Source organism: Triticum aestivum, chromosome 3B (assembly GCF_018294505.1).
Source record: "Triticum aestivum cultivar Chinese Spring chromosome 3B, IWGSC CS RefSeq v2.1, whole genome shotgun sequence".
Taxonomy (NCBI): Eukaryota; Viridiplantae; Streptophyta; class Magnoliopsida; order Poales; family Poaceae; genus Triticum; species Triticum aestivum.
Genome location: NC_057801.1, coordinates 462,217,249 through 462,289,337, shown reverse-complemented (window position 1 = coordinate 462,289,337; position 72,089 = coordinate 462,217,249). Strand labels below are relative to the sequence as shown.

Genomic DNA, 72,089 nt, shown 5'->3' with positions numbered 1-72,089 from the left:
GTAGGATATGAACACTACAGAAATGGGAAAGCTGTAGAAAGTGAGATGGCATGTATCTCAAATTCTATGAATGGAAATATGAAATGAGATGTCATTTGGTTCAGGCGATATGATTTTTTCCATCGAGGCTGAGCAATGTTTCTTTTCCATGAAATACAGAGGATATGAAGTCATTCCTATACGAGTCTGAGCAATGTTTCTTTTCCTTGAAATACAGAGGACATGAATCAATCATGTCCTACAGAAATCAAAGGGTTCCGAAGAAATGTTTTCCTACAGAAATCAAATCTCTATAAGAGAATTCATACAAAATTCATGTAAACCAAACGAGACCTAAACATGGAACATAGGGAAGATGAAGCCACACCATCCTTTTCTATTCTTGCCTGCCCAATCTATTCAGAATGATTTTCATGTTTTTCTCTGTTGCCCGATCTTGTCCCTATGCAAGCGTCTGGCCATGTGAGTGTGCGTCGTCCTGTTGGGCGCCTCCTAATTTGGGGCCAGAAGAGTCATGGGGGAAAATGGGAAAAATTCTAAAATAAACCTTGAACTTATAGGCGAAAGCTAAATTAGACCCTGAACTCTCAATCCTTGAAATTGGCACACCAAACTTTTTGATCCCGGTCTATTTTGAACCTTAGAGGATTTAGCTGGTATTCGCTCAATTGGGCTGGCCCATTTATGTAGTCGCTCGCGCTGCTCTGGTTTTCCTTTGTTTTTTGTTTTTCTTTTCGTTTTTTCTTTGGGTTTTCATCGGTTTTCTTTTGTTTTTTATTCATTATACTATGTTTTTTCTCTGGTTTCTCTTTCTTCGTTATACTTTTTTTCTTTTTTGTTTTTCTTCATATTGTTTGTTTTTCGCTTTTATTTTGCTTCTTTACTGGTAACTGGTTTTTTTTACACAAGTCTAATTATTTTCAGTAACCAATGTACATTTTTAGCGCAGATATGAAATATTTTTTGATACACTTTCAACATTTTTCAATACATTACATACATTTTTTAAAATACACGTTTTCAATACCTTTTGAATACACAGCAATATTTTTCCAAAGACACATTTTAAATTTTATTAACGATAATAAATATTTTATAAACTAAATATTTTTTACATTGTTATACGTTATTTAAATTGTATACAACTTTTTCAAATACATGTCACGTATAGTCTTTTAGTGGTACGGCACATTTTATTACATCGCGCAAACATTTTTGTTACACGTTTTTAAAACTGTATACACTTTTTACAAACACATGTCACATATAGTCTTTTAAGGGTATGACACATTTTTTCCATCACAAGCACATTTTCTGAAAAAAAAAATTGAATCACACGAATACTAATTTACATTGTACAACATTTTTTTTTTGAAATGCCACATACATTTATCTAAACTCGTGATATTTTTAAGATGTCACAAACTTTTTTTTTTTGAAATGCCACATGCATTTATCTAAAATTGCACTTTCAAATTTTCTTCAGGTTTCAAAAATGTTTATGTTTCAAAAAGTGTTTGCTTTTACATAATTGGTTGCTTTTTCAAAAAATAGTTGTTTTCTTAAAGTATTCAGAATTTTCAAAAAGTTCTCACACTTTATGGAAGGTTCGGACATTTCCAAAATTGTTTATGTTTTGAATATTTGTTTGCCCCTAAAAAATGTTTTCAAAGTTCAATGCTTTGTTTTGTACTTAAACATTTCCGGTCTGTTTTTATATTACCAATAGTTGGTTGTTCTTTTTTTTGAGGGAAGAGATCAAGTCTACCGAGTTCGACTCTGCTCGAGTCGTTTTTTGTTACGTCGCGCTTTAGTTTACTCTTTTCCGAGAATCCGTCACGCTTTATTAATTGAGAAAGACGTTTTACGCCGCTCGTTAAGTAAAAAATAACTCGCTTAGTGCCTGTTGGGCCGGCCCAGTCGAGTCCACAGCCAATAATCCTGTGATTTAGCAATGCCACGTCGACAATCCCTGTTTGGGAACTCACTCACTCAAGGTTGAAAATAAACCGGGATCAAAGAGTTTGGTGTGCCGATCTCCAGGATTAGAAGTTTAGGGTTTGATTTAGCTTTCGTCCATAAGTTTAATGTTTATTTTAGACTTTTTTCGGGAAAATGCCGTATGTCGACGATCAGGTTGTCTGACAGAATAATAGCGTCGGCAGCACACACAAATCTTTTAAAATCTGTCCGACCGTCGCGTATCTGTTAGACTCGAGCAGACGAGCACGTAACGGAATAGCGGCCCACCTGAATCCTCCTCGCACAAAAGACAAACCCAAAGGCAAAACGTATACGTGACAAATTTCCTATTTTTTCTCTCTAAAAAAACAGATTTCCTTTTGAGCGAAAAAACCGAAGAGATACATAGAACGTGACGGCAGTACGCCGACGTGCTTCCGATGGCATCCAAGGACCATGGAGGCGGCGCTCCTCGGGAAGACGGATCTGACGACTGCGGCTGCGGGTCCTGGACGATAGCTATGCTCCTGTACACGTCCTTCTGGCTGGTCATGATGTACCTGCCGCCCATGGATTCCTTGCCCGGGATTCGAGAGCTCGACGGCTCGCCGCCATGCAACGACGACAAGCCGACCACGTGCTCCGTGGAGCTAGCCGGCGCCAGGGGGCTCGATCCGGCGCTGGCTCCGGGCGCGACCTCGCCGGCCTTCGACCTCGTTCTGCACGTCGACAATGGGCACGTCTACGAGCTGTGCCATGGCGGCGGCGACGTCGTCATCTCCTACGCGGGCGTACCCCTCGCGCGCGGGCGCACGCCGAGCTTCCGGCTGGCGGCCAAGGACACGGGGCGGTGGCCGGTGAACGTGACGGGCGCGGGGCTGGGGATCCCGGCGGATTTGTCTCGCCTCATGACGGCGGAGCGGCGATGGGGGGTGGCGCAGCTGGAGATCGACATGGGCCTAGCCTGGCAGTCCTTCACGTGCGACGTTTTGGTTGACGGGCAACCCGGCGCATCAGCGTGCAGGCTAGCATAACACGTTTTGTTTTGCCTCAGTAGATTCATTTTTTTTTGGGAGTGTCTCGGTAGATTCATATGGAGCTACGGAAGAACACACAAGAATTACACAATAGATTCACGTTTGAGTGTTTCAAATCGAGCACTTCATGTCCTTCTTTTTTTGACATTGTTTGTTTTGAGTTTTTTTTTTGCGGAAAACACCCCAGCTCAATAAATAAGGATAACCGGAGGTACACAACACACACCACAGGTTGAAAATTACTCCCAGATCCCTGAGGAGCCAACCCAACACACCCACCGGCGCGAGCTGCAAGCGCGTCGCCGCCGCCACTCCTACGCGGAGCCGGCGTGACCTTGTTATCTCCGGGCAGGATCTTTGCGAACAGGAAGTCGACAACTTTGGACCATACGTATCAACGCGGCGGAGAAGCATTGGATTGGAGAACCACCGGTTTGAAAGCATCACCTCTCTCGCCGGTGACGGGAGAGAGGAAAATTTGGCGTGAAAATAACCACGCACGAGTATCTGCAGATGCAGCACCGCTGGCGCAATGCTCCTCTAAAAGCTCCAAGGCTCCGCAACGACGCAGGAGCGCGCATCGCCGGCTACTAGAGCACAAAACCAACCACAAGGCCGCTGCCGCCACGCCCGCCTCGATTGGGAAACCGTAGATCCACAAACAACCGTTGCACACCATATTTCACATCTTAATCACGAGGTTATAGGGTGTGGGCTGGCGTTGAACCTAGCACTATATTTTTTCGCACAAAAAAACAAGAATCTAGCCCTATATGTACCAATACTAATACTGTCAGCGTCGCTGACTCTGCAGACCTACCTGCAAGGGCCTACACGGCCAACAGTGCATGGCCCAAGCGTGCATGCATTCCCAACCTGCACGTTGAAAGAACATGTGGTGCCCCCATGTTTGGTTTTGGTAATTGATGACAATCTCTATGGACTAAAGGTTGCCTTGAGTTATATTTGAAGGGTTTGTCCATAGGTATTGCTTGAAGACCATTTGTTGGTTTCAAGGTTATTCGAAGAAGAATATGTGTTGACCAAGGTGCTATTCAAGGATTTATCCAAAGATTTGTCACTTGAGAGTTGAGCCTATTGCAAGCATGTCTTGAAGAACAAGATTGTGTGAATATTCATGTTTACCTTGAAGACATCATGTTAATGAAGAGAGTTGGAAAAATTCAAGGTTGATCAAGACTAAGTACAAAGAGTGATTCAAATTGATCAACACACAAAGCGTAGAAGATGTATCAAGCGGGATCAAGTGATCTCATGCTATGGTAAGCATTGTCCATCACGCTTTGTGTACTAACCCGTGGTCTATGTGAGAGTTGTTTGTGGGGCTAGGTATGTTTCCATGGTCGTGCATCAAAAAGAAGATATCATATATCCCATGGAGGATGACATCAAGTGGTGATCGTCATCAAGATTGCAGTGTGCAAGTTCAAGTGGAGCATCACAAAGAGAGCATGCTTAAAGCTTGCCGTCGATTGTGGTGACAATGGACTTGTGAAGATGTGTTGAAGAGTGGCTCACCCGTAGTGGAGCATGGTAGAGCAATCTACTAGTCTTCACCGAGCCACCACAATCAAGAAAGATGGTCCATCTTGAGGAGGACAAGATCGTCATCATCTAGCTCAAGTGGATTATGCGCAAGGCAAAGATTTTCCCTTGATAGGTTTTCTATTTTATCAGTCCCATGGTGTTAGTTGGGAGACCAGGTCATAGGATCGATTGTCGTACTATCAAGGGGGGCTCTCAAGTGAGTAGATTGATCCTATCGTTCATAGAGAGCTCAAACCATTGCATCCTTGGCATCATCTTTCTTGGTTCTTGTTTGGTTTCTCTCCTTGTGAGATTTGGAGCTTACGGTCATCTTCATGACAAGTTCGAGTTCATCAAAAGCGGAGTTCATATATGCATCTTCTATGATGTTTTCGATGTTAGAGTTCTTGCCGGTTCTTCATTCGTATAGGTTTCACATCTTTATATCATTGGCATTGTTCTACTACATCTTCTCACTATAATTAATAAGCTTGAGTTTGCTCAATTCAGAGCCCACATGCAAAAGTTAAGGCAGTTCTGATTCTCCTGCTTCCATCTGTTTGCTTGGGCTATTCTGAAGCTCACTAGCGGTAGTACCGTCCTGGCCAGTGGTAGTACCGCTTGCGCGGTACTTCCGCGGTTCCAGTGTCGCGAGCACTACTTATTTTTGGGCTTCTGGACTCGTTTTCGCTTCGGCGGTAGTAGGGCGGAAGTTGGGCACGGTAGTATTGTTCTGGACGGTAGTACCGCACCTGCCCAGCGGTAGTACTTCTTTGCGGTAATTCCGCTGTTGACTGCCATCACACTACTGCTTATCTTCTTGCTTCTGTAGTCCACCACAACCTCCATGGCAGTAGAATGGTAGTAGGGCACTGCAGTACCACTTTGTGTGGTACTGCCGTCCTACCCTCCCTCTACTATCGCTGGTTCTCTATGTCCTGAGACACTAAGTGGTAGTACTGCTTGTGAGGACGGTAGTACCGCTCCGGCGGCACTACCGCACCCGGACTTTCGTTCTCACGGTGCTACACTTTTGTTCTCCGGCGGCACTATCACTTAGTTGTTTATCTTGTTTAATATAAGTTGTTGGTGCACATAGGTGAGCCTAGTCATTTTAGATTTTGTGCTTGACAAATTAAATGCTAGTTTTATTCTGCATTTGTTCAAGCCTAAACCGTAATTATTTTAAAGCGCCTATTCACCCCCCTCTAGGTGACATCCATGATCTTTCACACGTCACTGGGCCGTACTGGGTAGTGGTGGCCTAGGAACTCCCACTCGCTATTTAGCTGATCCCCACCAGTGAGAAGGGCATCCAATGGATCAAGGCACGACATCGGCATGGACCACCTCTTACATTTCCCTTACGCAAGAACCCTAGATCGGTTTGTGTAATCTCGTTTGTAATCCCCACCTAAATCAGATCCTATGAGAAATTGCCATTGTTAATAGGAATTCCTAGCTCTCCCCTATCATATGGTATCAAAGACCACCCACCTCCCTCTCCATTCGTGCTGGCGAAACTCATCGAGACCAGAAGTTTGCGCCAGCCAGAGCACAATTGGAAGCCATGGATCCCGGTGTTTCTACCTTCCTCACCAAGCTTGAGGCCATGATGGACACGCAGACCAAGTCCTAGCAAATCACAGCCACTAAGATCGACGAGTTGCTCGCTTGGCATCCTGATGTGGAGTGCCGAGTGGCGGATCTCGGCGACACAATGGTTGTTGGGAATGTAGCATGCATTTTCAAAATTTCCCTACGATCACGCAAGATCTATCTAGGAGATGCATAGCAATGAGAGGAGGAGTGTATCTTCATACCCTTGAAGATCGCAAAGCAGAAGCATTTATCAACGTGGTTCATGTAGTCATACACCTTCACGATCCGTCTCGCTCAAGTACCAAACGTACGACACCTCCGTGTTCAGCACATGTTCAGCTCGATGACGTCCTAACCTTCTTGATCTAGCAAGATGGGCAAAGTAGTAGATGAGTTCCGGCAGCACGATGATGTGGTGACGGTGTTGGTGAAGAACAATCTCCGCAGGGCTTTGCCTAAGCACTATGAAAACTATGACGGAGGATAAACTAGAGGGGACGGGGTTGCCGGCACACAGCTTGGTGTTTCTTGATGTGTCTTGGGTGCTAGCCCTGTCCCTCTATTTATATGTTGAGCCTTGGGGTCGAAACTTGGAGTAAAAGCCTCCACAAAGTCAGTTTCACCCGAAAGGCAAGAGTCCTTCTCGGACTCTAGAGCCAGACTCCAGGGTTCCCCGCGTCTGGACCCAAACGCCATGGACCCTGGAGTCTGGCCCCTGGACTCCGCAAAACTTCCTTTTGCACTTTCCAAAAACCTTGTGGGCTTTCCCTTTTGGCCCAAATAAAGTGTTCTCATACCCAAACATTTCGGGAAACATCCGGAACCCCTTCCGGTGAATTCCGAAACCCTTTTGGAGACTAAAAACTATTATCCCATATATCAATCTTTATCTTCGGACCATTCTGGAGTTCCTCATCATGTCCGTGATCATATCCGGGACTTCGAACAACATTCGGTCACCAACATACATAACTCATATAATACTATATCGTCAATGAACGTTAAACGTGAGGACCCTGCGGGTTTGAGAACTATGTAGACATGACCGAGACACCTATCTGGTCAATAACCAATAGCGGAACATGGATGCCCATATTGGCTCCTACATATTCTATGAAGATCTTTATCGGTCGAACCGTTATGACAACATACATTATTCCCTTTGTCATCGGTATGTTACTTGACCGAGATTCGATCGTCGGTATCTTCATACCTAGTTCAATCTTGTTACCGGCAAGTCTCTTTACTTGTTCCATAATACATCATCAAGTAACTAACTCATTAGTCACATTGCTTGCGAGGCTTATAGTGATGAGCATTACCGAGAGGGCCCAGAGATACCTCTGAACCTCTCCGAAACACGGAGTGACAAATCCTAATCTCGATCTATGCCAACCCAACAAACACCTTCAGATACACCTGTAGAGCATCTTTATAATCACCCATTTACGTTGTGACGTTTGATAGCACACAAGGTGTTACTCCGGTATTCGGGAGTTGCATAATCTCATAGTCTGAGGAACATGTATAAGTCATGAAGAAAGCAGTAGCAATGAAACTATAACGATCATAATGCTAAGATAAGGGATGGGTCATGTCCATCACATCATTCTCCTAATGATGTGATACCGTTCATCAAATGACAACACATGTCTATGGTTAGGAAACTTAACCATCTTTGATGAATGAGCTAGTCAAGTAGAGGCATACTAGGGACACTATGTGTTGTCTATGTACTCACACCTGTATTCCGGTTAATACAATTCTAGCATGAATAATAAACATTTATCATGAAATAAGGAAATAAATAATAACTTTATTATTGCCTCTAGGGCATATTTCCTTCAGTCTCCCACTTGCACTAGAGTCAATAATCTAGATTATAAAGTAATGATTCTAATACCCATGGAGTTTTGGTGTTGATCATGTTTTGCTCGTGGAAGAGGCTTAGTCAACGGGTCTGCATTGTTCAGATTTGTATGTACCTTGCAAATCTCTATGTCCCCTTTCGACACTTGACAACGGATGGAATTTAAGCGTCTCTTGATGTGCTTGGTTCTCTTGTGAAATCTGGATTCCTTTGCCAAGGCAATTGCACCAGTATTGTCACAAAAGATTTTCATTGGACCCGATGCACTAGGTATGACACCTAGATCAGATATGAACTCCTTCATCTAGACTCCTTCATTTGCTGCTTCCGAAGCAGCAATGTACTCCGCTTCACACGTAGATCCCGCCACGACGCTCTGCTTGGAACTACACCAACTGACAGCTCCTCCATTCAATAAATACGTATCCGGATTGTGACTTAAAGTCATCTGGATCAGTGTAGCGCTGCAACTGGAGCACCCTCCGCTGTCCAAGGAAGGAGACGCGGCTCCGGCGGCTCATATCAGCCACAACCACCACCTGCGACGCATGACATCCACATCGGACCCCGTGCAGGGTGCGATGATCCATGGCCATGACAACTTCAATTACCATGGGGGTCGTCGGCAACTTCATTCCAGATGCCACCGCTGCTCCCGACAAGCGGCCAGTCCGACTCTCTTCTTTCCCCTGCATCTTGATCCTCGTTTGCTCACGCGGGCCAGATGCTTGCCGGTTTGGGTCAAGAGCATCCATTTATCTGTTTTCCTCAGTTTACGGGAGAGAATCCATTTATTTGTGTGAGAAATTTTTCTCTATGTTTGGGATTCACTCCACCTTTTGGAATCCGATGGCAGCGCTCAATTTTTTGGTACTGCTTCTGTTTGGTTGCAAATGGTCAGATGTCAGTATTTGATTGGGATTCATCCACTTCTACGTTATGCACATGTTTTGGCCGTGATCGACATCAAATGTTGATCAGACAGTTCTATACTATTCGACAAACGACATCATTAGCAGATTATATTGATAAATTCGAGTTAATCATTAATCATTTGAGCTCATACTCTGATTCCATTCATCCTTACTATTTTCTTACCCGATTTGTGGAGGGACTAAGGACGGATATCCAAGCGGCGGTGCTTGTTCAATGACCACCCAACTTGGATACAGTGTGCACGCTCGTTCTGCTCCAAGAGGAGGTGGTAGATGGCATGTTTGGGGCTCTTCCACGGTCGCCCAAGCTAACACAACATATGGATGCACTGCTCTCACTACCACCGCCTCCACCTAGTCCTATTGCTACTACTGACGCCACCAACCGTCGTGGTGCGGACGCATGCACGCGAACTCAGTGAAGTTGAAGACGTTGCGGGACTATCGTCGTGGCCGAGGCGTGTGCTTCAAGTGCGGCGAGTGGTGGGGGCACAATCATGTGTGTCCCACCTATGTCCAGCCGCATGTTGTCGAGGAGCTCCTCGCCCTCTTTGGCATCGACGACGTCATCGATGTACAGTTGCCACCGCTCGACGATGCAGTTATGGCCATCTCTAGGTCGGCTGTCTCCAGGGGGGTCACCTTTAAGGCATTTCAACTCCGGGCCTAGATTCAAGGCCGGGAAGTGCTCATGTTTGTCGCCTCCTGCAGCACGAACTCCTTCATCGACTCGTTCCTGGCAACCCAAATTGTTGGCGCCCAGCGGCTCCCTCTAGCTTATCGCCTACGAGTGGCGGACGGCAGGGAGATGCTCTGTTCTGTGGTTGTTCCAATGTGCTTGGTGCTCTCAAGGACATGAATTCAACACAGATTTGAAGGTGCTCAACTTGGGCGTGTATGAAGCTATTTTAGGCATGGATTGGCTCAAAGCCAATAGTCCGATGACAGTGGATTGGCACGCCAAGCACCTATAATTCTAGTCAGAAACCGGACAAGTCAGTTTACAAGGGCACGAGGCTACATCCACGACTTGTTTTCTCATCAATAGTGTCCAACTTAAAGGACTGTGCAAAAACAACTCGTTTTGCCTAGCTGTTGCACCAGACACCTTTAATGGAGCAATTCACACTACTCTGAAACCACTCAACAAGAAATGTTTACAAGGGCACGAGGCTACATCCACGACTTGTTTTCTCATCAACAGTGTCCAACTTAAAGGACTGTGCAAAAACAACTCATTTGGCCTAGCTGCTGCACCAGACACCTTTAATGGAGCAATGCACACTACTCTGAAACCACTCAACAAGAAATGTGTGATCCTCTTCTTTGACGACATCCTCGTTTTTAGAAAAACACTAGCACAAAACTAGGAGGGCCTCCGGCAGGTATTGGCGCTCCTGTGCAAGGATCAGTTGAAGGTCAAGTGTCTAAATGTGTTTTTGGCCAGCAATAGTTGTCCAATCTGGGTCACATCATTCCACAAGGGGTGGCTATTGAACCAAGCAAGATCAAGGCCGTGGCCGACTGGCAGACGCCAACGGATGTCAAGGGGGTTAGAAGCTTCCTTGGACGCACAGGTTACTACTGTCGCTTTCTATGCCACTTCGGTTTACTAGCGCGACCTCAGTTCAATCTTCTCAAGAAGGGGACCCCATTTTTCTAGACTTCTGTCACCGAAACGAACTTCCAAACTCCGAAGCATTAGCTAATTTCTGCACCTGTCCTTGCACTTCCCAACTTCTCTCATAGTTTGTGATCGAAACTGATGTCAGTGACAAGGGAGCCGGAGCGGTACTGCAACAGGGTGGGCATCCCATTGCCTTCATGAGCAAGGCTTTGTGCCCATGTTATCAAGGACTGTCGACATATGAAAAGAACATCGGGCGATAATCATGGTTGTGGATCCATGGAGACCGTACCTGCAACACGTTGGAGTTCATCATCTACACAGACCAACAAAGGTTGGTACACCTTGAAGAACAAAAACTGACGATGCCCTGGCAATAGAAGGCTTTCATGAAGCTTTTGGGTTTGCGATACTGCATCAAGTACAAGAAAGGATCTGATAACTCTACAGCATATGCCATCTCGCACGCGGAAGCCAACAAAAATGCTCACAACCATCACATGTTGCCAACCAACGTGACTCGAGGACATCATCGCCAGTTACAACTCCAATCCCAAGGCTCAGCGATTGTGGGAGCAATTTGCAGTCCGGGAGGATCCCAAGAAAAGGCTATCTCTTCAATAAGGAATTACGTCCTTTCGAGATCGAATCTGGCTAGGAGAATCAACTGCTTTACAACAACAGATCATGTCAGCCTTCCATGACAGCGCCTTGGGGGGGGCACTTAGGATTTCTGGTGACGTACAAATGCATATGTCGTCTATTTGCTTGGCAAAAGATGAAAATTCAAATCAAGCACTATGTCGCCTACTATAGAATGTGTCAACAAGCTAATCTAGACCGCGCCGCATCCCCGAGCCTGCTGGTTCCTCTGCCAATTTGCATCCAGCCGTGGGATCTCATCACTATGGACTTTGTTGACGGCCTCCCACAATCTAGAAAGTTTAACTGCATGCTGGTTTTGATTGACAAGAGGACACAATTTGCTCACTTCCTTCCCTTGACTAACCCATACACGACAACTAAGGTGACCCAGCTCTACATGTCATAGATTTACAAACTACATAGGTTTCCTGGGGCCATCGTCTCTGATCGCGATCCGGTGTTCACCAGCCACTTTTGGTGCGAGTTGTTCGAGTACGCAGGCATGGAGCTAAGGTTGAGCACCGCCAACCATTCTCAAAGTGACAGACAGACGGAACGGGTAAATCAATGCTTGTAAACATTCCTCCATTGCTTTACACATGCTTGACCTCGTCGTTGGAGTTTATGGATCCCTTTAGCTTAATTCTGGTACAACTCATCCTCTCATTCGTCTATTGGGATGTCACCATTCAAGGCGTTGTACGGGCACGAGCCTCGTCATTGGGGAATTACTATTGTCATGAGCATCTCGGTGCCATCCTTACAAGCTTGGTTGGAAGAACGCCGTGTGGTACAAGACCTGGTGTAGCAACATCTCAATAGAGCTCGACATTGTATGAAAACCCGAGTAGACAAGAAAAGATTTTACCGGGAATTCCAAGTGGGTGATCAAGTATTCCTAAAGCTGCAACCGTACATCCAAACATCAGTTGCCCCTCGCACCAATCACAAGCTCCCGTTCAAGTTTTTCGGGCCATTTCTTATCATTTGGAAGATCAATGAGGTGGCGTATGAACTCTAGTTGCCAGCCTCCGCCATAGTGCGTCCGATTTTTCACGTTGAAAATGCAACTAATCTCGGGGTTTTGGTAATTAATAACAACATATATGTCATTGAACTTACGCCTATTCAAAGATAAATTTCAGGAAAGTTCCATGTTGGCATGGTAAGGACATGTGGATGTGAACCCCTCAAAGTGCTAAGGAAACACATTGGCAAAAGCTTCAAGAATCTTCATTTGTGGTTAAGTGATCCAAATATCACATTGAGTCCATAGGAAAGCCAATACTATTAAAAGGGGGTGGCATTTTGATCGTGAGTCCATTGCTCAAAGTGCTTGAATATATTGCTCCAAAAACCCTCAACCACATTCTCATTCTCCATCTGTTAAAATCCTAAAGTCAAACTCGGTCCCACCAAAACACTCACATTTGGACCCACTGAGTTACTCGAGAAAATTCCACAAGCCAAACCCTAGAAACTCGGTACAACCGAGATGACATTCGGTCTCACCGAAGTGCAGTGACCAAGTTTCTCTAACCCATCGACTTCATTTCAGAACTAGCAAGCTGAAACGATCGGAACTACCAAAACAAGGTATCTTCTTAGGTCATTGTAAATCAGCCTCATCGAGTGGATTCCTTCGGTCTCACTGAAAAGCCTAATGTTCGAATCTTTTACACTATTTAGTCTCACCAAGAATTATTTTCGGTGTCACCGAGTTGTGCATAAAGTTTGTAACAGTTGCATTTTTTGTGATGGCTATTTATACCCCTCCACCACCACCTACTCTCAGAGAGAGCCACTAGAACGGAACTACACCTTTCATATCCATTTTCTGAGAGAGAACCACCTACACTTGTCTTGAGATCAAGGCATTCCAATCCAACCATTTGAACCTTGATTTCTAGCTTCCCCAAGTTGCTTTCCACTCCAATCCTTCTCCTACCCCAAGCCAAATCTGCGAGAAAGTTACTGAGTGTTGAAGAGACTATCTTTTGAAGCACAAGAGCAAGTTGTTCATCATCAACAACAACATCTATTACCTTTTGGAGAGTGGGTGTCTCCTAGATTGGTTAGGTGTCACTTTGGGAGCCTCCAAGATCACATGGAGTTGAACCAAGGAGTTTGTAAGGGCAATGAGATTGCCTACTTCGTGAAGATCTACCGGAGTGAGGCTAGTCCTTTGTGGGTGTAAGCCATGATGGAACAAACAAGATTGCTTCTTCAAGGACCCTTTGTGGGTGGAGCTCTCTGTGGACTCGTGCAACCGTTATCCTTTGTGGGTTGAAGTCTCCATCAACATGAATGTACGATAGCAGCACCTATCGGAACCACGCCAAAAGCATTGTGTCTTCATTGCGTTTTATTTCTCTGATCCCCTCCTTTACGTTCATATGCATAGTCTTTACTTTCCGCTGCTCAACTCTTAGACTTGAATGTGTAGGTTGTTGCTTGACTTGGTAGAATTGCTAAAATTGTCTACAACTAAAATTGGGAAATGGTTAAGTTTTTATTTGGGCAAGTAGTCTAATAACCCCCCTCTAGACATACTTTCGATCCTACACACGTTTCTCAACTCCGACGAGCTCTTCTGCTAGGTACCTCTGTCGAACCTACTCTACCGATCTGTACTGATGATCTTGCTGTACCTGTGGAAGTGCTTCAGTCCTGTTGGTGCAAGCTGTTGGAAGTATGCCCTAGAGGCAATAATATTGTATTATTATAGGGGCATTTACATCTGTGCCCCTAACTTGAACCCACTACTCAGATTTGCCCCTAATTTTGGAGCATGCTCAAATTTGCCCCTTCGCCGTTAAGTCACTACTCAGATATGCCCTTCCATACAGTACTGTAGCACTTTTCGTCCAATACTGTAGCACTTTCCGTCTGCTACAGTACACATGGGCCTTTGATGGTCAAAGGCCTTTGACTGGACGGAAGGGCATTTCTGAGTAGTGACTTAACGGCAGCGGGGCAAATTTGAGAATGCTTTGAAATTAGGTGCAAATCTGAGTAGGTGGTTCGAGTTAGGGGCAGAAATGCAAATGGCCCATTATTATATGTCCATGTTCATAGTTAAGAATTTATATTGTATGCTATAACTGCTATGATCCTAGAATATTTGATTCAGTGGAAAACTCATATACACATGTAGAACGTTAAACGATAAAATAAGATTCCTAGTCTTGCCTCTAAGATTGGCTCATGTGTTGTTGGTGATCACACTTAGGATATCGTTAAGTGTAACGATAGTCCTAAAACAACATTAAGAGTATGACATTAGAATAACAATCATATTGAATCGACCCAAACTTGTTGGTTATACTTTGAGATGATACCGTCACAATTCAATTGTTATAACACTGAGTGTTAACATGTGTTTTAGTTCCTTAGACCATGAGAGTATCATAGTCACTTCTTACTGTACGATGATCTTTGGGGTTGCTCAAATGTCATTTGTAACACGGTGATCATAACGACAACTTCCAGGTTCATAGAAAAGTTTGGCAAGGGACTCGATAGCTCGAGAGTGGAATTTGCTCCTACGACAATGGAGATATATTCTTAGGGCCCTCTCGGTGTGATGACATCCATCGTCATCTTGCCAGACATAGGTGACTATGTAATAGGGATGCCGGAAGATGTCAACAAGAAAGAAGAACAAAACTGGCAACGAGGAGACCGTTATAGTGAGCATGTGTATGACTCAAGAGGATACCAACACATCTCACCTCGGGTTTTCTAAAGTATCATGAAGCAAAGGGAACATGACATGATAACCATAGGTTTACTCGAATGGCATTTGTGTAATCATAGGGATTGATATGGACGCCCACGATTCCACTATCGGTCATTGAACGAAGGAGTTTTCGTCCATGTCTATGGTTTACCGAACCTACGGGTTATAAGCTTAAGGTGATCATGATCTGGTGAGTATAAGTAGGATCAGAGTATCGAGGATTTATTTGTGGAATTGTTTCATTAATATTCAAAATAGTGTTCATAGAACCGTAAGCGTTTCGGGGTCATCGGAAGGGTTTCAGAGTTTATCAGGCAATACTGGGTATTATCGGTAAATAATATATAGGTGGAAAATATTTCCGATGATGTTAAATTAATATAAAAGGATCTGGTAATTTTTAGGAGGCTTTTATATTTAATTTAATATCAACAAGCCTTAAAAGGCCAAGTGGTGGAAGGCAACTTGGGCCACAAAGGCCCAAGTGGAGGTGGCGCCACCTTTCCTAAGGGGGAGGCCAAATTGGAGTGCGGGGGTGGGGGAGGGGATCCTCCCCCCTTGGCCGACGCCCCAAGGAGGGACTTTCCCTCCTTGGTGGCAGCCCCTCTCTCCCCCTCTAACCTTTATAGACTTGAGGTATTGTCCCTTTTGAACATACAAGTTTTGGAGCCTCCTCTATTTCCAATTGTAATTGATCCTAGTTAATCAATTAGAGCTTGACCTAGATCCTATAATCCTCATAATTAGAAGCCCAGTGTGGTTCTAACCTCTCCCTCTAATTCTACGTCGACGATTAGCTCTGGGCGGCGAAGCGCTGTCGGATCGTGAAGACCGTACGCTTGACACCAAATAGAGTGATCGTGCTTTCGATCTTTCATTTGAGGGATCATTCTAGGGCAGTTCGCAGGATTGTCAACATCGGTTCGAGGGACTCCAAGTATGATCTACACCGTCTCATCTACTTCCGCTGCACTCCGGAGTCAGTAGCGGTCACGATCCAAACCATTATGCATCTTTCTATTGCTCCTATGTGATCACGGGGCAATTTTTTTGTTTTTACTATGTTTCCCAATAGTGGCATCATGAGCGGCTCTATGAGTAGATGCAGGTTTCGATCTAGATCACATGTGTATGTGAGGGTTTGATGTTCTTGCTATGCTTCCCTCGAGTGTTACTTCGGTTCAGTTCATTGATGGCATGATGTAGCTTTGCACAAATGTCTGACAATTGATCAACTCTGGCTGTCGACGATATGCTAACAGTTCTTTGGGCTTCATAGTCAAGAATACTGAACCGTCGCATACACAACAGGCCAATGAAGATGAACGATCTTCTAGGGGGTCATGCATATTTGATGAAGTTTGGTGTGGGGCTAGAGATTTTTTAATTAAGTCTCTTCCCTCACACAGCCCAAAAATTAATGGGATAATTGGTTTTATACCCTTAGTTGTGTCCCCCTCGTCAGGATTGCCCCTAGTTTCGAAAACACATGGTCTTGCCCAACCCACTTTGGTCGTCTTGTGCTTTTGCCCTTTGACCGTTTGACCTTCACTTTGAAAACTTCATAACTAATTCATACTAAATCAGAAAAATGCAAATAAGATACCAAAATATTTGAAAAAACATCACCTATATGTCAATGTCACTTGCATTCATGATAAAAGTGTTCATAAGTGCCTATTTGAGTTTTAGCTCTTATGATACCACCATGAACAGTAAAATAAAAAAAGTTGGTGGCAAAGAATGACAAATGTTTTAAGTGCTTGCCAAGTTTCATCAGGGAATGACATTCCTGGAAGTCGTGGCAAAAAAACAATCAATTCTCGAGTGTTGATTGTTTTTTTGCCACAACTTCCACTAATGCCATTCCCTAATGAAACTTGGCAAGCACTTTAAACACTTGTCATTGTTTACCACCAACTTTTTTTTGAATTTTTTTAGATTTTATTGTTCATGGTGGTATCATAAGAGCTGAAACTCGGTATGGCACTTACCAACACTTTTGTCATGAATGCAAGTGACATTGACATACAAGTGAATTTTTTCAACATTTTGGTATCTTATTTGCATTTTTCTGATTAGTATGAATTAAAATGAAGTTTTCAAGTGAGGTCAACGGCAAAGGAAAAACACAAGACGACCAAAGTGGGTTGGGACAGAACCGTGTTTTTCGAAATTAGGGGCAATCCTGACGAGGGGACACAACTAATAAAAGTATCATAAAAAATATATCCTAAAGTAGTGAAAAGTCTTATTAGTACAGACAGGAGAATTAGCCATCATGCCTACATGTGATGCTGAGAGGTGCACAGTTTGGTGAGCTTATCTAAACTCAATATGTGTATATACTCCTATTTTTGCTAATTGAAATAGAAGCCACATAATTCATGTTAACCTAATTGAGTGCCAAATGAGATTATAGGTGATGTTCTAAACATTCAATATGTTAACCTTGCCACTTTCCTGTTGGCAAAGTACATTATCAGAGTGTGAAAGCGATATGGTTGACTAGAGGGGGGGTGAATAGGCAACTAACAATTTTTAGACTTTTCTTTAACAATTTAAACCTTGCAATGAAATAGGTTGTCTAGATGTGCAACTACGTGGACAACCTATATGATGCAAAGACAACTAGCACACTAGCAAGCAATAGATACAACTCAAGTAAGCTTGCAAAAGTAAAGGCACAAGATAACCAAGAGTGGAGCCGGTGGAGACGAGGATGTGTTACCGAAGTTCCTTCCTTTTAAGGGGAAGTACGTCTCCGTTAGAGCGGTATGGAGGCACAATGCTCCCCAAGAAGCCACTAGGGCCACCGTAATCTCCTCACGCCCTCACACAATGCGAGATGCCGTGATTCCACTATTGGTGCCCTTGAAGGCGGCAACCAGACCTTTACAAACAAGATTGGGGCTATCTCCACAACACTTGGAGGCTCCCAACAACACCACGAAGCTTCACCACAATGGAGTATGGCTTCGAGGTGACCTCAACCGTCTAGGGTGCTCAACACCCAAGAGTAACAAGATCCGCTAGGGATAAGTGGGGGAATCAAATTTCTCTTGGTGGAAGTGTAGATCTGGGCCTTCTCAACCAATCCCGAGCAAATCAACAAGTTTGATTGGCTAGGGAGAGAGATCGGGCGAAAATGGAGCTTGAAGCAACAATTGAGCTTTGGGGGAAAGAGGTAGGTCAACTTTGGGGAAGAAGACCCCTTTATATAGTGGGGGAATCAATCCAACCGTTATTCCACTGAGCAGCCCCGCACAGAGCGGTACTACCGCTTGGGAAGGGCGGTACTACCGCTTAGGGCGGTACTACCGCTCATACCCAGCGGTACTGCCGCGCTGACAGGGTCCTGACCCCAGGGCGGTACTACCGTGGGGGTAGGCGCGGTACTACCGCTTGGAGCGGTACTACCGCCACTACTACCGCCCTTAGTACCGCAAAACTCGACACGAAAAACTTCGTTCTCGAATCGAGGCGGCAGTAGCCCGGAAGCACTGCGGTACTACGGCCGAAGACCACAAGTGGTACTACCGCTTGGGAGCGGTACTACTGCTCTGGGAGCGGTACTACCGCTGGGGTGCTTCGGCGGTACTACCGCTGTGGATCGCGGTACTACCGCTGGGGCAGGACAAAGCATACTTAGGGTAAACGACAGCTCCAATGAAGCGGAAGGAAAAACAACGGGTGTGATATGGATGTGTACGTGTTGATTCCACCCTAGCCTTGCCAAAGTGGATCCCCTCTTGATAGTACGGTGACTCCTACGAAACTAGTCCACCAACAACGAAACGAAGGAGCTACACCGTCTTGAATAAGAATACCGAGGGGAGATAATCGTCTCGTGCCAAAGGATGAATCTCTGAAAGAACTTAACGCACACGATTAGTCCGCACAGGCATTGTCATCAATCACCAAAACATCATGGGGATAAATATGCCCTTACAATCTCCCACTTTTTGGTGGATTGATGACAATACGGGATTTGCACAATATGAGAGATATAGAACAAGCGCAAGAACCCCAACGTCCTAAAATGTAGATGAGCTCCCCCTAGATGTGTGCTATCTAGATAAGTGCTTTGGACTGCACGGCACACATACTAGGATCAACGCTCCCCCTACATTTTAGAGGCCAACCACCTAAGTGGGGTAAAAGAGAGTAGAAAAGATAACTTAACAGGATAAGCATGCAACTCATAAGTTAACTTAACAGGATAAGCATGCAACTCATAAGCTAGATAGTGACAAAGATAAAGATACTGGCAAGATAAGGTGGCATATGTCTCACACCATATGACTCGAACTAAGGTCTCATTGACACAACTTAGGTCTCACTGACACAAACCAAACAAAGCAAAAGTGAGGAAAACACAAACACAGAAGACGGAAGACACAAAGCACAAATCCCTAAACTCTCTCCCCCTTAGGTATCGAGACACCAAAAAGGAGAGGGAGTGTTGCTATGGCTCCAGGTGAGAGCAAACGAGGGACACACACATCAGAGCTCAGTGGGATCATCTGCGCCACCATCGTCAGTCTGGAAGTGCTCGGCATCAGAATCGGTCCACGGGCAGTGCTGCTGAATCCACTCCTCCTCGGTAAGCTGGTCCTCAGATCCACTTATAACTGTAGCACCCAACTGACGCATGAGCTCCTTGTGGCGACCTCGGGCTTTCTTCTCAGCCACATGAGTCATGTACTGACCGTCAGACTCCATGCAGAACAACTTCTTCATCTTGAGCTTGAGCTTCTTTGCCCAAGAGGGCTCTGCCTCAGAAGGCACGTAGTCGTCATCATCATCCTCAACCCCAGTCTCCTCCTCGGTCTCCATGGCAGTAGCAGACGAAGGAACTCCAGTCCTAGGGGCCTGAGTGCCCTAGTTATCCTTCTTCCTCAGACGCTTGACATCGTGAGAGACCAACTCTCCAGTCTCCAGTAACACATGGGGATAGACACGATCCCAGGCCTTCTCAATGAGCAGCATGATGAATGGACCATCAATCGGGCACTTGCGCTCGGAGATAGCAGATAGCAGCTCAGACCACGTAACATGAGAGATATCCAAGGACTCTCCGGTGTTCTGTCCCTTCTCACGCTGGCAGAAGAGAAGCATGTCCACGAGATAGGAGTGAACCTGGTCCAGATTCCCGATACGAGGGAAAAGAGTCTCTTTGAAGATACGGTGAAGGATATTCAGATAGGCAGGCAGCTCATAGGTTTCCTTCTTTGTCTCAGGGTTGATCCTCAAAGTGCAGTAGGGCCATAGAGCTTGCTTGTGAGTGGCGTTGGTGCGGCGGTGGGGGCGAAAGCCGACGGAAGACTCAAGACCTAGATCTTGCACCCCAATCAACTCCATGAAAGCTTTCCACTTGACTGAAAGCAACTTGCCATTGGTCATCCAAGTCAGTGTCCTGTCCTCATCAGTCCCAAGGTGAACCGTGGCATAGAATTGGGCCACAATATCAACATCATAATCCTTGTTGAATTGCATGATCCCAAGAATGTTCAGTTGAGTGCACATCTGAAGAGCTTCACCAAAGTATTCAGGATCTTTCTCCATATGGTCGGTGTCGATGGAGTGCATGTTGACATAGAGGTTCTTCTTGGCTTTGAGAACATCAAAGTAGATGGCAAACTGGAACCTGTTCCAGAACGGACGGTTGACCAAAGTGGGATCTTGGTCTGCCTCATACGGGTTGCGGCAACGCCTTGCCCAGAAGTCCTTGGGCGGCATTTCTAGCACGGTTTTGCCTGGCTTTGGCTTGACCCCAGGATTCTTCTGGAGTTGAGGTGGAGGTGGAGCACTAGAAGGACCTCCGGCAGGCTCAGTGGTGCGGTAGCACTTGGACGAGGCATGACCGGGGTTGACACGACGAGCCTGATGCTCAGGAACCTCATCACCTGGAACCACAAACAAGAACACGCAAACAACCAGAAGGAACGAGCGTAAGCCACAAAACATGAGAAAAAGAATCACTGAAAGGTAGGAGTATGATGGAAACTGGTAGAGGGCGGTAGTACCGTGACCCTTGAGCGGTAGTACCGCTCCAAGCGGTAGTACCACTCTAGAGAGAGCGGTAGTACCGCTCCAAGCGGTAGTACCGCTCTGGAGAGAGCGGTAGTACGGCTCGAGGCGGGGAAACAACAGTTTCCTACTGCCGTACCGTCCTACCAAATTCAAAAATACTCCAACCAAACACTAATCCAAACTGTCTAGAAGCATTCTCCATCCTACTCAAGCCTAGATCTGGCCAAAAATCTAGAGATGCAACTGCTATTGCCCCTAAGAAGCTAGATTGGAAATCTAGACAAGAGGAAACAGGGAACGGGGGCAATACCGGCATCCATGGCAAGAGGACAAGGTGGGGATCGACTCCACCGAAGGAAATGGAGAGGAGCGCCCCGGAGAGGGAGATCCGCCGGAGCCCTCCCGCGGCGCCGGTTGCTGAAGAGAGAGAGGGACAGAGCGAGGGGGGCGAGTGAATGGGTATGGGGGAGAAGAAACTCCCCCTGCCCCCGATATAACCCCCTGCCCACGCCTCACAGCGGCAGTACCGCGCTGGAGGGCGGTAGTACCGCTAGGAGTGGTAGTACCGCTCGCCACGAGCGGTAGTACCGCTTCAGCAACCACACGGCTTCTAGACCAATGGCTAACGCTCCAAAAAGACGAAAGGCAACGCCAAGAGAAAGAGAAGACCAACAAGGCAACACACACACAAACAACGGACCAGAAACCACTCAAACAAAAACAACCACACGAAACAGAGTGAGCTCTAGCCTCTCTCAAGAGAGGGCGGTGGCCGGAGCCACCTATGTTTGAGTCAATTGGTATGGTACCGCGAAGAATTATCCTTGGGCCCATGACCAAAACTCGTCTTTGAAGCACAAGTACCATAAAAAATGGCTAATGTGAAAGAGTTGACCGTTTTATGCATAATGGGGGGAGGGAGAGTTCATTGAGAGAACAACACTCCCCCTATGTCCATGCCTACATCTAAGCTAGACACCAAGTTGAGTGGGGAGTGCAAGGATTCAAGTCACATTGCTCGAATCAATGATATTTAGCTCATGCCTTAACTCGCGAAATCTTGCTTCATCCAAGGGCTTCGTGAAAATATCTGCAAGGTTATCATGAGTGTTGACATACTTGAGCTCGATCTCCCCTCTCCTAATGTGATCCCTAATGAAATGATACCGAATCTCAATATGCTTCGTCTTGAAGTGTTGCACCGGGTTGAGAGAAATCTTGATGGCACTTTTGTTGTCACACCAAAGAGGCACTTTGTCACAAATGACACCGTATTCCTTTAAAGTTTTCCTCATCCATAAAAGTTGTGCACAAAAACTACCGGCCGCCACATATTCCGCTTCAGTGGACGAGAGAGACACACAACTTTGCTTTTTGGAAGACCAACTCACCAAAGAGCACCCAAGAAACTGGCACCCTCCGGAAGTGGACTTTCTATCCACTTTGTCTCCCACCCAATCGGAATCTGTAAATCCTTCAATCTTGAAATTTGCCCCTCTTTGGTACCATAAGCCAAAGTTTGGGTTATGAGCCAAATATCGAAAGATTCGCTTGACCACCACAAAGTGACTTTCCTTCGGTGCGGCTTGAAACCATGCACACATCCCCACACTCAACATGATATCCGGTCTAGATGCACAAAGGTAAAGCAAGGAGCCAATCATGGAGCGATATACCTTTTGATCCACCACTTTACCATTGGGATCAATGTCAAGTTGGCACTTGGTGGGCATTGGAGTAGAGACCGGCTTGACATCACTTAGCTTGAATCTCTTGAGCATGTCTTGAGTGTTTTGGCTTGGTTGATGAAGGTACCTTCTCTTCTTTGTTTGATATCAAAACCAAGGAAGAACTTCAACTCTCCCATCGAAGACATCTTGAACTTAGAGGTCATGAGAGTGGCAAATTCTTCATCGAAAGCTTTGTTAGGGGAACCAAAGATAATGTCATCAACATATAGTTGGCATACAAACAACTCCCCTTTGACCTTCTTAGTAAAAAGAGTGGGATCGATTAGCCCCACTTCAAATCCACGATCTTGTAACAACTCGGTAAGGTGGTCATACCACGCACGTGGGGCTTGTTTAAGGCCATAGAGTGCCTTATCGAGTTGATACACATGATCCGGGAAGAAGGGATCCTCAAACCCGGGGGGTTGCTTGACATAGACCAACTCATTAATAGGACCATTAAGAAAAGCACTTTTCACATCCATTTGTTGCAACTTAAAGTTGTGATGGGAAGCATAAGCAATCAACAAACGAATGGACTCAAGGCGAGCAATGGGAGCAAAGGTTTCACCGTAGTCGATACCCTCGACTTGGGAGTAGCCTTGTGCTACCAATCTTGCCTTGTTGCGAATGATGTTCCCATGAGCATCTTGCTTGTTCTTGAATATCCACTTGGTTCCAATGATGTTATGGTCCCCCGAAGGCCTTGGCACCAATCTCCACACCTTGTTGTACTCGAAGTTGTTGAGTTCTTCATGCATGGCATTGAGCCAATCCGAGTCTTCGAGCGCCTCATAGACCTTATGGGGTTCAACACAAGAGACAAACGCGTGATGTTCACAATAGTTTGCTAATTGTCTATGAGTGCTTACCCCCTTTCTTAGGCTCCCAACCACATTCTCCATGAGATGACCTTTGGTGGTGAGTTTGGAAGCAATCTTCGCGGCACGACGCTCTAATTCCTCCTCGGATGTCGAAGGAGGAGGGTTCACTTGATCATCTTGAGCGTCGTCATGAGCTTGTTCTTGATCTTGAGCTTGCTCATGATCTTGAACTTGCTATAGGGGGAGAACTTGACCTTGGGCATCATGTGGAGGTTCACCACCATCTTGAGATTGATCTTGCCCTTGGTCTTGTTCCCGGGGTTGAGGGCCTTCACTTTGTTCTTCGGAAGCATGTGGGTCTTGAGTAGGTGAAGGCTCCACTGAAGTGGAGCATTGTCCTTCTCCTTCGGCCACAAGGGGTTCCTCAATGGGTAGAATATGACCAATACCCATTCTTCTTATGGCTTGGGGAGGAATTTCATCACCTACATCACAAGTACCACTTTGCTCCACTTGGGAGCCGTTATTTTCGTCAAACTCCACGTTACACGTCTCCTCAATGAGTCCGTTGGACTTGTTGAGAACACGGTAAGCATGAGAGTTTGTAGCATAACCAACAAATATGCCCTCATGAGCTCTAGCCTCGAATTTAGACAAACGAACACCTTTCTTGAGAATGAAACACTTACACCCGAACACCCGGAAGTACTTGAGATTGGGCTTGTTCCCGGTGAGTATCTCATACGGAGTCTTGTTCAAGCCTTTGCGGAGATAGAGCCGATTGGATGCATGACATGCAGTGTTGATGGCTTCGGCCCAAAAGTTGTATGGAGACTTGAACTCCGCCATCATGGTCCTTGCCGCATCCATCAACGTCCGGTTCTTCCTCTCCGCAACACCATTTTGTTGAGGGGTATATGGTGCAGAATATTGATGCTTGATCCCCTCATCACTAAGAAACTCATCCAAGGTGTAGTTCTTGAACTCGGTGCCATTGTCACTTCTTATTGTCAGGATCTTTGCATTATGTTGACGTTGAGCTTCATTTGCAAAGTCGATGACGGTTTGTTGAGTCTCACTCTTCCTCTTGAAGAAGTATACCCAAGTGTATCTTGAATAATCATCCACAATCACCAAGCAATACTTTCTACCCCCAAGACTATCAAAGGATGGAGGCCCGAAGAGGTCCATGTGCAGGAGCTCCAAGGGTCTCTTCGAGTAGATGATAGTCGTGGGAGGGTGAGCCGTCTCATGAAGCTTTCCTTCGATACAAGCACTGCAAACACGATCTTTGGCAAAACTAACATTCGTTAGTCCATGAACATGGTCCCCCTTGAGAAGACTTTGCAAAGATCTCATATTGACGTGGGCTAAACGGCGATGCCAAAGCCATCCCACATCAACTTTAGCCATTAGGCATGTCGCGGTCTTAGTGGGTTGCTCCGAAAAGTTAATCACATAGAGACCATTCTCGACATGCCCAACAAAGGCTACTTTAAGAGTCTTGCTCCACAAGAGGGCCACGGTATCAATATCAAAGAAGGTGGCAAAGCCCATGAGTGCGAGTTGACGAACGGAAAGTAAATTGAACGCAAGGGACTCAACAAGCATGACTTTCTCGATCGTTAGATCATGAGAAATGACAACCTTGCCAAGACCCAATACCTTAGAATGTGAGGCATCACCCCATTCGACATTGGTGGGCATAGATGGGATCTTGTGCACGTCCACCACCAAGTCCTTGCTCCCGGTCATATGATTTGTTGCTCCACTATCGAGCAACCATGATCCCCCACCGGAAGCAAACACCTACAAGATATCAATGCTTGGTTTTAGGTACCCATTGAGTAATGGGTCCTTTGATGTTAGTAACAAGGGTCTTAGGAACCCAAATAGACCATTCAATGTACTCATAAGAAGAACCAACAAATTTAGCATAAACATGCCCATCACTAGCACGGCACAACACATAAGAGGGGTTAAAGTCGCCGGCTTTGTTGGGAGAGATGGCCTTGCGCTCTTTGGCATCACCACTCTTCGCATTGTTATTCTTCTCCTTAGGAGCACCCTCTCCCTCCTTCACAAATGTTTGCTTGAGCGGGGGAGGTCGATTGGTCTTGTTATTCTTCTCCTTGTTCTTCTTCTTGTTCTTGGACTTGGGCGTGAACCCAACTCCCTCCTTGCCCACAACTTCCTTTTGATTGCTCAAAAGGTCATTTAGGTTCTTCTCGCCTTGTATGCATGACACAAGACCTTTCTCGAGTTGTTCCTTCAACTTGGCATTCTCCTCCACAAGATGCACATGCTCACAACATGGGTTAGTAGCATTTGCATTATCAATTAAGACCATGTGAGGAAATGTGGCCTTTTCCTTGGTAAGCTTAACTTGGAGTTGAGCATGAGACTCCTTGAGGTTTGCATGAGCACCTTTCAAGACCTTATGGGCCTTGTCAAGTACATCAAACTCCTCCTTGAGTCTAGCATGATCAACCCCAAGTTTAGCCTTCTCGGAAGTTAGAACACGAGACACAACAAGAGCATGATCAAGATCTTTCTTTAATTTGGCATGGTCATCGTTGTGTGACTCCTCAAGAGCCAAACGATGCCCACGCTCTTTCTCAAGATCATTAGATAGATCCGATATCTCATCGGCATAATCACGACTATGACCTTCCATCTTAGAGATGGTTTCTTCGTGAGCCTCTATCATGTCATTGGCTTCACCAAGTTGTTCCAAGAGAGCAACGAAGTGCTTCTTGGATTTGCCCTTGAGCTTACTCATGAAGGACTCAAATTCATTAACCTCCTCATTAGACCCCTTACCATTATCAAAGTCATCCGTTGAAGGAGGGTTAGGAATAATGGTGGTTTTGATGTTGGGGGTTACCTTGTTGGTGGCCTTAGCCATGAGGCACTTGGCGGTGATGTTCTCGTTAGGTGAATCGAAGAGAGACACCCGGGGAGTTGTGACAATGGCAACGGATGCCATGGCCATTGTTTCACTATCTTCATCATCATCGTCATCCTCACGGTATTCTTCTTGAACCACCAACCCGCGAGTAGGAGTCTTCTTGGTGAAGTTGTTCTTGTTGGGGAAGGACTTGGCTTTGTCTTTTCGGATGAACTTGCCACCATTGTCTTCCCGCTTCTCGTAAGGACAATCCGCAACGAAATGGCTCACATTGCCACAGTTGAAACAAGTTCTAACTCGTTGCTTGCCCTTGAGGCCACTTGAGTTGTTCTTGTTGAAGTTGGGTCTTGTATTCTTCTTACTCCAAAATTGTCTTGAGGCAAGAGCCATGTGCTCATGATAATCATACTTCGTGTCCTCGGGGTTGCTCTCCTCATCTTCCTCTTCTTCTTCTTCTTCCACACTAACCTTGGCCTTCAAGGCAAGATTGGGCTTCTTTGCCCTTTGAGAACGGAGCACCGCATTGTCGGCGGTCTTGTCCAAGATGCTCATTGCAACAAACTCATCCAACACTTCACCTGAGGTCATGGAGTGGAAGTCCGGTCTTTGATGAATGACAGAGGACATGGCCTTGTTGTAGGGCATCATGGCCTTGAGGAACTTGCGCTTGATCCAATTGTCATCCATGTCCTTGCTCCCATGATCTCGAAGTGCGACCGCGAGTTTGGTCACTCTTCGAAAGAGCTCACGAGGTTCTTCATCCTCTTTCATTGCAAACTCATCGGCTTCATCTTGCACCACTTCATAGTTGGAGCGTTGGATGCTAGCACTTCCTCGATTAGAGAGACTCAACACATTTCCATGCTTCTTTAGCCATGACATGAGGTCAAAGATGAGGGAGATCTTCGGGAAGAATTGCATCTTGGATGATGAAGAGAGCACTCTCGTTGAATTGATTGTCCACTTCTTCTCGAGGGGTGAAGTTGCTTGGGTCATGAGGATAGAAACCTTCTTCAATGATTCTCCAAAGGTTAGTATTCACATGTTTTAAATGACGCTTGAAGCGATAAACCCAAGAATCAAAATCTTCATTTTTCACATATTTAGGAGGAGGACCGGCATGATTCAAATGAGTAGAGGGGATCGGTCCTCTATACACTGGGGGTTCCACATTGGCAAAGATGCCGGTGCCATTTCTACCACTAGTGGACGGACTCTTTTCACTGTTAGCTTCCCCCTTGACGGAGGTAGCATCCGTCACCTTGTTAGTGGGATCACCCACTTTCATCGGCGAGGTAGATAGTTTAAGTCCGTCTAGGAATTCAGAAAACATGCTTTTAACCTCGGCCGTCATGGAGGTTTTCAATGTGTCTAAAGCCACATTGAATTCCTCACGTGAGACCGAGGTTCCCCCTTCGGCCGAAGACGAGATGGGATTCACACCGGAGTGCTCCTCCGCACCGTCGTGGGTGTCAACCATACTCTTCGGACGGCAAAGTCCTTAATAAAGAGACGAGGCTCTGATACCAATTGAAAGGATCGATATGGTTGACTAGAGGGGGGGGTGAATAGGCAACTAACAATTTTTAGACTTTTCTTTAACAATTTAAACCTTGCAATGAAATAGGTTGTCTAGATGTGCAACTACGTGGACAACCTATATGATGCAAAGACAATAAGCACACTAGCAAGCAATAGATACAACTCAAGTAAGCTTGCAAAAGTAAAGGCACAAGATAACCAAGAGTGGAGCCGGTGGAGACGAGGATGTGTTACCGAAGTTCCTTCCTTTTAAGGGGAAGTACGTCTCCGTTAGAGCGGTGTGGAGGCACAATGCTCCCCAAGAAGCCACTAGGGCCACCGTAATCTCCTCATGCCCTCACACAATGCGAGATGCCGTGATTCCACTATTGGTGCCCTTGAAGGCGGCAACCGACCTTTACAAACAAGATTGGGGCTATCTCCACAACACTTGGAGGCTCCCAACAACACCACGAAGCTTCACCACAATGGAGTATGGCTTCGAGGTGACCTCAACCGTCTAGGGTGCTCAACACCCAAGAGTAACAAGATCCGCTAGGGATAAGTGGGGGAATCAAATTTCTCTTGGTGGAAGTGTAGATCTGGGCCTTCTCAACCAATCCCGAGCAAATCAACAAGTTTGATTGGCTAGGGAGAGAGATCGGGTGAAAATGGAGCTTGGAGCAACAATGGAGCTTTGGGGGAAAGAGGTAGGTCAACTTTGGGGAAGAAGACCCCTTTATATAGTGGGGGGACCAATCCAACCGTTATCCCACTGAGCAGCCCCGCACAGAGCGGTAGTACCGCTTGGGCAGGGCGGTACTCCCGCTTAGGGCGGTACTACCGCTCTTACCCAGCGGTACTGCCGCGCTGACAGGGTCCTGACCCCAGGGCGGTACTACCGTGGGGATAGGCGCGGTACTATCGCTTGGAGCGGTACTACCGCCCCTACTACCGCACTTAGTACTGCAAAATCCGACACGAAAAACTACGTTCTCGAATCGAGGCGGCAGTAGCCCGGAAGCACTGCGGTACGACGACCGAAGACCACAAGCGGTACTACTGCTCGGAGAGCGGTACTACCGCTTGGAGCGGTACTACTGCTCTGGGAGCGGTACTACCGCTGGGGTGCTTCGGCGGTACTACCGCTGTGGATCGCGGTACTACCGCTGGGGCAGGACAAAGCATACTTAGGGGAAACGACAGCTCCAATGAAGCGGAAGGAAAAACAACGGGTGTGATATGGATGTGTACGTGTTGGTTCCACCCTAGCCTTGCCAAAGCGGATCCCCTCTTGATAGTACGGTGACTCCTACGAAACTAGTCCACCAACAACGAAACGAAGGAGCTACACCGTCTTGAATAAGAACACCGTGGGGAGATAATCGTCTCGTGCCAAAGGATGAATCTCCGAAAGAACTTAACACACACGATTAGTCCGCACAAGCATTGTCATCAATCACCAAAACATCTTGGGGATAAATATGCCCTTACAATGTGGTATAGCCTTCATCTTGATAATAAGTTTATGTATGAGATGGTTATGATGTAACCTTAAGTGGCATGCGCGTCACAGTACCGCATGATGGCTAGAGCCAAGGGATTGTCACTCATATGACTTGTGTGTCCGAACTCGTTATTTTATCAACAGAGTGACAAATGTGCTACGGAGAACCGAGGGCAAGGTGGCTTCACCAGGCGCATGGGAACATGATGGTGGCTACGACATCATCCCGCAGTACTTTCATGAAGACCACGGAGAACCATGAAGAATTTCCTAGCGTCCAGGGCTATAGCATATCATGCTATTATAAATTGCATGGGATGTTTATCCCTTGCTGTTTGCACCCTTTGATTGCGCAGTAGTCAATTATTAGGGGGATCTCTCACTGAAAATATCAAGTTAAAAGGTGATGTTCCTAGTGTTGCAACCGTCTATAACATGTGGATTTCCGAAGTGCGTCATGTCCACACGAGTACAAACAGATCGTGAAGTGTAAGGCGGGCAAGGTCAGACCGAGCAAGCAGATAGGGGTCGGTTGTCTTGATGTTATGGAAGAATCATTCTAATCTCGGAGCACAAAACATCGAAAGATGAACAAGAGTCATATGGAGATATGATCAGCAAAATATTGACTATTGTTTAGAATTCATGTCATCAGTGATGTCCACATCAATGGCTGTGAACGAGATCATGATCTTGAACCACTCACTTTCAATTGTGAGAGATATTGATTTGAGTGGGAGTGCACTTTATACTAAAATTTGTTTAATCACTACTGCAACATAATTATGAACAATGTCTAAAGTGAATCTTGTGTTTATCATTGTAGATCAATGGCTCACAATATGTTCAACTTAGCCCCTATGTTAGAGAAAGAAAAGTTGGATACAAATGGTGGAAACTATGCAGATTGGATTCGAAACTTGATATTTTTTTAGGAGTGCTAAGAAGGAGTATGTGCTGGAACAACCCCTGGGTGATCCACCTGCAAAGGATGCACCACAAGAAGTTGTAGATGCTTTCACTCCTCGTAATGATGATTATGAGTCAGTCAAGTGCCTCATGTTGGCTTGCATGGATCCTGAACTACAAAAACATTTTGAACGATCAGATACTCAATTTATAATTGGGTCACTGGATGTTGTGTACAAGAAGCGGGCAAGGACCAAATGTTCAATTATAAAGAATTGAGTCCATCTCATTATGAATAACTTCTTTCCAATCATCTACATCCGGAGATGCATATGCCTCTGCAATAGACTTGGGAGTGTCGTCCACATGGTTTACAGTGAGATCATCAACAAAGGATTTTGCAACCCTTTGTCTCTTGCTCCTCACAGGAGCTTCATTGCTATCCCTCTCAAGGACTTCCTCAGGTGATTGTTCAAAATACTCATCAAATGTACTAGATTCAGGGATTTCTTAGAAGAAAAATCTAGTAATGTTATGTATATCTTTCATAGGAAATATATTGGCAAAAAATGCTACATCATGAGATTCCATTATGGTATCAACATGCATATCAGAAACCTCAGATTTAACCACTAAAAATCTATAACCAATGCTCTGCTGAGCATAACCTAGAAAGACACAATCCACTGTCTTTGGTCCAAGTTTGCGTTTCTTAGGAATTGGAATATTGACCTTCGCCAAGCATCCCAAGTGGGTAAATAAGAAAACGATGTTTTTCTCCCAACCCACTCGTCATAAGGGGGTTTATCTTTATTCTTGTTCGGAACTCTGTTCAGGACATGACACGAAGTCAATAGAGCCTGCCCACGTCATGCCTTATATAAACCAGCAGTGTCTAACATGGCATTCACCAAGTCAGTCAACATGCGGTTTTTCCTCTCAGCAACCCCGTTTGATTGGGGTGAATAGGGAGGTGTCCTCTCGTGAATAATACCGTGTCCCTCACAAAATTCATCAAATACTTTGGGAAAATACTCTCCACCATGATTCGACCTAAGACGCTTGATCTTTCTCTCTAGTTGATTTTCAACTTCAGCTTTATAGATTTTAAAGTATTCTAAAGCTTCATCCTTAGTTTGGAACAAATAGACATAGCAAAATCTAGTCGCACATCAATCAATGTCATGGAATATCTCTTTCCGCCTTTTGTCAATGCACCATGCATCTCACATAGATCAGAATGTATGAGTTCTAGAGGTGCCAAGTTTCTCTCCTCAGCAGCCATGTGAGGCTTTTGAGGTTGCTTCGGTTGCACACAACCATGACACTTAGAACGTTTGGCAACAGTGAAATTCGGAATTAAACTCATACTGGATAGCCAAGACATCAAACCAAAATTAATACTCCCTCTGTCCAAAAACGCTTGTCCCTCAAATGAATGTATCTAGCACCAAGTTAGTGCTCGATACGTCCATTTGAAAGACAAGCTTGTGACAAGCTTTTTCGGACGGAGGGAGTATGACATAAACGAGAGTGCCAAACACTTGCATCATCATAAACACTAGCACAAATTTGGTTTACTAATTTATTGCAAAAATCTGAAAGGGAAAGACGGAACAAGCCTCCGCACTCATAGCCTTTGCCTATGAATTGTCTGAATCTCGACACGATTACTTTATTAGACTATAAAACTACCTTAAACCCATCTCGACATAGAAGGGAGCTGCTAACTAGATTCTGGTTCGTAGTAGGGACATGTTGCACATTCCTTAGCTGCATGATCTTCTCCGAAGTAAACTTCAGATCAACTATGCCAATGCCACAAATAGAAGAATGTGACACATTCCCCATTAGGACGAAAGAATCCATTGCGACCCGATAAGAACGGAACAAAGAGACGCCAGCACACACATGAACATTACCACCCTAATCAATCCATCACGAAGATGATTGAAATACTGAAAGAACAATAGGTAAATTACCATACTCATCAGTGTTGCTAGCGGTAACCATGTTGACAGTCTTGGAGCTCGTTTTCCCTCTACGGTCTTCATTTTTTGGGCATTCCTTGGAAAAGTTTTCGGGCTTCCTGCAGGCGTAGTACTCTACCTCACCCTTGTTAAGCTTCTTCTTCTTGAAGGTAGTAGTCTTGGTAGGCTTGTTGAAAACAAGCTTGTTCTTCCCTTTGTTCTTGTTCTATGGGTACCTCTGCACCATATTGGCGATAGGCCGAACCTCACCTCCTTTCTCAGTAGTGTCTTTACCCCGAGCTTTCTCTTCAACATCAAGAGATGCAATCAAAATTTCAACTGATATCTCCTGTCTCTTATGGTTCAGAGTTGTGGCGAAATTCTTCCATGAAGGAGGCAACTTTGCAATCATGCACCCAGCAACGAATTTGTCGGGTAGAACACACTTAAGAGTTCCAGTTCCTTCACAATGCACTGTATCTCATGAGCTTGCTCAACCACAAAACGATTCTTCACCATCTTGTAGTCATGAAAGCTCCCCATGATGTACAGTTCACTGTCTGTATCTGTTGCACCGAATTTAGCATTCATTGCATCCCATGGTATCTTTTCATCGTCTATGTGCATGTACACATCACATAGACGGCCAACAAGAACACTCAGAATGCATCCCACAAACATAGTATTGGCTTCCTGGAATTTTCTCTGATCTTCCTTAGACATTCCCTCTGGAGCACCAACACTAACTTGGAAAACTTTTAGAGCAGTAAGCCAGAGCATGGTCTTCACCTGCCACCTCTTAAAGTGCACACAAGTAAACCTTAGGGCATCAGTGAATCCAGCCATAGTTAACTCAGTAAACTACCTATAATTAGGTTTTTGGATTGTTGGAATATTAAGCAAGTTCATGATTAATTCCAGTAAATTATTCATGACTAGCACAAACAATAACATGCAACAATCTAGCAAACTAGATGAACATGAAAGCATGCACAACAACATCACACATGAAACAACAATTACAGAGATAGACATGAACAGATGACGATGGACGTACTGTTTGTTAGCTGCTACGAGAGCGACATTGTTGTTGATGATGTTGGCGATAATCTGCTGTTGACGGTGGTGGAGATGACGATGAGTAGCACCACCTGACTTGGATGGAAGACGACCCGTCATGACGAAGTTGAGCAGCCGCGCAAAGCGCTTCCCAAAAACCTAATTCGTCCTCTCCCGGTGCGGGATCGCAAGGACGGACGGTTCCCAAGACCTCCTCTCCCGCACGCCGATGTTCGAGATGGAGTAGACTACGGTGGTGGCGCGAGTTGGGAGATGAGGCAAAATCCTAGGTGTTTCCGGTGTGTCTTTGGCCGAGGCCGGTAAGCTAGACAATGAAACAACGAACTTGTTTGTCAAAACACCAAAAAATAAAACGACAATAGGAAGATGCACCCCTGCAAGGCAACAGACCGGATCTTGGCAGACCATTCACACGCATGTCGCATGTACCCGCCGCCCCGGCCCCAGCCAGGCGAGGCGAGGCGAGCGCGTGGTGTCTTCTCTTTCTCTCCTTCACACCTCACTAGGCGTGGTGTAGAGAAACCATTTTAACATATAATGAGGCTAGCCAACTCGTCTCCACGGTTGTCCCTCGATTTGCTTCAGTTTCGTCCGTTGGATGTTGGTCAAACAGCAGTTTTCTTTGTTCGTTGACGTTGGATCTTTGGTTGTTTTTGTTTTGACCGCAAGGTGAGTTCATGCAGGCCATGACCTGTGGGCTCAGGCTCTCATCAGATTGGCTGGGTGAGCCTTTTTCGGGTGCTGGGCGGCCGATCCTGCAGCGCCGCATGCGCGAGCGTCACGGGCGGGCGTGAGTCCTGGCCTCTACGCGCTGTCTCCGTTTCCAGTCGCCCCTCTATTCAATCATATGTGGTTCCCACTGACCCGCTGTAAGTGGGCCTGCCATCTCCTTGGACCCGCGAGTCGGTGATGTGGTTGTTGTTTTTGTGTGTGCGCGCGACATCCCGTGTCTGGGTTGGCTCGGGTGACGTAGTGATTCTGCTGACCGTGTCTTGCATATGTAGCAGACACCATCGCCATGCCGCATCGCGTCGTGGGGCGTGGACAGCTGCTTTTCCTTCGGGCCGTGTGTTACTCTGTTTATCGGCGCGCTCGGGCACTGCCACCTGGGTCCCGCTTCCCTTGACCCCATTCGTCATTGGGATCATCTCTTTACCTGTGTTCGCTTTGACCACAACGCTATCCATGTCAGCATGAATAGTGCATAATGCATCGAGAGAAAACCGGCGCATGCTTCCTCCTCCATCCCCTTCCGCGTGGAAATATCTGCTGCCCTCTCTCCTTCCACTTCATCCCTCTGCGTCGCCTTCTCTCCTCCCGATTCGCATCTTCCCCCAATCCCCGCCTCCTCTCCTCCTCCCCAATCCCCGCCTGCGCCCTCGCCAGCTCCCAACGATCCGCAGAGTGGAGAACCAAGAAGGAGGAGGGACGTGAAGTGGAGAAGAGGGGTGCGGCAGAGGAGACCTAGGCGGCGGCTCGAGCAGAGGAGCGGGGCCTTGAGACGCCGCGTCCATCGCTCGCCCGCCTCGAACCAGCCGCCGCCATGGAGAACGACGAACAGTAGGGGAGGCCGGCGGTGGAGTGAGGAGCTATGGGCACCATGCTGGGATGGCCCGCTGATCTATGACCCGTCCCCGTCGTCTTGGGTGTGGCTTGCTTGGTGCCATACTGCTGTGCCCGACGCGCGGCCGGGCCGCCGGGGCGCGGTGGACGTGCGTGTGTCACTCCGTGGGGCTGCTGCCGCATTGCGTGCGTCTGCCATGCCCAGGCTGCTGAGTGACCTTCTTCCTTGTCTCCGCCCCATTGCACCCTCTCCTCATGGCCTCCTAGCTTCCTTCGACTGACCTCTGCTACGGTCTGTTGCGGTGGCCTCCTTTGCTCTATGGGCGCCGCTGGTTGGGTTCGTGCTGCTGTTCTTCTTGTGTTCTTCCCCACGCCTCTCTTCTTGCTTCGCTCTACTGATTTCACGTAGTTGGGCTTCTTTCGATTGTGTGCAGCTTGGTTCGACTTGCCGTTGTCGCCTGCGTCGAGCCGTGGGTCTTTCTGTCCTCGTTCTGGTTAGTGGGCGCCCCTTCTACTTGCCTATAAGATGTTTGATGAAATGAACTGCGCGTGGGGGCCGGTGTTCTCAGCCAAATTTGGGCGTTCTTGCTGACTTTCTGTCTAACCTATCCACAAGTATACTAGCCCATTTCTGTTTATTTGATTTTCCTTTCCAAGTACATGCTTTAGTTTATCCTGGTTTGCATACCTTTTTATGTTACCTTGGTGGTCGATGCAGAACCACAAATACAAAATAAGATGCGCAAATGTGAGGATAGACCTATGATTCGTGTTCACAACTTGTTCTTGTTAAAAGAACTACTCTACAAGTTTGTTGCAAGTTACAGTAATTATGAGGATATGATACCTTATAGAAATGATACCTTAGTGTTTCTTGCTTGCATATGCATTGTTGCATGTTGTGATTGTGCTTGTTAGAGTATGTAATGGGCCTAATGGGCCCATTAGTCTTAGGGTTAATTAGAGATAAGGGTCGCTTTCTTAGGAGTCAAGTAAGCCTTGCTTGGGAGTCAAGTAAACCTCTTTATATAAAGAGAGGAGATGTATCAATCTAATCAAGCAAGAATTAAGAAGGAAATCCCTTCCCTCTTGCCCGGCCATGGGCAAAAAGGCCCCCGGCCGGCCCTCTCGCGCCCTCCTTCTAGCAACGCCATAACAATTTGGTATCAACTAGCTTCGTTCGATCATGTCTTCGCCGCCGCCCTCCTCAACACTTCTGCCACCGATCGCCACGTCGCCCCCTGTCCTCACACTGGAGGATATGACCGGGGTGCTGCGTGACCTAACCCTGGTGGTCCAGGACATCCATCTACTTGACCGGATCCTACGGGCCGCCGCCGGCCGCCGCCACCACCGGGCCTTCATGGCTGCCGTGGCAGCCGCCGGCCCTGGCAGCCTCCGCCGCGTTCGCCGGGTTGCTGCAGCCCCAGCTACAGTTTCCGCCGCCACCCACCACCACCGGGCCGCCCTTGCTGCCATGGCAGCTGCCACTTTTGCCGGACTCCGCCATGGTCGCTGGCCCGCTGCAGCAGCAGCCCTGGCTGCCGAGGCAGCCGCCGCTCCTGGCGGCCTCCGCCATGCCCTTCGGCCCACTACAGCCGCCAACACCAACTGAACTTACATCTAGATCATATTCAAGATCTTATGTTGAGCAGATAGTACAGCGAGGGGATAATAGACCTTCTGGGAGCAAGCAGGCATTGGAGATGCTGCAACATGCACAACAAAAGCAGGGTTATGGATCCAACGCCTACTTGAGCGAGGATGGGTCATACTCTCAGGCTCAGGACAACTATGCCCCCTCGTACCACCAGAACGGGAAGGCCCCTGATTTCCACGCCGAGGAGCCGAGGCCGCTGGCATACAACAGCGGCGTTGTGGAAAGGCCGCCGCCGCCTCAGCACCAGTGGGTGCCCCCTCAGCCTCCAGGTGTTGCCATGCCAGAAGCGGCGGCCGCCATCCGTCAACAGAAGTCCCTTACGAAGCAACCGTCCAGTGACATGTCCGAGGCGACGGTGAGGCTGCCGGCTGCTGCGTGCGGCCTCCTTGCGCAGCCCTCCTCAACACTGCGTGGTCTGCAGCTGCTGCTCCCCCAAGTTGCCCTTCGCTGTGCGACAGACCTCGATCTCGTCTGCTGCATCGAGGATCTTGGGCATGCGGTTTCCCCCACAAACGGGCATGATGTTTTCCTCGCGGGCAGTGACCTCAAAGTATGCGACATTGGCGGTGGGGGGGCGCACCCCTCCTCGACAGGAGCGGACCGCGTAACACCACTGCATTCTGCCGCCGGCCGCCGCGAGGGCGCCTCCGCTGGTCGCTCTTGCGACCACTTCCAGGTGGCCATACACATGCACTGCTTTCGTTCAGATGGTGTCCATGGGATCCAGTTGGCTGTACACGTGCACGTCCGATGTGTGGAGGGTGTCCACTTTTTGTTAAGGAGTCCAAAATAAAGCATCCCGGTCCATTTCAGGCTGAGAGTAATAAAACAAGCTGAGATGTAAAAGGCTTGTTTTTAGGTGTTAGGTTTGTGTTGCGTCGAGTCATGATTATAAGTTGGTTAGGCTGCAGCTCGAGGACAAGCTGCATGTCCAGGTGGGGTGTAGTGTTAGAGTATGTAATGGGCCTAATGGGCCCATTAGTCTTAGGGTTAATTAGAGATAAGGGTCGCTTGCTTAGGGGTCAAGTAAGCCTTGCTTGGGAGTCAAGTAAACCTCTCTATATAAAGAGAGGAGATGTATCAATCTAATCAGGCAAGAATTAAGAAGGAAATCCCTTCCCTCTTGCCCGGCCGTGGGCAAAAAGACCCTCGGCCGGCCCTCTCGCGCCCTCCTTCTAGCAACGCCATAACAATTCTGACCGGTTCATTTTTGTATTTTACAGGTTGTATGATCTTTTTCGTTGCTGCATCTCTGTTCTGCTCGTTGCTTCATCGCCGTTACAATTTTTGAGATATCTAAGCTGACGTCTCGAATAGTTCAGAACAGTCAGTCGGAACTGCAGGAGTCATCTTCACCTTAATCTGAAATAAGAAGGTTTTCCTTTTGCTAGATTTCTGAAAAATCTGCAGTGGAGTAAGCGCTGGCATTACCTATTGCTCTGGTTTTTGAAGTTAATTGCAGCTGGCAAAGCTTGCACTGATGTTTTGAGTTCCATCTTTCGCTGTGTGGAAGCTACTGAATTCTATAGTAGTGGAACACTTGTTCTGGTCTGGTCATCTTGTAATTTTCCTTTTTGCAGCTTAACTATTGTAGGGTAGACAGACTCTATACATACTGAAGAAATGTGCCCGTCCGACAGTCCTCTCAGTTGTAGACTTGTAGTGATAGCTTTGGGTACTGTATGCACTCTTTCATGTAATTGTGCTACCCCGGCGAAATTTATAACTATGATCTCACATACTTCAACTTAGATCTCAGGAAGCGTGGGTGCACTACATTGTAGAATGAAGGGAGCATCTTATACTGAGTTTATGAGGAAACAACTGGACTGATGTTAATAATCCAGTGTTGACAATAAAAAAAAGGTGGAAGCACATTGAGTGGCTTTAGTTTTGTTACCGGACGTACAATGTACCTTTACTGCACTGTTATGGATTCAGATAAACTGGGCGTGGTGCATGCCTTTGTATTGTGTTCGTGAATGTTGCTTTCTCCATGTCAAGTCTTTTGTTCTTAGAAAAAAAACTCTTTTGTTGCATCCACATTAACCATATATATATATATATATATATATATATATATATAGAGAGAGAGAGAGAAATGGGTCAGTACTCCTAGGAGTACATACTCCCAGGTCCATTTCACCTTGTGTGCGATAGCCTCCCGATAAACTAGTTGAGATAATTATTTAATTCATTGAAACAAAATCCTTTTTTATAGTGATATTAAAAGTCATCCTTGAAACTAATTTGCATCCATTTGTTATTCTCGCGTATACCTTGCTGCGACGGCGGCTGCCCTATTTCTTGTAGCTTCATCGCCGCCGCCGGCGGCTCGGTCTCAGCTCTGGACCCGCTGCATGCATCGGCATGGATCAAGACAAGGCCCAGTTTCTACCCAGTAGGTCTCCGGCGTCGAGCGCTCTCCACCATCCACAGAATCATCCACAACTCAAATGGGGTTTGCTGCTTATCATCGATCTTCTCTCGTGTGTAAACAAATACATGTCCATGAAGCTAGCCTATCGTATATATAATTAACCAATGCAGTGTGGATTTGCCTAACTAGCCACTGATGTATGTGCATCACGCGCCCGACGACGGAGTGCCTAGCATGCATTTTCTCCCATCCAGGTATGTTGGCTAGTTCATGTGCATGCGCAAATGGATGATGAGACTACATGCATCTGTTCTACTGATTATTTTATATCTTATGCATGATTGATCTACACAGTTCATTTGAATCGAGGGCTGTACACGAGATGGTATACGCCGGCGGCGGCGCGTCTTCTCCGAGCAAGACGCAGATCAGTTTTCCACCTCATAGCGGCTATGCCTACAAAACTCAAAGGACTTCGCTGACAACTCCGATCACCCGACACTATGATCCAGATCTGGAAGAATTGATTTGTGCATCATGCAAGATGCATGCGTAATAAACACGATGGTGTAATATGATGCACGTACATAATTTGGCTATTTTAGTATTTTTATTTCTTGAAGTGGAAATAAACCTGTATTCGAAACAAAATATACCTTTCCTTTTTTCCCTAAATTATATACACCTTTTTTAGTTCATACTTCTTTCTTGAAAAATGTAGTATGTATACACTCTCACGAAAAAATTCTCACTCGGCAATGTAACACATGCACTAGAAACAGTATATGCCCTCTCCACGAAATGAAGCATATACCCGTGCACAAAAAAGTATATTGCCTCGTGGCATAATATATGTTATATACTCCTAACAAAAATGCAGTATGTATCCTCCAAAACAAAATGAAGTATATACTCAATGACTCACAACAAATAATATACTCGCTTAGCAAAATAAATGTTATATGCCGCATTACAAACAAAGAATATACTCGCTCAAAATAAGTAGTATACACCCTCTCAGCAAAATGAATTATATATTCCCTCACAAAAAAGTAGGAGTACATCTCAGCAAAATATATTGTATATACCCTTCACAAAGAAATCACATATACTCATCCAAAAATACAATTGTTATATGCATTGAATTCCATGACATATGTGCTCAAAATTACATATATACACTTTCGGTGGTAGCATGCGTTGCATGCAAGGCAAGCTAAAAAAAAACGCCGACCATAACAACCATTCAAAACTTGGATAGGGTATGGACAGTCCTATCTTCTAGGAATTAGGTACGCATGCATAGGAATTAAGTAATTTTTTTCTCTAACCACCACGGTCCTATTGGATATACCCATAGCACCGGCTAAACTCAATCCACTAAGGCTAGGAGTACTTCTGGGAGTACAAAAGAGGATATATATATATATATATATATATATATATATATATATATATATATATATATATATATATATCCCCATTTCCCATATATATTTCTATTTCTTTTGTTCGAATTGTAACTTGTTGGTACAAAATAAAGGCCTCAATTTGCCAATAATTCTTTTCCCTAATTTATTTTTTGCAAATAGCCCTTGGTTTAAATCTGGGTCTTGTGTTGCTGGAGAAGGACGTATGGCACACATTCTTCTCAGCTATCTTCTCCTCTGATTGGGCCCAGCCCAGCAAACATTCATGTGTCGGATAAGCTACTTTTGGAAGCTTTGGTATATATTTTGAACAAATATTTCCTTTCTTTAATGCATGATAGAACATCCAACAACATAGCAATATAAGAAAAAGCTTTGGTACAATTGCAATATATTATAGGATAAAAATATATCCTCTACCATGCTAAACATTCATTTGCAAAGTTATCTAAAAAGACATATCAATTCAAATAACAAGGCCATTGTACCAAGATCACCCAAGTGCATTCTTAAGTTAAGCAAAGTACTTGCATTTAATTCTTGGTTTGAATTGGGCTTTTTTGCCATTCAGTGCAATAGGAGTTTGCATGTTTGGATAGCCATATCTTAATAAATTATGGGTTTGATCTCTAAATGTGCTTGAACATAATCAAGTTAAGGAAGATGTCGCGTCGCATCTTCGTGGAAAGTAAAGTTGTCTCTTATATACCTACCTTGCGCCATTTGGTTCTATGTTATCCAATAAGATAACAAAATATGCATGCTCAAGTATATATTTTCAAAGATAAACTATCCTTCATTTTCATCTTAAAGGGTTTGAATTAGAACCCTAAGTGGTTACTAAAACCTACTTCTAATGAATTCAAATATTTGCAAAACACTTGGGTTTGACATGGTCTCTGCACTTGCTCAAACATAAAGTTACTGAAAAAATGCATATTTTCAACGCGTGCATGGTTTTAAATGGATCTCTGCGCCATTTGGCGCAACTGGTCATCTAGTTATATAAAAAGATCCAACTCTTCCTCAGCTTTTGGGGTGAGACTAAACTTAGAGCCACCACTTGCTATTTTATTCATGGGCCACTATTTGAGATTTCAGAATTTCTTAATGGGGCAAGCCATTTATTCTAACATTAATCTCTACTTCTCTACTACTATTAAAAGAGCAAACCTAAACTTCTCTAAAATCACACAACAAACTGTACACGGGATAACCAGAACCTTTGGATTAAACCAACTTAAACGCATTCACTATCCATATTAGATCAATAGTCTGCCACCCAAATCAACGCCTCAGATTAAATGTTCTGCCAAGCAGACGCCCTGGTCTGCCAATCGTCCGCGCTCGCATCCTCTAATCCGCGTGGCCCTCCCTGATTTACGGAACGCAGTTAGTGCGTGACACGATATCCTTAACAACCGATGATTTCCTTTTTCTCTCTACCTCTTTCTCGGCAAAAAACCGCTCCCTCCCCTAGAGTCCCTCCCGCAGACCTCTCCCCATGGCCCCATCACCCGTCGTCGTCGCCGCTCGTCGCCGCCGCCTCCCCATGCGATGGAGGCATCTCTCCCTTATTTCCCAAGTGCGCGGCAGATGACGGAAAGGACGACCGCCAACTCTCTCTTCTCCCTCGCCCCGCTCCGCCTCACCCATCGCCGTCTCATCTCCCGCACCCCCGGCACAGCCTCACGCTTCCGGACGGTTGCCTCAACCGTCCCCTGGCCCGATGGGGGCGCGGGGAGCGCGCTGCTCTCGGTGCTCGACCGGGCGCTCACCGACAAGGAACAATACTGTCGCGAGGGCTCCCAGGTGCGACGCAAGGGCATGGAGGCAGAGAGGTCCGTCGTAGAGGTGATCCAGGTGCCGGTGAGGAGGAAGAAGGTGGTGAATGCCACACATCAGCAATCGTCCTCCCACGCCAGACACGCCCATGTTCTGTTGCTGCTGATCCCGCATCACGATACACATAAACTGTTTGAGGTAATGCCAACTGTGTTGCTTTTTGATTAATTAGGTCAGTTACATGGAACTGTTAAGATACTTTAGTTTGATCGAGTCCTGGAAATTTAGTTTGACCTCATTTGTTGGCTTTAGGTTAAAATGACGGTTGTTCTTGGGGAGCTTGGAGGAAGTGACGAGTATTCGCTCCTCGAATCCTTGAAACAAGGAAAGGTCGAGAAACCTGTTCTTGCTTGGGTTAGTGGGACGTGTGCACGTTTGTTGAAATTTGATTCCAGTTTTTCCATGCTGTAAGTTGTAAACAAAATTTCCTCGAGTTCCAGTGAGCTGAACAAGTATGCGCAGATGTACTTTTTTTTTTTTGTATAAGAGGGTGCGGTGAGTGGTGGTGAGTTGGAATCTACACAAGCTAAGAATCATTCACTATGGGATGCTGGGGCTGTTGTTCCTACTTCATTTGAAGCTCTTGAAAGGATTAAGGATTTCAGAAGCTGGTACATCACGGCTGATGTCTTTTGCAAGTTTTTTTTGGGAATGTGTTAGTGGGAATCAAAGCTTGGGGTTCATATTTTTTTGCAGGTTGAGGAAGGAAAAATTCCTCCTGTCCCCAAGGTTACACCTCCCCCCATTCCTGAAGATCTTAAAACTGCCATTGAAAGTGGGAAGGTCTGAGCTCTTACAATTTATCTCCACTATCTCTGAGGATAGAGGTTAGATTGGTGGCAACATGTTATCCTACATATATTCTTGATTGTTGTCTTCTGGATATTATGAACCTATATTCGTTACCAAGATGCTAAGACATGGGTTCAAGGAACCCCAATAAAGCGTTCGATTACAACATCGGGTGCCTCTTTTCACTATAATTAGATGGTGTGAATAATTGTTCAACTCAGGAGAGAGACCCACTCTGGGAAAGGGTTGCTTGCGTAGGCTTGCATCTTGCTTTCTGCATCTCGGTATATCTTTCCATATAAATTGTAACAGTGGGCACCTTGATACTTGTTCCTTTGGCGTTAACCGTGTGGGGAAGTTGAGCTCAGAAACTGCCGTGAAAGCACTTGATGCTTGAACCCACCGGTAGTATAATGGAGCGAACATTCTTAGAATTTTAGTCTGATCCGATTATCTGTCATCTAGATCCATTCAATGGTGACAATGTATGAGATAGTGATGGAAATTCTAAGTACATAAATTTTGTGTGCGGGTATCACATGCTACATTTACTTGTTTAGCGACAAATCTAAATGGCTTTGTTTACTGATTATTAGTGTTAAGAAGCTCGACATGCTTCAGGAAATTTTAAGACGAAAAAGGCCCGCTTGGCTACTAAATTGAGATATCTTGATAAAATTTAAGATGTCCCCCTGCTGTTATGAATTACTTGGTTCTGATCGGTTCGGTTTATAGTAGATTTTTTGTGCTAATAACTCTTTTTACATAAATAAATGTCTTTGGTGGTAGTGTACTTACTTTGCTGCTTCTGGGTTTGTGAGAGAAAAGAAGATGTAGACATTGATAAATGATAATGGTAGTGGAGTGTCTTCTTTACCATAAAAATATACATGGCATGTTCTACAAACTGCGTATGTCTTATTCTTTTTTCCGTACAAGCACTTAAGTACCCTATATTTTTTACATTAGCCTAAATTTATCAGTGTTGCATACTGAAAATTTGCACATGTGTGTTATGCCTTCATGTATATCTGTTATTTTTTCAGAATATTCTGAAATGTAAATATATGAATTGTGATGAAATTTGAAATTTGAATTTGGAGACCTCCATGGAGGCTGAGCTCCAAAGGCCATTTTCGGGTAATAATGTTAATAAAGAACATATAGAAGTAGTTCCCTTTTCATTATATTCCACACGATTCGACTGGTGAAAGGGAGATCATGGGAAGATATATTTGATTTTTAAACTTGCAATTTGTTCTGTACTTCATTGTTTCTAACTAATACTTCTGTTTTCTGCACTCCAGAATTTTAGGTGCTTTGGAATCCATGGGTGGTAAGAATTCTTATTTGTAGTAGGTCCTCCCTGATGTAAGTAGCTCTCCCCTGGGCTACTACATTCAGTACACCTGCCGTCCATATCAAGAAATTCTGCTCCATTGCTTTTCTACTACATTGAGGACTATGATCATTTGTTTCGAAGAGAGTTTTACTGTTGAGATTTTTATTTGCTTTGTAGCTTCATATGTTCATACTTCCACCAGATAGTATAAAAAAATGGCGCTGCAAAGCCCCCTGCTATAAATTGAGTTAACTTTTAGCTTTGCGGTCAGTCAACCAAATTTTGGTGATTGGTTGATAGCCCCTATCTATTTGTCAGTGACAATTGTCATCATCTTTTGAAGGAATAATTCTGGTTCTGATAAAGAACCATGCTATACTTATTTGTTTTCTGTATAAGCATCAAATCTTTCAAATGGATGTTGTGATTAGAATAATGACAACATTAGTGTTCATCACTATTCTTCTTCGACTTGAATAGATCTATGTTATTGGAGCATTTGTATCAATCAAAAAAATTGTTGAAAAATTCATAGATTCGTTGCAGATGAATAACTAACCAGGCACAAATCCATTTCAGTATGAGCATGCCCCGTTTACCGACCTAACGAACACTCGTGATAATCAGCGTCGTCCCGGGCAAAACCAAATCTGACATTTTTGTCTGAATTTATCTAACACTATGGAATAGGGTAAATGATAACCAAAAGAAAAAAAAAGTGAGATTATGATTAGTCATATTACCTGTAATCCATTCTCTTTTGCTTTAAGGGAGTTGGTTTGTCGATAATCATGACCAACTGAAACTGATTAAACTAGTAGAGCCTGACCTCAGTTGGTGCGAGTGCTCTATGAAAGCTTGGGATTTACCCTGCTAATGTGCCACCTTTGGTTTTGGTTCAGGAAGAAGAAGGTAGTATATGGCGACGAGTGTAACTTGCTTGATGCTTTTTTCAATTCATTTGTTCTACCAAAAGTACTGGTATTAGGACGTTTTCTACACATTTGGAATAGATTATCAAGAAAATTTAGATATAGTCTGATCAAATTCATTTAAATTCAGTTTAATTATAGGGCCTGTTCATTTTTAACATTGATTTTATCATGTTATAAAATTTTCATACCATGTAGTTCTTAAAACTGCATATATTTTCCTACTGGAGGTGCCACTTGTGGTCACAATGCTGCAAATGGATGGTGCATGGACGCATATTTTAACTCTCATGAGTACTTGTAGAAGAAGAATTGTACAATGTTGAAAGATGTTATTTGCATCTACAAAGAGGGATCATATCTTTCGATTGGTTCCATAAGAATCAGGTCACTCCTTGACTAACTCGAACTTGGATCATTTGCTTTTTTTATCCTGTTTTTTTTTGCGGGTTAATTAGAGATGTGGTGTAGCAGGAGCAGCAGCTAATGGACATGCTAGTGAGCCCCGAGGGCGGTGGCCCCTGCAACATGAAGAAGAGTAGAAGACCATCCGGACAAAGGGGAGGTACACAGATAGCCAAGGACGCAAGGAGACATGCAGGTCTGCGTTTCAGAGCTACTCCCTCCGTTCGGAATTACTTGTCGCAGAAATGGATGTATCTAGACGTATTTTAGTTCTAGATACATCCATTTTCGCGACAAGTAATTCCGAACGGAGGGAGTATCTCTTTCAGCACCAGCGATTAAATGCTCTGTAGCTGGTCAGGCGTGCTTGCCTAAAATGTACTCTACTTTGTTAGTTTCTAGAGCCATGCTAGCTTTGTATGTTCTTCTTGCAGCCTCAACTAGCTAATTCTATTTGAAGCCAATATTGTTCTATCCTTCCAATTACAGTTATTCAGATCTTTTCTTTTTTCTGTTGTCATTCAGAGTATAAATCTTATGAGAAATTTCAAGAATTTTGTCATATCTCCCAGTTACCTTAATTTTGTAAGTTGTGTTCTATTTTGATTTTTTTTCCAGAAAATCCTACTTCAAAGCTGTGTAAATCCATTATTTTCCTTTGAGTTTGTTTGTGGAGGTGAGTTGGAAACCTTTTTTTTTAACTTGATGGATGTACATATGTAAGGATGGAGACTTGCCTGAATGTTGCTTTCCTTCACGGGAAGTGCCTAGAATTCTCAAAGGCGTCAACAAGACCCAGAGGAGATTGACAAGGTGCAGGCAAGGAGATTGACGTGAATTTAAAATTCATGCATATGCATACTAGCAGTCAATGAAAGATCTATGAAAAGCTTGCTTTCATCGGGGTGTTTGCGCCTTGGCTACAAAGAAAGCACATCCACATTACTATCATACGTAACAGAGGACTTGGGGAATTTATATAGGAGAAAGTCACAACTCAGCTGCAAATAGATGTAGGAGTGGTAGTGGAGAGATGGGAATGCTTCTACCTCACCTACGTGCTGCTATAGGCCCATCTCAGGGTTGGCGGGGATAGTTGGCACCAGCGGTGGTGGGAGTACTGACAAGAAAGGTGCTACCTCAATTACTTTAGTCACTCTAGCTATCAGCATCGCTGACGAAGGTTCATGATTATGAGCATAACTTCACATGATTCTGATGGTAGAGACGTGCACATTTACTAGTGAGCTAAATAGACAAAATGATCTAGAGTGAAGGTAAACAAACAAAAGAAGACAACAGAGGGGCCACAAACAATTGTGGTGTCATCTTATATATATTTTTTACGTGTCTCATTTATATAGAATAAAGATCTAGTTACAAGGCACGTAAGCACCGACCATACATGACTGAAAAGATAGAAAAATCCTATGCAAAATACCAGCGCCTGTCCCTTTCCTTCGACACCACCGAAGCGGTCACCAAAGGGTAAAAGGACAGATCACCTCTTCGTCCAAGCTCGACGCGGCTCCATCGCTGATCAGCAGCTTTACGGACCTCCAAAATAGTTTGCCAAAAGCAAAACCATAGCCGTTGAAAGAATCAGACCGGGGCAACATGTTCCCGGACACGCCATCGAACTTCAGAACTGACACCCTCGCATGACGACGACGTCGGAGAAGGAAACCAGAACTGCCCGCCTTCGACCACAGACCCAACACAAGATACTCCATCTTTCAGCTGTCACTTGCGTAGACAACCGCCTGCGCGTACTCCTGAACGACAAAACCTTCCTGCTCCACCATGACGTCGGAGACAACGCCACAGCAACGGGGACAGAGCAGAAGGAGAGACACACCTGATGGAGTTGCCGCCGCCGCCTCGTCAACACCATCCATGAACCCTAACGCTGTCGATCTGAGGGATCGACAGAGACACGATGCCATCAACTCCGAGACGCCGCCATGAAGAACACCGCCGGTGTGGGAGTGGGGTTGAGGCAGATTTATTCGTCCGGGCGCCGCTCCCACCACCCCAACGACGCACCACGACCTACAAATCCAAAACCTAACTACAGAGCGGAGGAACGGGGTCCCCCCTCCCTCCGGCCGCCGGAGCAGCAGTCAAAGGGAGAGGGGGCCAGCGCACCGGCCGATGGAGATCGGAGGAAAAAGTGCCTCGCTCTAGTCGCCTTGGTGGCGGCGGCTAGGGTAGGAAAACGTCTCGCGTGGTGCCATCTTATATGTGACATAATTATGTCACATCTAGATGAGGCTTATACATACTCAATATCTAGCTCTAGCCCATGTAGTAATTTTCATGAAGCGGTAAAACAAATGCAGAAAACCCAATCCTTACTTGCTTTAATATAGGTATATATAGATATTACAATCTAGGAATTACAAGTTCTATAGGCCTGATCGTCATCTCTAACCTTAAGGTCGAACTCGAACCGATGCAAGGATTTAACACGACATACCTCTGTGCGCATCCAACAATCAGGATTGAACATCCTCATCTCTACCATAATCTGTGCTGCGACCATGTTCCATTCCAATACGAGACGTCGGCGCAAATCCTCGGACAGACCAACTTCCCACCCCCACGGCAGCACGGTCAACTCCGCCGCCGCGTTCCTCCGCACGCAGAAGGCCGGCAAATGGCCCCATGCGAGGGCAACGCCTGAGTAGGAAACCAGCACCTCCCCGCCGTTGGAGCACCACGGGTGAAGGGCGGAGGGGTTCTCGACGCGCACGATGAGCGTGAATGCTGGAGAAACCGTGGGGCCAACCGTCGCGTTAAGCCCCGTGAAGGCGGCCAGCTCCATGGAGAACACGGCATCTTCCGTCGTGGGTGAGGACAGGATGGAAACGATCATAACCACTAACCCGGCTGCCATGAAGACACAAGCGAACGCATTGCGGGCTCTTAGCTCGATTGCACCCCAGGGGTCCAGGTCAACGTCCACGTCAATCCGTTCCGGAGCGTCGACGCTTATGGCAACCATGAATTTGTTCCAGGCCTTGAGCTATTGACAGGAACCACCGCCGTAAGCCGTAGCAAAATCCGATCACCAGAATATTAGGCCGGTAACTCAACGAAAAACTTTCCTGTATATAAGGAGTACTAGTACCGAACTACCGATCGAGCACAACCCCTGCCACAAATAACGCAAGAGATATAGAGTATCTCTTTTAAACAGAAAACACGTGGAGAGATGGACCAGGTGAGCCTATAAATTCATAAACAGGCTGCTCATGAAAAAGTAGAAGTGCGCCATGAAGGTTCGAAATCTTTATTCCCTTCGCGAGGATCTAAACAGGGCAGCGGTCGTTGTCCTGTGGATACCCCTCTTATTCTGGATACCACTCGGTTGCGTGGTTTTCCGCGTGAACGGCCTGCCTCCCAGATTCTCCGTTCAGGTCACCGAGGCCAGGAGTCACGAGGCTCCCCGCGCGGCGGTCCCAGCCGATCCCGTCTCCACTACCGGTACCGCCTTCAACATTACCCTGCACGCCGTCAACCGGCGCCCCGCGGACAGGTGCTACCGCCATGGCGAGGCGGTTGTGCTCTACTCCGGCCTCACCATCGCGTGGGGCCGCACGCCGCGCTTCTGCGTGGGCGCGAAGGATACACGGGACGTGACGGTCGTGGCATGGGCCGACGACGGTGTCCAGTTGCCTACCTTGCTCAGAGACCAGATGGCGGTGGAGCGGCGTGCTGGCTCGATGGAGCTCGATGTCGATCTGAGGCTGTTCCGGAGCGATGACGGCTCGGCCAGACCAACGTGGATGCGGTGCAAGGTCACGACGGGTGGACCCAAGCAGACGGATGGAGTTCCATGCACCGTATTCGCTCTGCAGAACTGGGCCTCGGATGTTGCCCCGTCTTGGATGCAGTGATTTTTAACAATGTGTTTGTTTTCTACCTAGTTAGGCAGGGAGCCGATCCCTTAACCTGCCAGAGGACTAAAAATTTCGGCTTACTCGTCTAAGAGCAAATGTAACAGGACGACGCAGGCAGGCGGTAAGCTTTTAAATATTATATTATATTTTGAATAAGTTTTATATTTTGAATAAGTTAAAGGAGAGAAAAGATAAGCGGGCTACTGATTAACAGTCGGCTGGAGCACGCACTTCTAGATATGTTGTGAGAGGGTGAAGTGAGCCATGTATCAAAAAAGTATAGTACTCCCTCCATCCCGAATTACTTGTCGCATAAATGGATGTATCTAGAACTGAAAAATGTCTAGATACACCCATTTCTACGACAAGTAATTCCGAACGGAGGGAGTACGTATTTATATACAATTATTGTATTTGTTGGCTATAATCTTGGCTATAGATGATGTGGCAAGCTGACTATACTATTAACCATGCTCTAACTAGCATCTTGTCGAAATAGTAAAACCATTAGAGGAGTATTATAATTTACTCCGAACTTCCATCGAGTAGAAACACTCGCCCAACACGCTCGCCTCACCGCTCCACCACCCAAATCACCACTCTGCCACCCATATCACCATCCTGCTGTTAGCCCAGAACTACTCGCTAGCACTCGAGTACACTGATACACGATCGGTGGAGGAGCTACGTGCTAGTGTTACTTGCGCTCAGCACACTAGCAAAGCACACACTGTCTAGTGCTGCTCATACACACACGCACATGGAAGAAAGAAGCTCACGGACACCCTGATTGTTGTGAAGCTCAAATGGATTGGAGTGGAATGATGTCCAACGGGAGGGTTCAGCCCCTTATATAGTACAAGATCAAACCGACTTACTATACTAGATGAAGTCACTGCTTACATATCAGCTGAGCTTGCTAGAGAAGTCTAGCACTTCTTACTCGTGGCTGTCAGCCTACATGCAGTGAAGATTATCTTATGCAAACCGCCTTGCCGACCTGACCAGCAGCTACCATTTTCACTTCGAGGCTAAGTAACTACTGCTACTGCTGGTGCATGTCTCGGAGACAAGGTTTGACCCAACAATCTCCTCCTCAACCTTGTCGAAGGAGCTTGTTGTCGATGATCCCGACCTTCTCCTGCTTCTCGATCTCGGGTGCTACGACCGTCCCGCAGGCTCGCCGAGAAGGTCCTCCTAGGCGCCGAAACCTGTGTGGAGCGCCAACGTTGTTGGTGTCAAATCGGTCCGACCGCGCTGTAGACGAAGACATGAACTGCCCGGGAACCACTTCGCTCGTGGGCGTCAGTGTTCCTGGGGTCGTAGTTCCTGATGTCACACTGCCCGGGAACTCCCTTCCCGGGGTCGTCGTGCCGGACGCCGCACTGCCCGGGAACTCCCTTCCTGGGGATGACTTGTCGGACATCGCACTACCCAGGAACTCCCTTCCTGGGGTCGTTGTGCCGGACGCCGCACTGCCCGGAGTGGCTCCTCTCAGGGTAGCGAAGTCCTTGGTGTTCTTCCCATCAGACTTGCTTGTCGGGTCTCCTCCGACAGTTGTGAGTCGTGCCTTCCGCACGGACTCGATGGACCCCGAGCGCGTCAGGGTTGCTGCGTGGCTGACCATAGAGCACCGCGCCTCCTGCACAGCCTCGATGGTCGCCAGAGTCACGGTCGAGGCCTTGCCGCCCCATGACCGTCTCTTCATGGCCTCCCAGCTGTTGAGGCCCGTCGAAGAGTGCCGTGTTGCCCACACGGGCTTGCAGAACCCCGAGAACCTGGTTGTCGGGGTGTGGCCGACCTGAGAGTGTCGTGCCTCTTGCACGGTCTCACTGGTCACCAACATCATGGTTGGGACGTGGCCCACCATATACGTCGTTGCCGTGCCTCCTGACACGGGCTTATTGGGTCCCGAGGATGTCGGGTACGCCTTTGCCGTGCCAACTTGCACAGGCTTGACCAGCGTCGCAGGGGACGTGGTTTCCGGGGTGTGGCTCCCCCACACCCGGGTCTTCATCTCCTCCCAATCGTATCCTCCCGAGAACGTTGTTGCCGAGGAGAGCGCTACCAATGTCGAGAGGGGATTACTTGAAGAGCTCCGTGCCTCCCGCACGGACTTAACGGTTGCCGGCACCGTGGTCGCCGGAGGTGCTGCGCCCTCCTGCACGGCTTTGATGCTTGTCAGGACCATGGTCGCCGGAGGCGCTCCGCCCTCCTGCATGGTCTCGACGCAAGCCATCATCATTGCTGGCCCACCTTCTTCTTCAGTCTCGACGAGGTTCGCCGCGGCCGCGGCATCCTCGTCAGCCATCCTCTTGCGGCACTCACGGGCCCAGTTGCCCTTGATGCTGCAATATCGGCACTTGTCTCGGTCGTCGTTGCCGGCACCTCATCCGGCTCCACCCTGGGTGCGACCGCCGCCTCTGCCGGTGCCGCCTCCGCTGCTCTGGGCACCGCCACCACGTCCTTGACGCTTCCTCGCCTCCCACTTCTTCGAGAATAGGAGTTGTCCGCCGCCGAAGCTCTCGCGGCCGTCATCAAGGCGGTCCTCGACCACCCGCAACCGGCCCGTGAGCTCCTCGATGGAGAGCTCGCTCAGGTCAAGCAAAGTCTCGATGGAGACCGCTACCTGAGCGAAACGAGGTGGAACGACGCGGAGAAATTTCCGCACGACTCTCGCGTCGTCCATGGTGTCGCCGAGCGTGCGGAGCTGTGACGCAAGGCTGGAGATCCGCATGGCGAAGTTGTCGACGAGCTCGCCCTCCTTGAAGGCGATGTTCTCGAAGTCCGCCCGCAGCTTCTGCGCGTTCGCCTCGCGCACGCGGTTGCTGCCGAGGCGCTGGGTACGGATGGCTTCCCACGCCTCCTTGGCGCTTGCCTTCGCCGCGAGCATGCCGTGCATCTCCGGCGGCGTGGCGCGCATGAGTGCTGCCACGGCTTTCCTGTCCTCCTTTCTCTCAATCAGGTCGTCCTCCATGGGAGCCCAGAGGCTCGCCGCATGAAGGTTGCACTCCATGATCAACGCCCACTCGCTGTAGTTTGAGCGCGTGAGCATCGGGAAGGTGATGGGCACGCTACCGCTGATTGCGGTCTCGCGCACGATCTCCCTAACCACGACCTCACCGCGATGGCCGCGCCTGGAGCGGCTGCGCCCTCGCCGCTCCTCCGGAGCCGGCGACTGGGAACCACCCGAGGTGGTGCGTTGCTGCACTCCTTTACCACCGGCCATGGCTACCACAACCAGAGGCTCTGATGCCAATTGTTAGCCCAGAATTACTCGCTAGCACTCGAGTACACTGATACACGACCGGTGGAGGAGCTACGTGCTAGTGTTACTTGCGCTCAGCACACTAGCAAAGCACACACTGTCTAGTGCTGCTCATACACACACGCACATGGAAGAGAGAAGCTCACGGACACCCTGATTGTTGTGAAGCTCAAATGGATTGGAGTGGAATGATGTCCAACGGGAGGGTTCAGCCCCTTATATAGTACAAGATCAAACCGACTTACTATACTAGATGAAGTCACTGCTTACGTATCAGCTGAGCTTGCTAGAGAAGTCTAGCACTTCTTACTCGTGACTGTCAGCCTACATGCAGTGAAGATTATCTTATGCAAACCGCCTTGCCGACCTGACCAGCAGCTACCATTTTCACTTCGAGGCTAAGTAACTACTGCTACTGCTGGTGCATGTCTCGGAGACAAGGTTTGACCCAACCTCCTCCTATGATTGGATCCGGTCGACGCCGCTCGCCACCGCCCATCCGCAGTGCTTGGCCAGGGATCCATGTCGTGGCGCCACCTCCTCCCGCGTCACAGCAGTCTTTCTCGACCTCCCATCGTCGCCGCGGCAGGAGCCAACCTACCTCGGCATGCGTAGCACAAATAGGGGACCTGGGTCGCTGAGATCTACGTCAGGGACATCGGGAAGACCCACTGGATGGGCTCCTTCAATTCAGCGGAGGCGGTGGCGCGTGCATACGACATAGTCAGTGCACTTGTACGGCGCCGCTGACGGTCATAACTTCCCCGACGGCTATCTACCGCCACCGGAGCCGTCGATGGACCGACGAGTGGCCACTCCACACCAGTGGCAGGAGGAACGAGTAGCCCGCGAGCTTCTCATGGCGGAGGCTGTCGGGCGAGGCGTACATGGTGGAGCTCCATCGACGCTTCCATGTGCGAGTCAAGTCGGAGCGCCGCATGTACCCGGAGTTTGCCGCACGCAGGACCGAAGTCATCGATCTGTGGAGTGATGAAGACGATGATGATGACAGAGACGACCCGGACCCAATGATCAGCGACATGAGTAGGGCGGAATGGAAGGCCTAGAGGAAGAATCCGACTAGGTTTCGAATTTCGTTTCTAGTTCTATGTAAAATATCTTGCTAGTAAGTTTCTTCAGCTATAAGTATTTCGGTACAAAGGTAGTAAAATTTAAAATTCCATTTCTAGTTCTATGTAAAATATCTAGCTAAAATTTTGAATTCCGTTTATAGTTCTATGTAAAATATTTATAATTTGCACCGAATGTCGTTTAATTACATTTTATGTACTATTTTGAAACTAATTTAGCACCTAATTTGTGTCATATGTCTTTTAATTGTTTCTACTCCATTAAATTTAGAACTTCGGCTAGAAACAATCAAAACTTAGAGAAGTAAAAATACTCCACTAATATTTGGTCGGCCGTTTACTCCTCTAAAATTTAGGAGATCAGCTAGAGATGTCCTTACGCCTTGTACAATGCGAAGTGTTTAGTGACGTGTGTAGTAAGGTAAATCCAACTTTTCTTAAGCACACGTGCTTATCTCTATAAGAGAGCTTTCTAATTTAGTGTCTATCCTTTATCAATAAGACCAATGCTTTTAAAACGGTTCATTTCTCTAAGCAACTCTAGTAAGCACCTTGCGGTCACTACCAGAATCGACCACTTTGCCGAGTGCTTGAGAAACTCGGCGGAGCCTTGAAAAAACTCAGAAAAGAGTTTGCCGAGAACTATTCACGGTAAAAGGTATACAGCGTACACCCCCCGGAGAACTTTGTAGTGTGTCGTCTGTCACGCACTCGGCCTACATCTTGTCGAGAACCAAAGGAGCCGAACCAGGCAAACAGGGGGAGACGGGAGCCAGCCATTACCACCCCGTTGTCTAGCCGTCGCAGCTTGGGGGGATCCGGGCGTGCCCCCAAGAAGTCGGCCGGGCGGAAGCCTACTGTCAAGCTCGCTACGCTTGCGCTCCCGTCGCTTGTGGCGCCGGCCGTGGTGGACCTACAGGCGGCGCTGGGCTCTGCGGGCACGACGGCCAAGGCGCGGCGTTCTCGGGCTTCCCCGGTTCCTTAGCGTGCTCCAAGTGCTCGGGCCAAGGCGGCGTTGGGCGACCTCTCTTTCCTGGAGAGTGCGCAGCTTCGTCTGGCGGATAAGAACATGGAGATCTCAGGTAATCCACCCCCCTCCTTTAAGATTCTGAACGCTTTTATAGATCCGCAGCTAGCTACTATCTTAGACGACAGCGGTTTCGAATTAGGCGCGGATCGTGGTGAGCTTGTGACTCTTATTCGTGCTCGCGAGGAGGCCCAAGCGGCTTTGACAGAGGCCGCTGCAGCGGCCAAGGCCAGGGAAGCCGAGGTCACGGCGCGGACGACCTCTACCGACCCTGTGATTTCTGGTACCCCCCCCCCCCCTTCGCTAGTCCTGTCGGAGGGGGCTGTCGCAACCAGGGAGGTTGCTGCAGCACCAACGACAAGCCGTGCCCAGGCTAAGAAACGTGTGGCAAAACCGGTGACCTCCAGAGGGGTTCGCCTTCGCAACCGCATAATCTGATGCGTTACATCTTTTGGAACATTCGGGGTTGCGGACACTCGGGTCGTCGTACGCAACTTAGGGAGTATATTGCTCGCAAAAGTATCGATGTGGTGGCTCTTCAAGAAACCATCAAAGCAGACTTTACTTATCGTGATCCTGCATCCTATGATCCTCTCCATCGCTTCGTGTGGGGTTGGGTCCCTTCCGCTGGCCATTCGGGCGGTCTTCTCTTGGGCTGTAATTCTGATGTATGTGATGTTGTATCCTGGGACGTGGGTTCGTTTTTCATCTCTGTCACAGTTAAGCATAGAATCTCGCTCGCTTCCTAGGCGATTGTGTGTGTTTACGGACCGGCCGATCACTCGCGCGCGGCTGATTTCCTGAGCGAAATCCAAGTCTTGGTTGGGGCCAAGCAAGCTGCCAACATTCCCATCGTGCTAGGGGGCGATTTTAACCTTATTCGCTCGAGCGCAGACAAAAATAATTGCAACATCGACTGGTCTAGGATCTCCCTTTTCAACAACGCCATTGCGGCCTGTGCCTTATGGGAACTCGCTAGGACTGGGGACAGATATACGTGGACCAATAAACAACTCAATCCGGTCCGTAGCGTCCTTGACCGCGTGTTCGTTTCGGCCGACTGGGAGATGATCTTTCCCATGTGTACCTTGGTCGCTGAAACCCGCATCGGCTCTGATCATGTCCCATTGATTCTGGCCTCTGGGGAGGATAGGATCAAGCGTAGCAAGCGCTTCTACTTTGAATCAGGGTGGTTTGAGGTAGAGGGGTTCATCCCTCTGCTCCTCGCTCGCTGGGAGCTTGCCAGGACTGCGGGTGGTCGCTCCAGGGGCCCCCCTTGACACTTGGATTTCGGCGGCCGGGGCCCTGCGTGGTTTCCCTCGTGGGTGGGGCGCAAACCATGGTAGCGACGCTAAGCGAGCTAGGGAAGCTCTAATCGAGGAAATCAAAGTGCTTGATGTCCAGGCCGACTCAAGATCCTTTTCGGAGGCAGAATGGGCTGGCCGTTATGCCCTTGAAAATCAAGTCCTGGCCATCCTCAGGGAAGAGGAGGAATACTGGCGCTGTAGGGGCGGCGTCAAGTGGATCACCAAGGGGGATGCCAATACGGGCTATTTCCACGCCTTCGCCAATGGACGTAAAAGGAAATGTACGATTCTGACACTGCAATCGGACCACGGGGTTCTGGTCAGCTAGGACGAGATCTCGAGGCATATTTACGATTTCTTCCTTACCCTGTTGGGAACGGCGGAAGGGAAGGTCCTGCGACTGCATGATAACTTTTGGGGGGAAGAATCACGGGTGTCGCAAGCCGAAAACGATGACCTTGCCTTGTCCTTCTCCACGCAGGAGATCGACGATGCGCTTGGCTCGATGAAGAGCGATACCGCGGCTGGGCCGGATGGCTGGCCGGTGATCTTCTTCCGGCGGTTTTGGCCGGCGCTCAAGGACATTTTTTACGATATTATCAACGGTTTTGCGCTTGGCATGGTCGACATCTCGCGCCTCAACTACGGCGTCATCAGCCTCATTCCCAAAGTAAAGGGGGCCGATTCGATTAAGCAATACCGCCCTATTACTCTTAATAACGTCCCTTTCAAATTATGCTCCAAGGCATACACCACGCGTCTTGCTCCGGTTGCTCAGCGTGTGATTGACCGCAGCCAGTCCGGTTTTCTCAAAGGCCGTAACATCCTGGAAGGCCCGATGGTATTGCAAGAGATCGTTCACGAGCTTAAGCGCACACGTCATTCGACCGTGCTCTTTAAGCTCGATTCGAGAAAGCCTACGATCGAGTGAACTGGGAGTTCATCCGTGAGGTACTCACTTGGAAGGGATTCGAGTCGGGTTTCATTCATCGCATTATGCAATTGGTCTCGGGGGGCCAGACTGCGGTGTCGATTAACAGAGTGACAAATGTGCTACGGAGAACCGAGGGCAAGGTGGCTTCACCAGGCGCATGGGAACATGATGGTGGCTACGACATCATCCCGCAGTACTTTCATGAAGACCACGGAGAACCATGAAGAATTTCCTAGCGTCCAGGGCTATAGCATATCATGCTATTATAAATTGCATGGGATGTTTATCCCTTGCTGTTTGCACCCTTTGATTGCGCAGTAGTCAATTATTAGGGGGATCTCTCACTGAAAATATCAAGTTAAAAGGTGATGTTCCTAGTGTTGCAACCGTCTATAACATGTGGATTTCCGAAGTGCGTCATGTCCACACGAGTACAAACAGATCGTGAAGTGTAAGGCGGGCAAGGTCAGACCGAGCAAGCAGATAGGGGTCGGTTGTCTTGATGTTATGGAAGAATCATTCTAATCTCGGAGCACAAAACATCGAAAGATGAACAAGAGTCATATGGAGATATGATCAGCAAAATATTGACTATTGTTTAGAATTCATGTCATCAGTGATGTCCACATCAATGGCTGTGAACGAGATCATGATCTTGAACCACTCACTTTCAATTGTGAGAGATATTGATTTGAGTGGGAGTGCACTTTATACTAAAATTTGTTTAATCACTACTGCAACATAATTATGAACAATGTCTAAAGTGAATCTTGTGTTTATCATTGTAGATCAATGGCTCACAATATGTTCAACTTAGCCCCTATGTTAGAGAAAGAAAAGTTGGATACAAATGGTGGAAACTATGCAGATTGGATTCGAAACTTGATATTTTTTTAGGAGTGCTAAGAAGGAGTATGTGCTGGAACAACCCCTGGGTGATCCACCTGCAAAGGATGCACCACAAGAAGTTGTAGATGCTTTCACTCCTCGTAATGATGATTATGAGTCAGTCAAGTGCCTCATGTTGGCTTGCATGGATCCTGAACTACAAAAACATTTTGAACGATCAGATACTCAATTTATAATTGGGTCACTGGATGTTGTGTACAAGAAGCGGGCAAGGACCAAATGTTCAATTATAAAGAATTGAGTCCATCTCATTATGAATAACTTCTTTCCAATCATCTACATCCGGAGATGCATATGCCTCTGCAATAGACTTGGGAGTGTCGTCCACATGGTTTACAGTGAGATCATCAACAAAGGATTTTGCAACCCTTTGTCTCTTGCTCCTCACAGGAGCTTCATTGCTATCCCTCTCAAGGACTTCCTCAGGTGATTGTTCAAAATACTCATCAAATGTACTAGATTCAGGGATTTCTCAGAAGAAAAATCTAGTAATGTTATGTATATCTTTCATAGGAAATATATTGGCAAAAAATGCTACATCATGAGATTCCATTATGGTATCAACATGCATATCAGAAACCTCAGATTTAACCACTAAAAATCTATAACCAATGCTCTGCTGAGCATAACCTAGAAAGACACAATCCACTGTCTTTGGTCCAAGTTTGCGTTTCTTAGGAATTGGAATATTGACCTTCGCCAAGCATCCCAAGTGGGTAAATAAGAAAACGATGTTTTTCTCCCAACCCACTCGTCATAAGGGGGTTTATCTTTATTCTTGTTCGGAACTCTGTTCAGGACATGACACGAAGTCAATAGAGCCTGCCCACGTCATGCCTTATATAAACCAGCAGTGTCTAACATGGCATTCACCAAGTCAGTCAACATGTGGTTTTTCCTCTCAGCAACCCCGTTTGATTGGGGTGAATAGGGAGGTGTCCTCTCGTGAATAATACCGTGTCCCTCACAAAATTCATCAAATACTTTGGGAAAATACTCTCCACCATGATTCGACCTAAGACGCTTGATCTTTCTCTCTAGTTGATTTTCAACTTCAGCTTTATAGATTTTAAAGTATTCTAAAGCTTCATCCTTAGTTTGGAACAAATAGACATAGCAAAATCTAGTCGCACATCAATCAATGTCATGGAATATCTCTTTCCGCCTTTTGTCAATGCACCATGCATCTCACATAGATCAGAATGTATGAGTTCTAGAGGTGCCAAGTTTCTCTCCTCAGCAGCCATGTGAGGCTTTTGAGGTTGCTTCGGTTGCACACAACCATGACACTTAGAACGTTTGGCAACAGTGAAATTCGGAATTAAACTCATACTGGATAGCCAAGACATCAAACCAAAATTAATACTCCCTCTGTCCAAAAACGCTTGTCCCTCAAATGAATGTATCTAGCACCAAGTTAGTGCTCGATACGTCCATTTGAAAGACAAGCTTGTGACAAGCTTTTTCGGACGGAGGGAGTATGACATAAACGAGAGTGCCAAACACTTGCATCATCATAAACACTAGCACAAATTTGGTTTACTAATTTATTGCAAAAATCTGAAAGGGAAAGACGGAACAAGCCTCCGCACTCATAGCCTTTGCCTATGAATTGTCTGAATCTCGACACGATTACTTTATTAGACTATAAAACTACCTTAAACCCATCTCGACATAGAAGGGAGCTGCTAACTAGATTCTGGTTCGTAGTAGGGACATGTTGCACATTCCTTAGCTGCATGATCTTCTCCGAAGTAAACTTCAGATCAACTATGCCAATGCCACAAATAGAAGAATGTGACACATTCCCCATTAGGACGAAAGAATCCATTGCGACCCGATAAGAACGGAACAAAGAGACGCCAGCACACACATGAACATTACCACCCTAATCAATCCATCACGAAGATGATTGAAATACTGAAAGAACAATAGGTAAATTACCATACTCATCAGTGTTGCTAGCGGTAACCATGTTGACAGTCTTGGAGCTCGTTTTCCCTCTACGGTCTTCATTTTTTGGGCATTCCTTGGAAAAGTTTTCGGGCTTCCTGCAGGCGTAGTACTCTACCTCACCCTTGTTAAGCTTCTTCTTCTTGAAGGTAGTAGTCTTGGTAGGCTTGTTGAAAACAAGCTTGTTCTTCCCTTTGTTCTTGTTCTATGGGTACCTCTGCACCATATTGGCGATAGGCCGAACCTCACCTCCTTTCTCAGTAGTGTCTTTACCCCGAGCTTTCTCTTCAACATCAAGAGATGCAATCAAAATTTCAACTGATATCTCCTGTCTCTTATGGTTCAGAGTTGTGGCGAAATTCTTCCATGAAGGAGGCAACTTTGCAATCATGCACCCAGCAACGAATTTGTCGGGTAGAACACACTTAAGAGTTCCAGTTCCTTCACAATGCACTGTATCTCATGAGCTTGCTCAACCACAAAACGATTCTTCACCATCTTGTAGTCATGAAAGCTCCCCATGATGTACAGTTCACTGTCTGTATCTGTTGCACCGAATTTAGCATTCATTGCATCCCATGGTATCTTTTCATCGTCTATGTGCATGTACACATCACATAGACGGCCAACAAGAACACTCAGAATGCATCCCACAAACATAGTATTGGCTTCCTGGAATTTTCTCTGATCTTCCTTAGACATTCCCTCTGGAGCACCAACACTAACTTGGAAAACTTTTAGAGCAGTAAGCCAGAGCATGGTCTTCACCTGCCACCTCTTAAAGTGCACACAAGTAAACCTTAGGGCATCAGTGAATCCAGCCATAGTTAACTCAGTAAACTACCTATAATTAGGTTTTTGGATTGTTGGAATATTAAGCAAGTTCATGATTAATTCCAGTAAATTATTCATGACTAGCACAAACAATAACATGCAACAATCTAGCAAACTAGATGAACATGAAAGCATGCACAACAACATCACACATGAAACAACAATTACAGAGATAGACATGAACAGATGACGATGGACGTACTGTTTGTTAGCTGCTACGAGAGCGACATTGTTGTTGATGATGTTGGCGATAATCTGCTGTTGGCGGTGGTGGAGATGACGATGAGTAGCACCACCTGACTTGGATGGAAGACGACCCGTCATGACGAAGTTGAGCAGCCGCGCAAAGCGCTTCCCAAAAACCTAATTCGTCCTCTCCCGGTGCGGGATCTCAAGGACGGACGGTTCCCAAGACCTCCTCTCTCGCACGCCGATGTTCGAGATGGAGTAGACTACGGTGGTGGCGCGAGTTGGGAGATGAGGCAAAATCCTAGGTGTTTCCGGTGTGTCTTTGGCCGAGGCCGGTAAGCTAGACAATGAAACAACGAACTTGTTTGTCAAAACACCAAAAAATAAAACGACAATAGGAAGATGCACCCCTGCAAGGCAACAGACCGGATCTTGGCAGACCATTCACACGCATGTCGCATGTACCCGCCGCCCCGGCCCCAGCCAGGCGAGGCGAGGCGAGCGCGTGGTGTCTTCTCTTTCTCTCCTTCACACCTCACTAGGCGTGGTGTAGAGAAACCATTTTAACATATAATGAGGCTAGCCAACTCGTCTCCACGGTTGTCCCTCGATTTGCTTCAGTTTTGTCCGTTGGATGTTGGTCAAACAGCAGTTTTCTTTGTTCGTTGACGTTGGATCTTTGGTTGTTTTTGTTTTGACCGCAAGGTGAGTTCATGCAGGCCATGACCTGTGGGCTCAGGCTCTCATCAGATTGGCTGGGTGAGCCTTTTTCGGGTGCTGGGCGGCCGATCCTGCAGCGCCGCATGCGCGAGCGTCACGGGCGGGCGTGAGTCCTGGCCTCTACGCGCTGTCTCCGTTTCCAGTCGCCCCTCTATTCAATCATATGTGGTTCCCACTGACCCGCTGTAAGTGGGCCTGCCATCTCCTTGGACCCGCGAGTCGGTGATGTGGTTGTTGTTTTTGTGTGTGCGCGCGACATCCCGTGTCTGGGTTGGCTCGGGTGACGTAGTGATTCTGCTGACCGTGTCTTGCATATGTAGCAGACACCATCGCCATGCCGCATCGCGTCGTGGGGCGTGGACAGCTGCTTTTCCTTCGGGCCGTGTGTTACTCTGTTTATCGGCGCGCTCGGGCACTGCCACCTGGGTCCCGCTTCCCTTGACCCCATTCGTCATTGGGATCATCTCTTTACCTGTGTTCGCTTTGACCACAACGCTATCCATGTCAGCATGAATAGTGCATAATGCATCGAGAGAAAACCGGCGCATGCTTCCTCCTCCATCCCCTTCCGCGTGGAAATATCTGCTGCCCTCTCTCCTTCCACTTCATCCCTCTGCGTCGCCTTCTCTCCTCCCGATTCGCATCTTCCCCCAATCCCCGCCTCCTCTCCTCCTCCCCAATCCCCGCCTGCGCCCTCGCCAGCTCCCAACGATCCGCAGAGTGGAGAACCAAGAAGGAGGAGGGACGTGAAGTGGAGAAGAGGGGGTGCGGCAGAGGAGACCTAGGCGGCGGCTCGAGCAGAGGAGCGGGGCCTTGAGACGCCGCGTCCATCGCTCGCCCGCCTCGAACCAGCCGCCGCCATGGAGAACGACGAACAGTAGGGGAGGCCGGCGGTGGAGTGAGGAGCTATGGGCACCATGCTGGGATGGCCCGCTGATCTATGACCCGTCCCCGTCGTCTTGGGTGTGGCTTGCTTGGTGCCATACTGCTGTGCCCGACGCGCGGCCGGGCCGCCGGGGCGCGGTGGACGTGCGTGTGTCACTCCGTGGGGCTGCTGCCGCATTGCGTGCGTCTGCCATGCCCAGGCTGCTGAGTGACCTTCTTCCTTGTCTCCGCCCCATTGCACCCTCTCCTCATGGCCTCCTAGCTTCCTTCGACTGACCTCTGCTACGGTCTGTTGCGGTGGCCTCCTTTGCTCTATGGGCGCCGCTGGTTGGGTTCGTGCTGCTGTTCTTCTTGTGTTCTTCCCCACGCCTCTCTTCTTGCTTCGCTCTACTGATTTCACGTAGTTGGGCTCTTTCGATTGTGTGCAGCTTGGTTCGACTTGCCGTTGTCGCCTGCGTCGAGCCGTGGGTCTTTCTGTCCTCGTTCTGGTTAGTGGGCGCCCCTTCTACTTGCCTATAAGATGTTTGATGAAATGAACTGCGCGTGGGGGCCGGTGTTCTCGGCCAAATTTGGGCGTTCTTGCTGACTTTCTGTCTAACCTATCCACAAGTATACTAGCCCATTTCTGTTTATTTGATTTTCCTTTCCAAGTACATGCTTTAGTTTATCCTGGTTTGCATACCTTTTTTATGTTACCTTGGTGGTCGATGCAGAACCACAAATACAAAATAAGATGCGCAAATGTGAGGATAGACCTATGATTCGTGTTCACAACTTGTTCTTGTTAAAAGAACTACTCTACAAGTTTGTTGCAAGTTACAGTAATTATGAGGATATGATACCTTATAGAAATGATACCTTAGTGTTTCTTGCTTGCATATGCATTGTTGCATGTTGTGATTGTGCTTGTTAGAGTATGTAATGGGCCTAATGGGCCCATTAGTCTTAGGGTTAATTAGAGATAAGGGTCGCTTTCTTAGGAGTCAAGTAAGCCTTGCTTGGGAGTCAAGTAAACCTCTTTATATAAAGAGAGGAGATGTATCAATCTAATCAAGCAAGAATTAAGAAGGAAATCCCTTCCCTCTTGCCCGGCCATGGGCAAAAAGGCCCCCGGCCGGCCCTCTCGCGCCCTCCTTCTAGCAACGCCATAACAATTTGGTATCAACTAGCTTCGTTCGATCATGTCTTCGCCGCCGCCCTCCTCAACACTTCTGCCACCGATCGCCACGTCGCCCCCTGTCCTCACACTGGAGGATATGACCGGGGTGCTGTGTGACCTAACCCTGGTGGTCCAGGACATCCATCTACTTGACCGGATCCTACGGGCCGCCGCCGGCCGCCGCCACCACCGGGCCTTCATGGCTGCCGTGGCAGCCGCCGGCCCTGGCAGCCTCCGCCGCGTTCGCCGGGTTGCTGCAGCCCCAGCTACAGTTTCCGCCGCCACCCACCACCACCGGGCCGCCCTTGCTGCCATGGCAGCTGCCACTTTTGCCGGACTCCGCCATGGTCGCTGGCCCGCTGCAGCAGCAGCCCTGGCTGCCGAGGCAGCCGCCGCTCCTGGCGGCCTCCGCCATGCCCTTCGGCCCACTACAGCCGCCAACACCAACTGAACTTACATCTAGATCATATTCAAGATCTTATGTTGAGCAGATAGTACAGCGAGGGGATAATAGACCTTCTGGGAGCAAGCAGGCATTGGAGATGCTGCAACATGCACAACAAAAGCAGGGTTATGGATCCAACGCCTACTTGAGCGAGGATGGGTCATACTCTCAGGCTCAGGACAACTATGCCCCCTCGTACCACCAGAACGGGAAGGCCCCTGATTTCCACGCCGAGGAGCCGAGGCCGCTGGCATACAACAGCGGCGTTGTGGAAAGGCCGCCGCCGCCTCAGCACCAGTGGGTGCCCCCTCAGCCTCCAGGTGTTGCCATGCTAGAAGCGGCGGCCGCCATCCGTCAACAGAAGTCCCTTACGAAGCAACCGTCCAGTGACATGTCCGAGGCGACGGTGAGGCTGCCGGCTGCTGCGTGCGGCCTCCTTGCGCAGCCCTCCTCAACACTGCGTGGTCTGCAGCTGCTGCTCCCCCAAGTTGCCCTTCGCTGTGCGACAGACCTCGATCTCGTCTGCTGCATCGAGGATCTTGGGCATGCGGTTTCCCCCACAAACGGGCATGATGTTTTCCTCGCGGGCAGTGACCTCAAAGTATGCGACATTGGCGGTGGGGGGGCGCACCCCTCCTCGACAGGAGCGGACCGCGTAACACCACTGCATTCTGCCGCCGGCCGCCGCGAGGGCGCCTCCGCTGGTCGCTCTTGCGACCACTTCCAGGTGGCCATACACATGCACTGCTTTCGTTCAGATGGTGTCCATGGGATCCAGTTGGCTGTACACGTGCACGTCCGATGTGTGGAGGGTGTCCACTTTTTGTTAAGGAGTCCAAAATAAAGCATCCCGGTCCATTTCAGGCTGAGAGTAATAAAACAAGCTGAGATGTAAAAGGCTTGTTTTTAGGTGTTAGGTTTGTGTTGCGTCGAGTCATGATTATAAGTTGGTTAGGCTGCAGCTCGAGGACAAGCTGCATGTCCAGGTGGGGTGTAGTGTTAGAGTATGTAATGGGCCTAATGGGCCCATTAGTCTTAGGGTTAATTAGAGATAAGGGTCGCTTGCTTAGGGGTCAAGTAAGCCTTGCTTGGGAGTCAAGTAAACCTCTCTATATAAAGAGAGGAGATGTATCAATCTAATCAGGCAAGAATTAAGAAGGAAATCCCTTCCCTCTTGCCCGGCCGTGGGCAAAAAGACCCTCGGCCGGCCCTCTCGCGCCCTCCTTCTAGCAACGCCATAACAATTCTGACCGGTTCATTTTTGTATTTTACAGGTTGTATGATCTTTTTCGTTGCTGCATCTCTGTTCTGCTCGTTGCTTCATCGCCGTTACAATTTTTGAGATATCTAAGCTGACGTCTCGAATAGTTCAGAACAGTCAGTCGGAACTGCAGGAGTCATCTTCACCTTAATCTGAAATAAGAAGGTTTTCCTTTTGCTAGATTTCTGAAAAATCTGCAGTGGAGTAAGCGCTGGCATTACCTATTGCTCTGGTTTTTGAAGTTAATTGCAGCTGGCAAAGCTTGCACTGATGTTTTGAGTTCCATCTTTCGCTGTGTGGAAGCTACTGAATTCTATAGTAGTGGAACACTTGTTCTGGTCTGGTCATCTTGTAATTTTCCTTTTTGCAGCTTAACTATTGTAGGGTAGACAGACTCTATACATACTGAAGAAATGTGCCCGTCCGACAGTCCTCTCAGTTGTAGACTTGTAGTGATAGCTTTGGGTACTGTATGCACTCTTTCATGTAATTGTGCTACCCCGGCGAAATTTATAACTATGATCTCACATACTTCAACTTAGATCTCAGGAAGCGTGGGTGCACTACATTGTAGAATGAAGGGAGCATCTTATACTGAGTTTATGAGGAAACAACTGGACTGATGTTAATAATCCAGTGTTGACAATAAAAAAAAGGTGGAAGCACATTGAGTGGCTTTAGTTTTGTTACCGGACGTACAATGTACCTTTACTGCACTGTTATGGATTCAGATAAACTGGGCGTGGTGCATGCCTTTGTATTGTGTTCGTGAATGTTGCTTTCTCCATGTCAAGTCTTTTGTTCTTAGAAAAAAAACTCTTTTGTTGCATCCACATTAACCATATATATATATATATATATATATATATATATATAGAGAGAGAGAGAGAAATGGGTCAGTACTCCTAGGAGTACATACTCCCAGGTCCATTTCACCTTGTGTGCGATAGCCTCCCGATAAACTAGTTGAGATAATTATTTAATTCATTGAAACAAAATCCTTTTTTATAGTGATATTAAAAGTCATCCTTGAAACTAATTTGCATCCATTTGTTATTCTCGCGTATACCTTGCTGCGACGGCGGCTGCCCTATTTCTTGTAGCTTCATCGCCGCCGCCGGCGGCTCGGTCTCAGCTCTGGACCCGCTGCATGCATCGGCATGGATCAAGACAAGGCCCAGTTTCTACCCAGTAGGTCTCCGGCGTCGAGCGCTCTCCACCATCCACAGAATCATCCACAACTCAAATGGGGTTTGCTGCTTATCATCGATCTTCTCTCGTGTGTAAACAAATACATGTCCATGAAGCTAGCCTATCGTATATATAATTAACCAATGCAGTGTGGATTTGCCTAACTAGCCACTGATGTATGTGCATCACGCGCCCGACGACGGAGTGCCTAGCATGCATTTTCTCCCATCCAGGTATGTTGGCTAGTTCATGTGCATGCGCAAATGGATGATGAGACTACATGCATCTGTTCTACTGATTATTTTATATCTTATGCATGATTGATCTACACAGTTCATTTGAATCGAGGGCTGTACACGAGATGGTATACGCCGGCGGCGGCGCGTCTTCTCCGAGCAAGACGCAGATCAGTTTTCCACCTCATAGCGGCTATGCCTACAAAACTCAAAGGACTTCGCTGACAACTCCGATCACCCGACACTATGATCCAGATCTGGAAGAATTGATTTGTGCATCATGCAAGATGCATGCGTAATAAACACGATGGTGTAATATGATGCACGTACATAATTTGGCTATTTTAGTATTTTTATTTCTTGAAGTGGAAATAAACCTGTATTCGAAACAAAATATACCTTTCCTTTTTTCCCTAAATTATATACACCTTTTTTAGTTCATACTTCTTTCTTGAAAAATGTAGTATGTATACACTCTCACGAAAAAATTCTCACTCGGCAATGTAACACATGCACTAGAAACAGTATATGCCCTCTCCACGAAATGAAGCATATACCCGTGCACAAAAAAGTATATTGCCTCGTGGCATAATATATGTTATATACTCCTAACAAAAATGCAGTATGTATCCTCCAAAACAAAATGAAGTATATACTCAATGACTCACAACAAATAATATACTCGCTTAGCAAAATAAATGTTATATGCCGCATTACAAACAAAGAATATACTCGCTCAAAATAAGTAGTATACACCCTCTCAGCAAAATGAATTATATATTCCCTCACAAAAAAGTAGGAGTACATCTCAGCAAAATATATTGTATATACCCTTCACAAAGAAATCACATATACTCATCCAAAAATACAATTGTTATATGCATTGAATTCCATGACATATGTGCTCAAAATTACATATATACACTTTCGGTGGTAGCATGCGTTGCATGCAAGGCAAGCTAAAAAAAAACGCCGACCATAACAACCATTCAAAACTTGGATAGGGTATGGACAGTCCTATCTTCTAGGAATTAGGTACGCATGCATAGGAATTAAGTAATTTTTTTCTCTAACCACCACGGTCCTATTGGATATACCCATAGCACCGGCTAAACTCAATCCACTAAGGCTAGGAGTACTTCTGGGAGTACAAAAGAGGATATATATATATCCCCATTTCCCATATATATTTCTATTTCTTTTGTTCGAATTGTAACTTGTTGGTACAAAATAAAGGCCTCAATTTGCCAATAATTCTTTTCCCTAATTTATTTTTTGCAAATAGCCCTTGGTTTAAATCTGGGTCTTGTGTTGCTGGAGAAGGACGTATGGCACACATTCTTCTCAGCTATCTTCTCCTCTGATTGGGCCCAGCCCAGCAAACATTCATGTGTCGGATAAGCTACTTTTGGAAGCTTTGGTATATATTTTGAACAAATATTTCCTTTCTTTAATGCATGATAGAACATCCAACAACATAGCAATATAAGAAAAAGCTTTGGTACAATTGCAATATATTATAGGATAAAAATATATCCTCTACCATGCTAAACATTCATTTGCAAAGTTATCTAAAAAGACATATCAATTCAAATAACAAGGCCATTGTACCAAGATCACCCAAGTGCATTCTTAAGTTAAGCAAAGTACTTGCATTTAATTCTTGGTTTGAATTGGGCTTTTTTGCCATTCAGTGCAATAGGAGTTTGCATGTTTGGATAGCCATATCTTAATAAATTATGGGTTTGATCTCTAAATGTGCTTGAACATAATCAAGTTAAGGAAGATGTCGCGTCGCATCTTCGTGGAAAGTAAAGTTGTCTCTTATATACCTACCTTGCGCCATTTGGTTCTATGTTATCCAATAAGATAACAAAATATGCATGCTCAAGTATATATTTTCAAAGATAAACTATCCTTCATTTTCATCTTAAAGGGTTTGAATTAGAACCCTAAGTGGTTACTAAAACCTACTTCTAATGAATTCAAATATTTGCAAAACACTTGGGTTTGACATGGTCTCTGCACTTGCTCAAACATAAAGTTACTGAAAAAATGCATATTTTCAACGCGTGCATGGTTTTAAATGGATCTCTGCGCCATTTGGCGCAACTGGTCATCTAGTTATATAAAAAGATCCAACTCTTCCTCAGCTTTTGGGGTGAGACTAAACTTAGAGCCACCACTTGCTATTTTATTCATGGGCCACTATTTGAGATTTCAGAATTTCTTAATGGGGCAAGCCATTTATTCTAACATTAATCTCTACTTCTCTACTACTATTAAAAGAGCAAACCTAAACTTCTCTAAAATCACACAACAAACTGTACACGGGATAACCAGAACCTTTGGATTAAACCAACTTAAACGCATTCACTATCCATATTAGATCAATAGTCTGCCACCCAAATCAACGCCTCAGATTAAATGTTCTGCCAAGCAGACGCCCTGGTCTGCCAATCGTCCGCGCTCGCATCCTCTAATCCGCGTGGCCCTCCCTGATTTACGGAACGCAGTTAGTGCGTGACACGATATCCTTAACAACCGATGATTTCCTTTTTCTCTCTACCTCTTTCTCGGCAAAAAACCGCTCCCTCCCCTAGAGTCCCTCCCGCAGACCTCTCCCCATGGCCCCATCACCCGTCGTCGTCGCCGCTCGTCGCCGCCGCCTCCCCATGCGATGGAGGCATCTCTCCCTTATTTCCCAAGTGCGCGGCAGATGACGGAAAGGACGACCGCCAACTCTCTCTTCTCCCTCGCCCCGCTCCGCCTCACCCATCGCCGTCTCATCTCCCGCACCCCCGGCACAGCCTCACGCTTCCGGACGGTTGCCTCAACCGTCCCCTGGCCCGATGGGGGCGCGGGGAGCGCGCTGCTCTCGGTGCTCGACCGGGCGCTCACCGACAAGGAACAATACTGTCGCGAGGGCTCCCAGGTGCGACGCAAGGGCATGGAGGCAGAGAGGTCCGTCGTAGAGGTGATCCAGGTGCCGGTGAGGAGGAAGAAGGTGGTGAATGCCACACATCAGCAATCGTCCTCCCACGCCAGACACGCCCATGTTCTGTTGCTGCTGATCCCGCATCACGATACACATAAACTGTTTGAGGTAATGCCAACTGTGTTGCTTTTTGATTAATTAGGTCAGTTACATGGAACTGTTAAGATACTTTAGTTTGATCGAGTCCTGGAAATTTAGTTTGACCTCATTTGTTGGCTTTAGGTTAAAATGACGGTTGTTCTTGGGGAGCTTGGAGGAAGTGACGAGTATTCGCTCCTCGAATCCTTGAAACAAGGAAAGGTCGAGAAACCTGTTCTTGCTTGGGTTAGTGGGACGTGTGCACGTTTGTTGAAATTTGATTCCAGTTTTTCCATGCTGTAAGTTGTAAACAAAATTTCCTCGAGTTCCAGTGAGCTGAACAAGTATGCGCAGATGTACTTTTTTTTTTTGTATAAGAGGGTGCGGTGAGTGGTGGTGAGTTGGAATCTACACAAGCTAAGAATCATTCACTATGGGATGCTGGGGCTGTTGTTCCTACTTCATTTGAAGCTCTTGAAAGGATTAAGGATTTCAGAAGCTGGTACATCACGGCTGATGTCTTTTGCAAGTTTTTTTTGGGAATGTGTTAGTGGGAATCAAAGCTTGGGGTTCATATTTTTTTGCAGGTTGAGGAAGGAAAAATTCCTCCTGTCCCCAAGGTTACACCTCCCCCCATTCCTGAAGATCTTAAAACTGCCATTGAAAGTGGGAAGGTCTGAGCTCTTACAATTTATCTCCACTATCTCTGAGGATAGAGGTTAGATTGGTGGCAACATGTTATCCTACATATATTCTTGATTGTTGTCTTCTGGATATTATGAACCTATATTCGTTACCAAGATGCTAAGACATGGGTTCAAGGAACCCCAATAAAGCGTTCGATTACAACATCGGGTGCCTCTTTTCACTATAATTAGATGGTGTGAATAATTGTTCAACTCAGGAGAGAGACCCACTCTGGGAAAGGGTTGCTTGCGTAGGCTTGCATCTTGCTTTCTGCATCTCGGTATATCTTTCCATATAAATTGTAACAGTGGGCACCTTGATACTTGTTCCTTTGGCGTTAACCGTGTGGGGAAGTTGAGCTCAGAAACTGCCGTGAAAGCACTTGATGCTTGAACCCACCGGTAGTATAATGGAGCGAACATTCTTAGAATTTTAGTCTGATCCGATTATCTGTCATCTAGATCCATTCAATGGTGACAATGTATGAGATAGTGATGGAAATTCTAAGTACATAAATTTTGTGTGCGGGTATCACATGCTACATTTACTTGTTTAGCGACAAATCTAAATGGCTTTGTTTACTGATTATTAGTGTTAAGAAGCTCGACATGCTTCAGGAAATTTTAAGACGAAAAAGGCCCGCTTGGCTACTAAATTGAGATATCTTGATAAAATTTAAGATGTCCCCCTGCTGTTATGAATTACTTGGTTCTGATCGGTTCGGTTTATAGTAGATTTTTTGTGCTAATAACTCTTTTTACATAAATAAATGTCTTTGGTGGTAGTGTACTTACTTTGCTGCTTCTGGGTTTGTGAGAGAAAAGAAGATGTAGACATTGATAAATGATAATGGTAGTGGAGTGTCTTCTTTACCATAAAAATATACATGGCATGTTCTACAAACTGCGTATGTCTTATTCTTTTTTCCGTACAAGCACTTAAGTACCCTATATTTTTTACATTAGCCTAAATTTATCAGTGTTGCATACTGAAAATTTGCACATGTGTGTTATGCCTTCATGTATATCTGTTATTTTTTCAGAATATTCTGAAATGTAAATATATGAATTGTGATGAAATTTGAAATTTGAATTTGGAGACCTCCATGGAGGCTGAGCTCCAAAGGCCATTTTCGGGTAATAATGTTAATAAAGAACATATAGAAGTAGTTCCCTTTTCATTATATTCCACACGATTCGACTGGTGA

At 46.6% G+C, this 72,089-nt stretch overlaps 1 protein-coding gene and 2 long non-coding RNA genes across 3 annotated transcripts in view; all 3 read left to right on the top strand.

Annotated features, from left to right (window-relative positions):
• Window positions 1-2,328: 2,328 nt before the first annotated feature.
• On the top strand, window positions 2,329-3,173 carry LOC123065529 (uncharacterized). The gene has a single exon (XM_044488788.1). The coding sequence runs from the start codon at window positions 2,403-2,405 to the stop codon at window positions 2,994-2,996; it is 594 nt and encodes a 197-aa protein (XP_044344723.1). The 5' UTR covers window positions 2,329-2,402; the 3' UTR covers window positions 2,997-3,173.
• A 38,397-nt stretch (window positions 3,174-41,570) lies between these two features.
• On the top strand, window positions 41,571-46,310 carry LOC123070373 (uncharacterized). The gene is made up of 4 exons (XR_006433621.1): window positions 41,571-42,472; window positions 42,587-42,945; window positions 43,031-45,787; window positions 45,875-46,310. It is a non-coding gene; the product is annotated as an uncharacterized lncRNA (long non-coding RNA).
• Window positions 46,311-69,324: 23,014 nt separating this feature from the next.
• Window positions 69,325-72,089, top strand: part of LOC123070372 (uncharacterized) — a 4,738-nt gene continuing 1,973 nt past the window's right edge. The window contains exons 1-3 of the long non-coding RNA XR_006433620.1: window positions 69,325-70,225; window positions 70,340-70,697; window positions 70,783-72,089. The exon at window positions 70,783-72,089 is cut by the window's right edge and continues 1,450 nt beyond it. This is a non-coding gene — a long non-coding RNA (uncharacterized lncRNA). The remainder of the gene's footprint in view (window positions 70,226-70,339; window positions 70,698-70,782) is intronic.

Coding starts and splice junctions, on each gene's coding strand:
- LOC123065529 (XM_044488788.1), top strand. CDS start 2,403: ATGGCATCCAAGGACCATGGAGGCGGCGCTCCTCGGGAAGACGGATCT.